This window comes from Monodelphis domestica, chromosome 8 (genome assembly GCF_027887165.1).
Source record: "Monodelphis domestica isolate mMonDom1 chromosome 8, mMonDom1.pri, whole genome shotgun sequence".
Taxonomy (NCBI): Eukaryota; Metazoa; Chordata; class Mammalia; order Didelphimorphia; family Didelphidae; genus Monodelphis; species Monodelphis domestica.
This window is the reverse complement of record NC_077234.1, coordinates 152,293,471-152,365,559: the sequence shown is the minus strand read 5'-3', so window position 1 is coordinate 152,365,559 and position 72,089 is coordinate 152,293,471. Positions and strand designations below refer to the sequence as shown.

Below are 72,089 nucleotides of genomic sequence, written 5' to 3'. Positions count from 1 at the left end.
AATTTATTAGTTATTTTTTTTTAATTCTTAAGGATTTTGCAATTATACAATCATATCAGCAAAGAGTGATAACTCTTTGCTTATTGACTATTCTAATTTCTTAATTTCTTTTTCTGCTCCTATTGCTACAACTAATATGTGTAATAAAATATCAAATAGTAACATTGAAAATGGACATCTTTGCCCATTTGTCTCAGACTTTTTTGGTCCAGAAAGTTTGAAATTCCTCCATTTCATTAAACTTTGTTTCCCTCCAGTTGATTATGCTTAGATTTTTGGGTGTGGAAATAAGACTATAGCCTTAGATATTTTGTCTTTTGAAATATTATATTTCATGCCTTCTATTCCTTTAATGTATGGTCCCGTGTATTCCTTATTGTGTCTCTATGATATTTGCTTTTTTCTTCTTCTTCTAACTGTTGTGTTTTTTTTTCTTTCTATAAGAGTTCAGGAAATCGGCTATTAAATTTCTGGTGTGTTTTATTTTGTATTCTTTTTCAGGAGATGATCAGCAAATTCTTTTAATTTCTATTTTCCTTCTTGTTCATGTATAGAAAAACTATTATCCCTGATAATATCTTGAGCTATGGTGGCTAGACTTTTTTGTTTCATGATGGCTTTCAGGTATTTTCATTATTCTTAGATTATCTCTTCTGACTCTATTTTTCTAAGACATTTGCTTTTCCAGTGAAGTATTTTAGATTTTCTTCTAATTTTTTTATTCTCTTAATTGTTTCTTATTGTTTCCCCATGCCTTATTTATTCTTTAGAATCCAGGTCCCCAATTCTAAATTTAAGGAGTTATTTTATTACTTTATTTTTTGTCTTTCATTTTTATTTGACTAATACTGTTCTTTAAAAAGTTGTTTTCTTCAGTAACTTTTTAGCCATCATTTCCATCTGGTCCCTTCAATTGCTTATGGAACTTTTTTTCAGTGTATTATTTTCTTCAGCATATTTCAGTCCCTCTACTTCCTTTTGGTCTATTCTGGGTTTTATGGAGTTGATTTCTTCAATGAATTTTCCAAGCTCTGGAGTTTTTTTTTTCTGTCAATTCTCTTATGATTTGATTATTTAATTCCTTTTCAAGTTCTTACATAGTTCCACACAATGGAATAATATTGTGCTAAATGGAATAATGAACTGGAGGAATTCCATGGAAAGTGGAACAACCTCCAGGAATTGATACAGAGTAAAAGGAGCAGATCCAGGAGAACCTTATACACAGAGATTGAATCAGTGTGGCACAATCAAATGTAGTGGACTTCTCTACTAGCAGCAATGCAATGATCCAGGACAGTTCTGAGGGATGTATGAGAAGGGATCCTATCCACATCCAGGTCAAGAACTGTGGGAGTATAAACATAGAAGAAAAACAATGCCTTGATCACATGAATCAATGGGGATATGATTGGGCATGTAGACTCTAAATGATCACCCTAGTGCAAATATCAGTAATTTGGAAATACGTCTTGATCAAAGACACATGTAAAACCCAGTGGAATTGTGTATTGGCTATGGGAGGGGGAGTGGGAGAAGTGGAGGAAAAGAACATGAGTCATGTAACCATGGAAAATTTTTCTTAATTAATCAATTAAATGACATTTCAAAAAATTAAAACTAAAAATAAACAAATAAATAAATAATTCCACAAAAAGTTTTTTAGCATAGGTCCACTACCAGATTATTAGCAATCCATTTTTTCTACATCCTCTCCAACATTCATAATTTTCCTTTTCGGTCATTTTTTCCAGTCTGAGAGATATAAAAGGGCACCATTGCCTATAGCAGCTTAGAGTAGTTTCAATATAAATTTTTTTCTAATTAATATTGACTTGGAGATATTTAAAAATATAACTAAAGATAGTTTTAATTTCTTTCTCTGAGAAATAGCTATTGAGATCTTTTGACCATTTATCAATTGGGGATTTTTATTTTTCAGAAAATTCATCTGATCATTATACATATGTATATGTGTATATATCTCTCTATATGTATTAATTGATCTTTGGTGTTTATCAAACATAAGGCAAATGACATGCTAATTATTTACTAGTATATCAGTATGTCTGAATATACATGTCATTTATGATTTTTATTCCACAGTTTTAACTTAAGCAATTTATTTTCCTTTTTTGTGTAAATATAGTTTTAATGAATAGAAATGTTTTTAAATGTAGATCATCATTAAGTAACACCTTTCTCATTTCATGTCTGTATATTGCCTTCTGTAGATAAAAATAATCATCTTTGTGTTTTGTTATATAAAATAGGATTTAAGTATTGACTTCTTAAAACCATGAAAATATGACTGTAGTAGTTTTTGCTAGTGGACCATGAAACTATTTCATTCTGCTTGATATCATAGTTTTGTTAGAGTTTTATCTTTTTCTAAATAGGCTAATTTTTATATGCCAAAATAAGTCAAAATGCTTTCTCCTGGTTGTCTTGGAGGAATGTTTTGTCAGAAAAATGTGGTGAAATACTATTACCACAGAATAACTCTGCAACTCTAACATTTGCAACAATATTTCAAACTAAATTATTAGAACTAAACAATGAGTGTCAAAAATATTGGCTAGACCCGATCTAATCTTCATAAAATAACAATGTGAACTGATAAAATCTTACATATGATATCATATACCAATATATTTTTCAAAGAAAAAATGAAAGACATGTCTCATAAAAATATGTAATCAGGCATGTGTATTTGAAAACATGAGTTTGAAAATAAATCTTATCTAATACTAAATATGATAGGCATACAATTTGTATTCAAAGGTTCAACACATGCCTATGGCTCCATGGTGCTATTAGTGCAGGTGAATGTCATTAAATAGTCACAATTATCCCTGCTATATGACTTTCCATTCCCTTATTAAGAATTACAGTTTATATGTAAAGATGGGTTCCTTATAAAACCATATAAATCACTGGCATCTTTCTATACTACCAATAAAACTCAACAGGAAGAGAAATCCAATTTAAAATAATTGTAAATGCTATAAAATTCCTGGGAATCTACCTTTCAAGACAAATAAAGGATCTATATAATCACAGCTACAAAACCCTTTTCAAACAAAGTCTGATTTAAACTTTTGGAAAAGCAATAATCATTCATATATATTGTCTGAGCCAATAGAATCAAATTACACTTTTTCTTAAATTAATTTACTGGGTACTATACTAATCAAACAAGTCAAAATTCTTTGATAAAGATAGAAAAAAATAACAATTTTTTTGAAGAACAAAAGACATAACATTAATGGAATTAATTAAAAAACTTGGAAGTACATAACTTAGTTGTTCTGGATCTCAAACTGTTTTTATAAAGTGACAACAATCAAAACAATCTTGTACTGGCTAAGAAATAGAGTGTAGAAACAATGGAATAGATTAGGGATTTAATACAATGGTATTATGTATACTATATTAATAATAATGGTAAATAATCATAGTAATAGAATTAGACATAGAATAACACCTCATTCCATATACCAAGGTAAAATCAAAATGTATGCATGGCTTAGAAATAAAGGATGATAACATAAACAAAGAAGAGAAACACACAATAGTTCATGTGTCAGACCTATAATAAGGGAAATCTATAAGTCAGGCAACACATAGAGAACATCATGAGATATCAAATAGTTAACTTTAACTACATTAACTTTAAAAAGTTTCTGAGCAAACAAAATCAATGAAACCAAGATTAAAATGGAAACAAACATGAAATCTGCTGTATTTATAACAAATATATCTACTTTAGTCTTATAGAGACCTGAATCAAAATTCCAAGAATACAAATAATTCCCCAACTGAAAAAGGTCAAAGGATATGAATGGTCAATTCTCAGATGAAGAAATTTAAACTATAGTTAGCCATAGAAAATGCTTTTAATCACTGTTAATTAGAGAAATGAAAGTTAAAACAACTCTGAAGTACTACCTCATAGCCACCAGACATGGTTAACATGGAAACACAAAGTAAAATTTATAAATTGTAAAAGGAATGTGGAAAATTCAGGACACTGATACAATGCTGATACATTTGTGATACAACTTTTTTGGATAAAAATTGGGAGCCTTGACAAAAGGGCCATAAAACTGTGGAATACTCTTTCACTCATCAAAATCATTAGCAGGTCTGCATTCCAAAGATATTAAAAATAGAGGGCAATGAACCACTTGTACAAAAACATTTAAAAGTGGTCTTTTATCAGTGTCAAAAAAGCTAGAAACTGAATGGCCATCAACTGGGTAATGGCTGAACAAATTGTGGTATATAATTATAATGGAATATTATAGTGGCAAAGAAAATGAAAAATGAAATGATGAGAAAATAACATGGAAACACATACTAAATGATGCAAATGAAGTGAGCAGAAGCAAGAGAATATTGTATACAGTAACAATTTATGATGATCAACTGTGAATGATTTTACTATTATTAACAAGGCAATGTTTATATGGGTATAAGCTGTAGTGTTTCTGTTTTTAAAAGATCAATCTATTACAAAAAGAATAATATCAAGATAATTTATAAATAATACATGTATAATTCAGTGGAATTTCTTGTTGGCTTTAGGAGGGGAGAGAGAAAAGGGGAAAGAGAAACATTAAATCATGTAACTATGGAAAAATACTTAAAAATGAAGAAACAAAAAAAATTTAATAAAAGATAAGGCAAGTATCCAGGAAAACTCCAAAGGACTCATGATGAAAAAAGATAACAACATAAAAGAAATATACCGAAAATGAATGCAGATTGAAACATATCATTCTTCATATTATTTCCTCTGTGAATTTTTCTCTAATGAAAGCAATGTGTTCTTGTTTCACAACATGCCAAACATTGAAATATATATATCCTATCTTGCCGACCTTCATTGAGAATGAGGAGTGATAGGAAGAAGGGAGAGAACATGGATTTAAAATATCAGAAAATAAATATTAGAAGTTGTATTAACATGTAAACGGGAAAAATTTAAATTCAATATATTCCTAGAAGCAGTAACAATAAATTTCATATATCTTTCCTTCACCTAATTTCTTTGTCCTGTTCATAATTACTTATGGCACCATAATATTCTGTCACCATCATATGATCACAATGTCCAGACATTCCTCAATTGATGAATATCATTTTAGTTTCCAATATTTTGCCACCACAAAAAGAACAACTATAAATATTTTTGTATAAGCAGGTACTTTTCCATTTTGTATCTTTTTGGGATATAGACCTAGTAGTAGTATTAATAAATCAAACATATCAATCAATTAATGGCCATATATTATTTTATAGCCCTTTGGGCATAATTACAAATTGTCCTCTAAAATGGGTGGATCAATTAGTTCACAACTCCACCAGCAATCCCTCCACCAAATTTGCCACATTTCCTTCAAAATTAATGATTTTCCCTTACTGATATATTGGCCAATATTGTACCTCAGTATTATTTCAATTTGTATTTCTCTAATCAAGAGAGATTTAGAATATTTTTTTCATATGGTGATAGCTTTGATTTCTTCATTTGAAAACTGCCTATTTGTATCTTTTGATCCTTTGTCAATTGGGTGATCATTTGTAATCTTATAAATCTGACTTAGTTCTTTATATATTTGAGAAATTAGACCTATATCAGAGAAAATTGTTATAAATCCCCTCATCCCAGTTTGTTTCTCATCCAATTTTGGTTGTGTTGGTTTTATTTGTACAAAATCTTTTTTTAAATTTAATATAATCAAAGTTATTCATTTGACAACTTTTAATGTTCTCTGTGACTAGTCATCAATTCTTCCCTACTCCAAATTCTGACAAGTAAACTATTCTATATTCCTGTAAATTACTTATAATATTACCTTTTATAACTAATTCAGATACCCATTTTGACCTTATCTAAATATAGGGTGTGAGATATTGATCTATACCTAATTTTTACCTTATTGCACACAATTTCTCTAGAAGTTTTTGTCAAATAGTAAGTTCTTATCCCTAAATCAGGGATCTTTGGGTATAAGAAACCCTATAATGCTGAGGTCATTTACCCCTAATCTATTCCATTGATCCACCCTGCTATTTCTTAGCAAGTACCAGACTGTAATGAACATTATTGCTTTAAAGTACAGTTTAAGATCAGGTACTGCTAGACCACCATCCTTCACATTTTCCCTTAGTTCCGATAATTCTTTTATTTATTAATTGATTATATAAAATAATTTAATGAATATTTACTTAAGTAGTTATCTCCGTGCATCTTACAATTTTTCCTCTTTTTCTTTCCATTTACTGGAAATAGGAAGAAATAGTCAAAACATCTTTTATTGGCCACGTAAGACTATGTAGGACAAGGGAAGGTAGTAGTAGTAGTAGTCTTTCGGTAACCGATGATGACTATTGTCTTTGTGTGTTTTTATGCACAAAGACACTTGTGCATGAGGACTTAAGTGGAAAAGCCGATGCACCGAGACAGTCCCACTCTCTTGGAGTTGGAAGCCTGTGTCCAGTGGCACAAAAAGTCGTTACATCTGGAGACTTCCTCAGCTGCATTGGATGGCTGTGTTGTCTTTTGTGCTCCAACATGCCCTAAGCACTCCACAGTGTCTTGCTGCATTGCCCTCTCAGCCGTTGAACTTTCTTATTGGTTTCTTCCGTCTGTTCAGCCGAAGCAGTCTTCACATGCTGGGTGAGAAAAGCCTTAGTTCACCAGGGGTCTATGACCCAATAGCTACCCTCACGTGGTTTAGCTGGCCTGTCGAAGCCATTGCCCAGGGTATGGCCGCTGCCGCATGCTAGCAGCTACTAGGAGCCACAAGTGAGAGCTGGGTGTCAGGTGAGGGTCAGAGGTTGGAGAGCTGCCCTAGGAGGGCACGACAAGCCCTCCATACCAAAGATATTACTCCTCCATGAGCACCCCATACACCCCAAAAAGAAGTCAGAAGAACAGAGATAGGAGAATGAAATTTTAAAAAGCAAGAGAGATGGAGCCAGTGGAGTCAGGAGGCAGACAGGGAGAGGTAGAGCAAAAAGTATAAGGAAAGTAAGACAATGGTGGACAAAAAAGTGAAATCAACCATTGAGTAATAACCAAAATGGTCATTCTAGAGGGGAAAAACAATTGATGTTGTATTAAGTGAATTCTAGGCATTTCACAATCATCTAAACTTAGATATTTGGCAAATTGGTTTTCAAACCCTTAAGTAATAAATAATAATTAACAAAGAATAAAACTACCATTTTGAGTTTCCTAGAGAATATGTTATTATAAAAATTATTAAATATTTTGAAAGATTGGAAAAAAAGTTTTATTTAATTCTGAAATTGTTAAGAAACCAAACCTCTTCCTGAGAAATTAGAAATAGTTAACAATATGACTATTTTTCTTCTGATTTAGGTTTTTAGGCTTTGGGCTTCATTGACAAGAATGTCATCCATCAGGGTGCCCTTTGTAACAACAATTTTTCTAAATATAATATCTGCATAGTAATAGCCGAGACTTTTCCTCATATCCTTCTAACCTCAAGAACTATCTATACATTATCATTGCTGTCCATAAATGCATTTGTCTAGAACTTTCTTGTTTGATATTTATGTAATCCAACACTGGTAGAGCAACTAAGAGAATACAAGTTTAATTATTATTTTTATTTATCTGCGTGGTTATTGTCAGTGCTGAATTTATTAATTTGAACCTTACAATAAAATGCAGTGATTAAAATTTAGTATCTATATCTGTTAAAAATACCTTCAGGGGACTTCCGGTCAAGATGGCGGCTTAGAGAAAGCTAAAGTTCAGATCTCTGGAAAACCCTTCCCGACCCTGGACCTGGATCAAAAGGTACGGCCCCCCTCAAAAGCCAGAACCCGAGATCACTCGGACCTAAGGGGTAGGAGCGCAGAGTCCAAGGCTCCGGGAAACTGCAGCCCTGCCCCGCTCAGAGAGCAGGGTCCTCTGAAACAACAGCAACCCTCAGGGCAGGCAAGACAGCCTCACCAGCTGGATCCTGCTATCCAAGTCTCAGTGAAAGTCACTGCCCTCAGAGCTCCGGGAAGCCGCGACTCATTCCCCCGCAGAGAGCAGGGTCGTCTGAAACAACAGCAACCCTCAGGGCCGACAAAACAGCCTCAAGGTCAGCTATTCTGAAAGCAACCCGACCCAGTCCAGTCAAGGGGGCACCTTAGCAGCAGGGAAGCAGATAGAGCCTGGGGAGAGTGTGGCCCCCTGGTCCGACCTTTCCATTCCAGTTCCAGTGAAAGTCATTGCCTGAAGGCATACTCAGTTTAACCCAGGGAAAGCTCATAAAACCTACAATCTGCCCAGGACTAAAGCCTCTGAACACCAGACAGAGATAAGAAAAGCTAATCCTCCCCATTCAGAGATGGCAAACTCCACAGAAGCACAGAAGCCCCCAAATCCCAAGAAAAATAAGAAGAAAGGGGCGACTTTGGACACATTCTATGGAACCAAAATACAAAATACAGAGGAGATAGAAGACGATGAGCAAGAAAATGCTCCGAAACCTTCCAAAGGAAATGGAAACTCTCCACAAACACATGAAGAATTTGAATCAGAAATGATCAAAAAGATGGAAGCCTTCTGGGAGGAAAAGTAGGAAATAATGCAAAAGGAATTCATGCATCTACAAAACCAGTTTGACCAAAGTGAAAAGGAAAACCAGGCTTTAAAGACCAGAATCAGGCAGCTGGAAGACAACGATCATGTAAAAGAGCAAGAGTTAATAAAGCAAAGCCAAAATACCAAGAAATTAGAAGAGAACATAAAATATCTCACCTACAAGGTGACAGATCTGGAAAATAGAGGGAGAAGAGATAATTTAAGAATAATTGGACTTCCAGAAAAGCCAGAAATAAACACCAAACTCAACATCGTGATACAAGATATAATCAAAGAAAATTGCCCAGAGATTCTAGAACAAGGGGGTAATACAGCCACTGACAGAGCTCACAGAACACCTTCTACACTAAACCCCCAAAAGACAACTCCCAGGAATGTAATTGCCAAATTCCAAAGCTCTCAAACAAAAGAAAAAATCCTACAGGAAGCCAGAAAAAGACAATTTAGATATAAAGGAATGCCAATCAGGGTCACACAAGACCTTGCAAGTTCCACTCTGAATGATCGTAAGGCATGGAACATGATCTTCAGAAAGGCAAGAGAGCTGGGTCTTCAACCAAGAATCAGCTACCCGGCAAAACTGACTATATACTTCCAAGGGAAAGTATGGGCATTCAACAAAATAGAAGACTTCCAACTTTTTGCAAAGAAAAGACCAGAGCTCTGTGGAAAGTTTGATACCGAAAATCAAAGAGCAAGGAATACCTGAAAAGGTAAATATTAAGGAAAGGGGAAAATGTTATCTTCTTTTACTCAAACTCTCTTCTATAAGGACTACATTTATATCAATCTATGTATACTAACATGTGGGGAAAATGTAATGTATAAATAGGGGGTAAAGAAAGACCAAATAGAATAATCTTTTTCACACAAAGATTCACATGGGAAGGGGAGGGGAAGAAAACTCCTATAAGAAGGAGAGGAAGAGAGGGTTTTTTACTTAAACCTTAATCTCAGGGAAATCAACTCTGAGAGGGAAAAACATCCAGATCCATTGGGATCTTGAATTCTATCTTACCCAACAAGGGTAGGGAGAAGGGAAAACCAAGCGGGGGGAGGGGGAGAGGGAAAACAAAAAGGGAGGGAAAGAGAGGGGGGAGGAGGGGAACAAAAAGGGAGGGACTAAAAAGGGAAACATCAAGGGAGGGGACAAGGGGGACTGATTCAAAGTAAATCACTCTACTAAAAGGTAGAGCCGAAGAAGAAAAGGTTAGAATTAGGGAAGGCTATCAAAATGCCAGGGAGTCCACAAATGACAATCATAACTTTGAACGTGAATGGGATGAACTCACCCATAAAACGTAGATGAATAGCAGAATGGATTAGAATCCAAAACCCTACCATATGTTGTCTTCAAGAAACACACATGAGGCGGGTTGACACCCACAAGGTCAGAATTAAAGGATGGAGTAAGACCTTCTGGGCCTCAACAAACAGAAAGAAGGCAGGAGTGGTAATCATGATATCTGATAAAGCCAATGCAAAAATAGACCTGATCAAAAGGGACAGGGAAGGTAATTATATTTTGTTAAAAGGGAATTTAGACAATGAGGAAATATCATTAATCAACATGTATGCACCAAATAATATAGCACCCAAATTTCTAATGGAGAAACCAGGAGAATTGAAGGAAGAAATAGACAGTAAAACCATATTAGTGGGAGACTTAAACCAACCATTATCAAATTTAGATAAATCAAATAAAAAAATAAATAAGAAAGAGGTAAAAGAAGTGAATGAAATCTTAGAAAAATTAGAATTAATAGACATATGGAGAAAAATAAATAGGGATAAAAAATACCTTCAAATATTTTATACCAAAAAACCTTAGCAATTGTGGCTAACCTTATAGAGCCTATATTTGAGGGACAGAAAATAGTCACAAAATCAGTCAGTTCATTGTATAAATTTCTCATAATATTTAAGTTCAATTTTGAATTGTTTAATCATTTTAAATTATCTTGTTTTATAACAAGAATTTATTGGAAAGCATGAATCATACTATAAAATTAAATTGATATCACTTTCCACTAGAATGTCCTTTTTTAAACAAGAAGACAGCATGCATGCAGCATGTAAATGCATGCACAATTGCATACACACACAATTTAGATCCCATCATTAAGTTTTGAATCCATCCACCTAACTCTATTATTAGAAAGTATTAATCTCTCTTTTCCATTTTTTTCTATGACATAATATGTGACTTCACATGTTTGGATAAAATTAAAGAATTCTGTTTCCTTTGGTCCTTTCTTGACTTATCAGTTTAGTAATCTTAGATTTTGTAGTAATCGCTAATTACTCTTCTGATACATTGGTAATATCAAGAATGTTTCTGCTGTATGCTAAGAATTTTATAAGATTTTTGTAGGGTACTTCTAATTCCAACTTCTCTCACACCTCTATCAGCCTAGCTCCATGAAAGATTATTGTACTGGATGAACATTGTGTTTAATTTTGGGATTTTTTCCATTCCCCTCTTGCTCATTTTTGTCAGAATTCCATCAGCATCTTTAATTTTGTACCTTTGTAAAATTTCTCAGTGCTTGACTTCATCAATTGCACACTGGGCAAAAATGGGAAAATAATGTCATTGAAATATAAATACCTGGATTTTAAATCAATTTCATTCAATAAAACTTTATAGTGCAATTATTTTTAAAATTTTACTTTAAAACAATGTTAAAACCATGATATGTACAGATTGACAAACTTCACTTGACTCTTCAAAGTAAAAAACTTGTCACTACAAGTTAGTTCATGTTTAACTTGATATTTTTTCTAAAACTTATGGAATATTTATATATATTTTTATTTTCTAGCAGAGGGTGCTTATGATGCCACTAGTAGTTCCAAGTTTATTTTCCATTAGATGTTTGATGTTAGTACTATATTTTTGTGTTGCCTCATAGAATTATAGTAAAAGTCATCTATGAAAAAGAAGAAAATAGATTCACAATAATTTCAGGATATAGGTTTCATAAATATACATGTATACATATGTGCTTTTATATGTAAATACTATACATTCATATAATATTATTTCATTTGTATGAACACTTACTTTCCTAATGCAGGTAAAAACCAAGACAAGACTAATGTAAATGGTCCTAAATCTTGAAGCTATATGGCATTGTTATCATGAAGGGGTCTGGAGTCAAAAAGATATGAATTCAAATATAGACTGAGACTTTCACTTTGTGTGATCATGTTTAAATCAATTAACCTCTGTTAGTCTCATTTTCTTCAATTATAAAATGTGTATATACTACACTTACATCACAAAAATATTGTGAGGATCTAATGAAATTTATATTTTTAAAAATGTTAACTTAGCAAACTGACTGGAACATTATAGGCACCACAAACATGCTTTAAAAACTAAAGTTTTTGGTCAAATATTTAAATATACATATAAGCAATCAGTAGATCATTATTTGAAGTCTTTCAGTTTGTGTAGATATACCAAAACATACATTCTTTTGACTAATCCTTATAGTCAACTCTCTTCCTTTAGAAAATGATACATCAAAGAAGGTTATTAAAATGGGTTCATGAAAAGGTGATCCTGTGTAGGAAAAACTGCTTATAAGTAATATATAGAAAATAGACTAAAAGGCTTTTAAAAATGTATTTAGTCAATTTAGAACATAATTGCTTGGTTACAAGATTCATATTCTTTCCCTCCCTCCCCTCCTCCCATCCTTCCTGTAGCCAGCACTCAATTCCACTGGGTATTACATGTGTCCTTGATCAAAACCTATTTATATGTTGTTAATGTTTTCACTAGAATGTTCATTTAGAGTCTATATTCCAAGTCATATCACCTTGACCAATGTAATCAAGCAGTTGTTTTTCTTCAGTATTTCTAATCCCATGGTTTTCCCTCTGAATGTGGATAGTGTTCTTTATCATAGATCCCTTCAGGGTGTTTAAGATCACTGCATTGCCACCAATGGAGAAGTCCATTACATTCGATTATACCACAGTGTATCAGTCTCTGTGTACAATGTTCTCCTGGTTGTGCTCCTTTCACTCTGCATCAATTCCTGGTGGTCATTCCAGTTCCCATGGAATTCCTCCACTTTATTATTCCTTTGAGCACAATAGTATTCCATCACTAACATATACCACAATTTGTTCAGCCATTCCCCAATTAAAGGGCTTTCCCACATTTTCCAAATTTTTGTCACCACAGAGTATAGCTACTAATATTTTTATACATTTCTTTTTCTTATTATCTTTTGGGGGGTACAAACTGTGAACTTTAGATTACTGCACCCTACTTATTCTAACAAAAAAACAGGAATATCTATACCCATACTTAAGGATTAAGTATTTAGGAGGATGGCCTATGAGAGACATATGCTGGCAAATGAAAACTCAGAAACAATTGACAGACCCCTGGGCTGTCCTAAGTCAAGCTTAAGCTACCATTGGTACATGTAAGATGCAGGAAAGTTATGTAAAAACTGTCTATAGATTTTGCGTCACCTCCTCTCTCTGGCTCTTTCTGCAGAGAGGTGGCTCTGGCTGACAGTGTTTCAGCATTTTGGCATGGCAGCAGCTATTGTCTGGTTTGGTGGTGAGTTTTCCTTGATAGTATACTGGGAGGAGCTGACTAGCCTAGTTCAGGTGAGGCATCTTAACTGAGCTCTCTTGGAGTTTAGACTGATTCTTTTCTCCTTTACCTTCCAAACACTATCCTCTCAGAAAGCCTCTAATCTTCATCAAAGAACTGATGGCAGAGGTCTTTGAACTTCCCCTGGCACAGGCCAGGCAGGAGACATTCTATACCCTCCTCTCTCTTCTCCTTAATTCCATCAATCTATATTAATTAAAATCACCATAAATTTCCAACAGACTTGACTATTTTACTTGGGATTTTCTCTGGCTACCAAAACTAATTTAGATTTAGGTCACAACCCTAAAATTATTTTTTCAAAACACAGTAGTGCTATGGCTGGATCAAAGGATAGACATTCTTTTAGCACACCTTGGGCATATTTCCAAAATGCCCTCCAAAATAGTTGGATCAGTTCAAAACTCCACCAGCAGTGATTTAATGTCTCAACTTTGCCACATCCCCTCCAACATTTATTACTTTCCTTTGCTGTCATGTTAGCCAATCTGCTAGGTGTGAGGTGATACCTCAAAATTGGTTTGATTTGCACCTCTCTAATTATAAGAGATTTAGAACACTTTTTCATGTGCTTATTAATAGTTTTGATTTCTTTATCTGAGAACTGCCTATCCATGTCCCTTGCCCATTTATCAATTGGAGAATGGCTTGATTTTTTGTACCATTAATTTAACTCTATAAAGTTGAGTAATTAGACAATTGTCTGAGGATTTTGTTATGAAGATTTTCCCCCCAATTTGTTGCTTCCCTTCTAATTTTGGTTGAATTGGTTTTGTTTGTACAAAAACATTTTAATTTGATGTAATCAAAACTATTAATTTTACATTTTGTGATTTTTTCTAACTTGCTTTGTTTTAAAGTCATTCCTTTCCCAAATATCTGACATGTATACTATTCTTTATTCACCTAATTTACTTATAGTTTCCTTCTTTATATTCAAGTCATTCACCCATTCTGAGTTTATCTTGGTGTAGGGTGTGAGGTGTTGATCCAAATCTAATCTCTCACATACTGTCTTCCAATTTTCCCAGCAGTTTTTTTTTTATCAAATAATGGATTTTGGTACCAAAATCTGGGATCTTTGGGCTTAACATAGACTGTCTTGCTGAGGTCACTTAGCTCAAGTCTATTCCATTCATCCTCCTTTATGTCTCTTAGCCAGTACCATCTTGTTTTGATGACCAATGCTTTATAGTACAGTTTGAGATATGGAACTGCAAGGCCACCTTCCTTCACATTTTTTTTTTCATTATTTGCCTGTATATCCTTGATCTTTTGTTCTTCCAAATGAACATTGTTATGTTTTTTTTCTAATTCAGTAAAAAAGGTTTTGGTAGTTCAATGGGTATGGCACTGAATAATAAATTAATTTGGGTGGGATTGTCATTTTTATTATATTAGCTCATTCTAACAATGAGTAATTGATATTTTAAAAATTCTTTTGCTCTTGTTTTAATTGTGTGGAGAGTATTTTGTAGTTTTGTTCATATAGTTCCTATGTTTATCTCATCAGATAGATTCCTAAGTATTTTATATTGTCTAGGGTGATTTGAAATGGGATTTCTATTTCTAATTCTTGCTGCTTAAATGTGTTGGAAATATGCAGAAATGCTGATGACTTGTGTTGGTTTATTTTGTATCCTGCAACTTTGCTAAAGTTGTTGATTATTTCCACTAGCTTTTTAGCTGATTCTCTAGGATTCTTTAAGTAGACCATCATATCATCTACAAAGAGTGATAGCTTTTTTTCCTCATTGTCTGTTTAATATGTTCAATTTCTTTTTCTCCTCTAATTGCTAATACTAGTGTTTCTATTACAATGTTAAATAATAGAGGTGATGATGGATATCCTTGTTTCACTCCTGATTTTATTGGGAAGACTTCTAGTTTATCCTCATTGCAAATAATGTTTGCTTATGGTTTTAGGTTTGTACTGTTTATTGTTTTTAGGAAAGGCCCTTCTTTTCCTTTGCTTTCTAGTACTTTCTATAGGAATGAGTTTTGTATTTTGTCAAAACTTTTTCTGCATCTACCGTGATAATCATGTGATTTTTGTCAGTTTGCTTGTTAATATGGTCACTTATGTGGATGGTTTGCATTCCTGGTATAAATCCTACCTGGTCGTAATGAATAGCACTTGTAATCACTTGTTGGAGTCTTTTTACTAGTATCCTATTTAAGATTTTTGCATCTATGTTCATTAAAGAGATTGGTCTATAGATTTTTTTTTCTGTTTTGACCTGCCTGGATTTGGAATCAGCACCATATTTGTGTCATAAAAGGAATTTGACAGAACTCTTTCTTTGATTATTCTGTCAAATAGTTTGTATAATATTGGGATTAGTTGTTCTTTGAATGTTTGATAGCATTCATTTGTGAATCCATCTGGACCTGGGAATTTTTTCTTAGGGAGTTCTTTGATTACTTATTCAATTTCTTTTTCTGATATGGGGTTGTTTAGGTATTCTATTTCTTCCTCTATGTAATAAAGATTATTTGAATGGAAAGGATTATTTATGATCAGATCTGCTAATCTCCTCCCTTCTTCCCTTCTTCCTCCCTTCACCTTCCCTTCTTCCCTTTCCATCCAATTGATTCTCCTCTTGATCTCTCTAAATCAACTTAGGGTGAGTTTTATAATGTCTCAAATAAATACTCTTTCTCTTCTTTAAGGTTAAGTAAGGGGTCTATTAGGGAAAAAGGAAAAGATAAGGAAATGGTAGGAAAGAGGGTTTGGGCTTTCCCTAAAACTAGAATAATTCCTATGTTGGAGTATAGTGGAATATAGTTCAGTTTGGGAAAATTGGTTAAGAGGTCTGGAATTTCATTCACTATAGCACAGCAGGGAAATCAGAGAGAGCTGGATTTGTATTCTTCTTTCTGTCCTCAAGCCAAGAGATCCTTCTTCCTTTCTGTCTCCAAGGCAAAAGTCATTTTATTATATCAATCCTTTTTTGATTTTCAATTTTATTAATTTCTCCTTGGATTTTTAAAATCTTTAATTTAGTCTTCATCTGATGATTTTTAATGTGTTCACTTCCTAATTTTTTTAAATTTACATGCCTAAATAATTGACCCCTGTTCTCCTTAATTTGTTAATAAATGAACTCAAGTATATAAATTTCCCCCTGAGTACTGCTTTGGATGCATCCCATAGATTTGAAAGGATGTCTAATCATTTTCATTTTCTTCAATGGAATTAATTGTTTCTATGATTTGTCCTTTTATTGTTTAATTTCCAATTAATTTTTGATTTGCCTCTCCATGTACCTTTACTAATTTATTATTTTCATTGCATTGTGATCTGAAAAGGTTGCATTCATTATTTCTGCTCTTTAGCAATTCTTTGAAATGTTTTTTATTCCCTAGTACATGGTCAATCTTTGTGAATATACCATGTGCTCCTGAAAAGTTTTATTCCTTTTTGTCCCTATTTATTATGCTCCATATATCTTTTAACTCTAATTTTTCTAATACTTCATTCACATCTCTTACCTCTTTTTTATTTATTTTATTTATTTGTTTTATCTACATTTGATAATGGTAAGTTCAGGTCTCCCAGTAGTATGGTTTTTACCATTTCATCCTTCAATTCCATTAGTTTCTCCTTTAGAAATTTGTATGCTGTACCATTTGGTGCATACATGTTGATTACTGATATTTCCTCATTTTCTGTACTCCCTTTTATCAGGATGTATTTACCTTCCCTATCCATCCAATCAGATCTATTTTTACTTTGTCTTTGTCAGATATGATGACTGCAACTCTTGCTTTTTTTCTATCAGTTGAGTTCCAACAGTTTTTGCTCCAACCTTTAATTCTAACCTTGTGATTGTCTACCTGCCTCAGGTGTGTTTCTTGTAGACAAAATATGGTAGGATTTTGGATTTTAATCCATTCTCTTGTTTTTTTTTTTTTGTTTTATGGGTGAGTTTATCCCATTCACGTTCAAAGTTATGATTGTCACTTGTGTATTCCCAGCATTTAGGTACCCTCTCTTAGTTCTGTCCTTTCCTCTTTTGCTGTATCCTTTTAAACAAATGGTTTGCTTTTAATCAATCCCCCTAATCTCCTCCCTTAATATGCTTCCCTTTCCGGTCCTCCATTTTTGTTCCCTTCTTATTTTTTTTAGGGTCTGTTAAGTTCTCTCCCTATCTTTTCCTCCCTTTTGGTACTCCCTCCCATCATATCCCCCTTAGTTTTCTCTTTTTACTTTCCCTGTAGGATACGATGGAGTTCAAGACCCCAATGGATATAGATGCTTTTCCTTCTCAGAACAGATTTCACTGAGAGTAAGTTTTAAGTATTATTTATTAGATCTCTCTTTCTATCCTTCTTATAATAGTATTCTTCCCCTTTCCTTTCCATGTACCTATTTGTGTGATTATCCATGGCAACAGTCTAGAGACAGGACTCTCTCTCTCCTCACAAAGAAAGGGTTGAAGGAGAATAATTTTTCCAGAGGAAAAATACAGTCTACAGAGTAAGTAGCAGAAGAGGAAATACAAATAAGTGCACAAAACCTTCCAAAAAATGGAAATTGGCCTCAAGCTCTTGAAGAATTTAAATTGGAGCTTATCAAAAAGATGGAAGTCTTCTAGCAAGAAAAGTGGTAAATAGTTCAAAAAGAAAAATAACAGTTTAAAGGATAAGAATTCCCAGTTGGAAACACCTGGAAGCCACAAAATGCAGGATAGACCAAATTGAAAGGGAAAACCAGTCATTCAAGATGAGGCAATTGGAAGCCAATGATCTTGTAAAACAGCAAGAATTAATAAAGTAAAGTCAAAAGACTGACAAAATTAAAGAAAACATAAAATATCTCACTGACAAGATGACAGATCAGGAAAATAGATAACAAGGAGACAATTTGAGAATCATTGGTCTATCTGAAAACCCAGGAATAAACAGAAATCTTGACATCATTCTTCAAGAAATTATCCAAAAATACTGCCCTGATATTCTTGAACAAGGGGGAAAAATAGACATTGAAAGAGTTCATAGAATACCCTCTACACTAAATTCTCAAAAGACAACTCCCAGGAACTTCATTGTCAAATTCAAGAGCATCCAAGCTAAGGAGAAAAATTTTACAAGAAGCCAAAAAGAGACGAGTCAGTTATCAATGATCACCAATCAGGATTACACAAGACCTGGAAACTTCCACAACAAAGGACATCAAGGCTTTGAATAAGATATTCAGTAAGACAACAGAATTGGTTCTTCAATCCATGCCTAACTTTCTTTCTGCTGTGTTACCTAACTGCACCTAAAGAAATTGCATATCATTGTGTTTATGTGTGTGTGTCACCCGCTTTCTAAATGTTATTCTTTTTAACAACTCTTCAAAGACTAAATTCTGTGACTCACATAATTAAATTAGGAAAACAATGTATTAAAATGTGATGGGTTTTATTGGATGCATATATTTGGGTCTATTAAAGTTTCTTTGTGATTTTCCAAAGAAAGTAAAATTTCTTCATGTTCTTCTGTTCAATTTTTCACCTAACCTCCATTGTCCAATAAATATGTTTGACTGAAAATGTTTATCTGTTTATTATGTATTATGTTACATAATTTAAAATTGTATTACATACTATATTATATCACTTGATTTTATGTTATGCTATACTATGTTCTTATGCTGCAACACATTACTTACCATTATGCCAATAGAAAATATGAATTTGTATTGCACTTTACATATAAAGTGATTTAATATTGTAAATTTTGATAGTTTATGTTGTAAAAATATATAACAATATAGTATAAATGATGCTTCATACTATACCATAATTTAAATATATCATTGTATCATTTCACATGTTGCATGTAATATTTTTGCATAGAATTACCAATCCAGTTTCTGATCATGTCATAAAAATGACACTCTTGATGAGAAATGCCATAGATTATAATTTATAGGAAATCTTAGTTAGATCTATCATTAAAAAAAAACAAAAACCTAAGAGGTTATATAGGTGGTTATGTTTATTGTTTTTTTTTTTGTATAGGAACACAGGAAAACACGAAAACACCTACTGAAGGAAAGATGTTTGTGATTTCCATCAGCAAAAATAAAAAGTTGATATGATTGAAAAATTGTTTAAAATGTAAAAGATGAAGGATTTCTGAATTATTTCATTATTACATATTTTATATTAGCTGGCAAAATTTGTAGCTATTATGGCTTAGGCAAGGGTATTTACCACATCTAATAATTGAAGAAAAATTCATCTCACATGATTATGAAACTCTTTAAACTGAGCTTGCCTAATCCTCAGATAATGGACACAAAGTCCATCACTAAGATTATACGTGAAACCTTTCCACCATTTTAGGAAATGTCAGACACTAGTGATCATCATCCTTTGAGCACTGAGATGATTAAGTTTTGGAGTAAAGACTTTGATGAATAAGAGTTATGATGTATCGCCATGTAATATATGAGATGAGATGAAATAAGATAAGATGAGATTATTTAGAGGGAAAAATATCAAAATAATATTTTATTTTCTAATTGTATCATCCCTGTTTATTGTGTTTTCACAAAAAAGAAATCCTTAAGTATTTAAGTAAAGTGGAAATATTTGATACTTTGGGGGGTTGTATTCTCTATTAAATTGAACACAATGTATTATCCTTAATTGATTAATTTTAAAATTATATATTATTTATGACATTATATTTTATAAATAATGCTAAGAGTTTTGCAAAATAGTCACAATGATTTTATAATTTATAGTCTATTAGGGAGAAAGAAATAAAAAAATAACATTTGGATACCAGTTTATTTTTCTATACAACTCCTATTTCATTATTTTTATTCAAAATGTCAAAATTCCTTTGTTAAATTGTAAATATATATATAATTGAGAAGAACAGAATAAATAACCAGATAATTTTTTTTAATATTGACTTGGGAAATAATAGGAAAATTTAAATTTCTGTATTATCAACTGTTTAGATAGATAGAGAGAAAGACAGGCAGATATTTTTATAGAGATAATATATGCCAATGACTCTACAAAGAATGGCTATACTGAAAAAAAAAATTATAGTTATCTTCCAAATTAAACCAACTTGTTTTCAACTATATATTAATGTATAATTGAAATGATTATATATATGTATATACATATATATATAAACATATATATATATATATATATATATATATATATATATATATATATATATATATAAAGTGAAAAATAGGTAGGAAATATAGATTAGGATGTCCACCTAATGAAACATAAAATATTGCAGACAAAACAAAACCTTCGCATGCATAAATCATCAATAATTTGAAATGTGACAATTAGTGGTAGTCTCTCGGTGACGGAGAATGACAATTTTCTTTGTGCGTTTTCATCTACAGTGTATCCTCATGTGGCTTTGAAGTCCAAACACTGAGGAACAAAGTTTGTAGCACATGGGGCATGGAACACCAGTTGTTACAGGAGGTGCGGTTGTGGCCTAGTGTCGGCATTCACGCGCAGCGGCAAGACTTTGACATCATTCATCTTCAAAGGTGGTGGCGGCTTGGTTAATGTGGGTTCACCAGCTGCTTCTGACAGAGGCAGCAAGTTCTAGTTGCTTTGGTGTAATGCCAGCCCACTTCAAGTTTGACTTTAGCTGATCCTTGAATCTTTTTTTTTGGTCGGCCTTGTTTCCTGAGTCCACCTGACAGTTCACCGTAGAATACCTGTCTTGGTATTCACTGTGGGTCCATGCGGATGAAGTGTCCAGACCATCGTAGCTGGGTTTTGAGGACCATTACTTCGATGCTGGTGGAGTTGGCTCTGTCGAGGACTTCCTGGTTGGTGATACGGTCCTGCCATCTGATTCTCATGATTGACCAGAGAGAGCATTGGTGGAATTGCTCCAGCTGTTTCATGTGCTTCCGGTACAGTGTCCATGTCTCACAACAGTACAGGAGCGAGCTAAGGACCACTGCGTTAAACACTTTGAGCTTTGTTGCAGTGCTTACACTGCTGTGTTGGAGGACTTTGGAGCACAGCCTCCCGAGTGCCTGGCTGGCCTTTTGGATCCTGGCATGGTCTAGGAACCCGCTGTTGGCGATGGTGCTGCCCAGGTACTTGAAAGTGTTGACATTAGAAAGCTCCGTGCCGTCGATTGTAATGCACGGCTGGTTAGTTGGCCTCCCTGGGGCAGGTTGGAGTAGCGCCTTTGTTTTGCTAAGGCTGATAGTCAGGCCAAACAGTTTTGTTGCTGTAGAGAACCTGTCCACAATGGTTAGAGATGATCTTCTTGGTGGGCCATGAGACCACAGTCATCTGCAAAGAGAGCTTCCAGGATGAGTCTCTCTGTTGTCTTTGTTTTTGCAGTCAGGCAGCGAAGGTCGAATAGTGAGTCATCCAGTCAGTATTTGATGTAGATGCCTAGGTCTAGATCCATCACAGCATGTCGTAATACTTGGGTGAAGTATGGGTTGAATAGTACCGGAGCGAGGACATAGCCTTGTTTCATACCATTGGAGATGTTGAAGTGATCAGAAGTCTCTCCACCAGATAGGACTTCCCCTGTCATGTCGACATGAAAGAGCTGGATCAGTTTGACAAATTTTGCTAAGCAACCTAGCTGCCTGAGGATCACCCACAATGCATCCCTATTCACTGTGTCTAATGCCTTTCTCAGGTCTATAAAGACAATGTAGAGACTCAGGTTCTGCTTAAGGCATTTTTCCTGCATTTGCCTCACCGTGAAGACCATGTTGATGATGCTGCAATCTGGTCTGAAGCCACATTGTGATTCAGGCAGGTTCTGCTCTGAAACAGATGACAGGATTCTATTTAGTATAACATGGACGAGGATCTTTCCAGCAGCAGAGAGTAGTGAGATGCCTCTGTAGTTGTCACAGGCTGTTCATGATCCTTTGTTCTTGTATAGGGCTACAATGGAGGCATCTCTGAGTTCTTGGGGCATGTCTTCCTCTTCCCATATGCTGGTCAGCACTATGTGGAATGCCTGGAGAGCCTTTCCATTTAAGGCCTTGTACACCTCGGTTGGGATCCCGTCTTTACCAGGTGCCTTGCCTGCACTCATTTGTTTAATCGCTTTTTGGACTTCTTCTATTGAAGGAGACACGTCAAATTGCTCAATGGTTCGGGTTTGGGGGATGGTCAAGGGCGTTTTGGTCGACTGAAGAGGGTCTGTTGAGAAGCTGACTGAAGTGTTCTTTCCACCTCTTGCTGATGCCTTTTTTTATCTTTTATGAGAGTGTCACCGTCAGAGGATAGCAAGGGAGTGGTGGTGGGTTTTAATGGCCCATAGACAGTCTTGAGGGCACTGTTTGTAGTTTTTCGTATCAGCACAGCACTGGATTTCTTCTGTCTTTTTTTCCCACCATTGGTCTTGCATCTTCCTGATCTCACACTGTGCCGTGGCTTGGAGAGATATGAATCTGTCCTTTTTAGGAACAGAGTTTGGGTTATTTTGCCACTCCATAAAGGTCTTTTTGCTCAATAGGTCCTCAATAGCATTGTTGTTCTCATTGAACCAGTCCTGGTGGTTGCATTGTTTGGGGCCTAGGACTGCCTTTGATGTTTCCTTCATTGTGTCTCTGAACTGGTTCCATTTCTCGGTTGAGTTTCCAGTGAGTGGTCTGGAGCTCTAAGACGACTCACATTGTGAAATGTACAAATTGTCTGGGCACATTTTGGATGGCAAGGTGCAATGGGCATTTGAAGAGTCGCTCTAACCAATTGGTGGTCTGTCCAGCATTCAGCTCCTCTCATGGCTCTGGTGATGTCTCGCCGGCGTACAATGATGTAGTCCATGAGATGCCACTGTTTTGATCCATGTTGTTTTATATTTGTTTGCCATTCTGAACACAATGTTTGTGATGGTGAGTTCGAACTCTGAGCATTTGCTAAGTAGCAGTAGGCTGTTGTTGTTCATTTTGCCCACACCGTGTTTGCCGAGCACTCCTTTCCATCTTTCATGGTCCTGGCCAACGCGGGCGTTGAAGTCTCCCAGTAGTATCAGCTTGTCATTTGTGGGCATTGAGTGCAGGACGGCACTCAGGTCAGAGTAGAACTGCTCGATGGTCACCTCTGTGCTTGTCAGTGTTGGGGCATATGTGCTGATGATTGTGGCATACCGGTCTTTGCTGAGAGGCAAACGGATCTTCATGAGCCTCTCGCTGATGCCCACAAGCAAGTCTGGCAGCTGTTTGAGCAAACTGGTCTTTATAGCCAGGCCAACACCGTGGATTCTGTCTTCATTTGTAGCTCTACCTTTCCAGAAGAAGGTGTATCCAGTGGTGGATTCGCTGAATGATCCCTCTTCTGGTAAGCATGTTTCGCTTAGGGCTGCGATGTCAATGTTATATTGTGCCAGTTCTTTACTGATTAGAGCTGTTCTTCTCTCAGGTCTTGGGGTATTCTCTCTATCAAGTAAATGTTCTGATGTTCCATGCTCCTAGTAAGAGTTTCTTTGTATTATGTTTTCTTTGGTTTCAACCACTTAAAGGGATGACCTGCCAGCCGCGGTGTGCTGACCGGGTATTTGTAGGGCACGCAATGTTTGGGACACCTTTTCTAGTCCCCTCCCTTGATTAGGGTGAGCAGTGCTGTCCTAGAGAGGGCTGCTCTGTCACCCAGGATGCTGCCAAACGTCCCTGCTGCCTTACAGGGCCAAGCAATCACTGGTCCGTGGGCCGCCTACATGCAGGATCATGACTACAACTGCCAGTGGTCATCTCCACCTGTTGCTTCACCACTCCCCCATCGCCGCAGGTCTCAAAGAGGGTGGACGGGGTTAGGATAGATGAGTGTGCACAAAGATACTTGTACAGAGACAGTCCCACTCTCTCGGTGTTAGAAGCCTGGGTCCAGTGGCATGAAAATTCATTATACCTGGAGACTTCCTCAGCTGCATTGGATGGCCGTGTTGTCTTTTGTGCTCCAACATGTACTAAGCACTCCACAGTGCTTTGCTGCGTCACCATCTCAGGCGTTGAACCTTCTTATTGGTTTCTTCTGCCTGTTCCACCGAAGCAGTCTTCACATGCTGGGTGAGGAAAGCCCTGGTTCACCAGGGGTCGACGACCCAATGGCTACCCTCACAAGGTTCGGCAGTGTGGCAATTAGTCAAGTTTCAATCCTCTTGAGGTCTACTGTAATTTGGTTCTCAGGATTCTAGGAGTACTACTGAAATGTTGAAAGTTTCTTTCTCTTATATTCCTATGGACAGGATGGTCATGATGATTGGAGTCTTTATTATATATATATATATATATATGTATATATATATATATATATATACACATATATATATATTTTATATCTCATGTTATATTAAATGACCAAATGGTCATTTATTTAAATTCAATTTGATTTTATTAAGGGCTATTTTCTTTAAAGTTAGAGCAAGGTCAAAAGTATTACAGCTCCCCCCCCACACACACACACACACAATTGGTGAGATTGTATCCTTTATCACATAGATTTTTAGAGAGTTCAGACTTAGTGTAGCTTCTACCTAACATTGAACAAAGCAAATTTAGATCTAAATTATTTTTTGCTTCTGACTGAATTTCTGTCTCACTCATAATTGGCTAAATGCTAGCATTTATGCTGAACTGACTGTAAAGTCCAGTATACATGCCATTCTTAGATCTACACAGAGGAAGTGACTCATTTATGATGTGAACATAAAGGAAAAATAAAATTATTACAAAGTGAAATGTATAAGCATGAGAAAAGAGATATGAAATTGAAATGACTCTAATATGAGCTATAAGTACTTCTAATTAGAAATTGAATGAATGAAAGTACATGAACACAAATTATTAAAATTTTATATAGAACCATAACTGATACAATCTAATTGCAATAGCAAGGAGACTAATGGACCGAAAAGAAATATTGTAGTCAGGTAAAATTTGAACTATTTCAAAGTGAAGAGATATGGAAACCAACCATATAGCCAATTTACAATGTAGACAAATCTGGAAAATCTTGTAGAGTGAAATGGTGAAACATCATAAACCAAGGCATTTCATAAAGGTCAAAAAATGAGTATTGTGGGGAATGAAATATTGTTGAACAAATTCAATTGAGTTTAGGGAACATAAATATATGGAACATAAAAATAAAATCATAATAAAATAAAACATGAAAGATAGAAAAATATATTTCCAATGAATTATTTTTACTGGGAAGGTCTAGGTACTATGTACTCATATAAGTTCTACACATGCTTATTGAGGAAATAGCATAGACAGTTAAAAAAACAAATATATGGAATCAGCACTACTAAACCAAATATACAGAAAATATGTCTGTTCCAGGGGTCACACTGATGTGAAGGCATAAGATACATATTCTTAATGTGTTTGAAAGGAGGAAATGATACCAAACATAAAAAAAAAATTAGACTGTTATTCCTCCACTGCCACCAACCAAAAGAGACAAGTAGGAGAAGAGCAATACTTGCTGAACCTCTGTAACCCCATTGTGAATTTAATAAAACATAATTGAGAATAATTCACAAATATTTCGGTACTATCCTTGATGACACTATTAGAATGAAACAAACAACATTTCCCCCTTTGTTTTTATTTAGAAAATATTTCCATGGTTACTTGATTCAATATTCTTTCCCTTAATCCCCACCCCCATCCCCCAAAGCTGACAAGCAGTTCCACTGGATTATCCTGGGTCATTGCATTGCCACTAATAGAAAAATCTATTATATTCAATTGTGCCCTGTGCATCAGTCTTTGTGGATAATGTTCTCCAGGTTATACTTCTTTTGCTCTGCATCAATTTCTGGAGGCCTTTCCAGTTCACATAGAAATCCTCCAGTTCATCATTTCTTTCAGCACAATTGTAACCCATCACCATCAGACCACAATTTATTCAGCCATTCCCCAACCCCTCTCATTTTTTCAATTTTGCCACCACAAAGAGTGTGACTATAAATATTTTTGTACAAGTATTCTTCCAATTATCTCTTTGGGGTACAAACCCAACAGTCTTATGGCTGGATCAAAAGGTGAGCATTATTTTAAAGTCCTTTGAGTATAATTACAAATTGCCCTCCAGAATGGTTGAACCAACTCACAACTCCACCAGCAGTGTATTAGTGTCCCAGTTTTGCTACATCCCCTCCAACATTTATCTTTCCTTTGCTGCCCTATTGGCCAGTCTGTTAGGTGGAAGGTGTTACCTCAAAGTTGTTTTAATTTGCATTTCTCTAATCAGGAGGGAGTTAAAACACTTTTTCATGTGCTTATTGATAGTTTTGTTTTCATCATGTGAAAACTGCCAATTCATGTCCCTTGACCATTTTTCGATTGGGGAATAGTTTGATTTTTTTGTAAATTTGACTTACTTCCTTATATATTTGGGAAAGTAAACCTTTTTTCAGAGAAGTTTTTTATAAAAATTTTCTCCCAGTTTGAAACAAACAACCTTTAACACCTGATATTTTAGAATAAACACCACCATTGCTATCACAAGATTACCTGACTGATATGGAGAATTCAAGATCTCATTCTGCTTTTTTTAAAACCATTTAAAAATAATTTAAAACCGTAAAATATTACTTCAAAGGCTTCCCTCTATCAAGTTGGTTCTTATTCATTAATTAAAATCATACAAAATTACTTGAAAATTTATCAAAAACTGGTAATTTCATTCAAAGCATTTTAATTATTAATATCAAATGAGTTGTATAATGGAAAAAATATATATGTTCCCACTCCAGGGTAGAATTAAAATGAAGAGGAATTCCCTATATAGGTAGGTGAGGTTGCTTCTGTTTTCAGATAGTATCGTACTTATTTCATGAAGCCCTGGAAAATCATAGAGTCACTTAAATGAGATCCAAAACCTCTCAAAAATGTACCCAACTATCTCCAGAAAGGTAAAACAAATGCAAAAAATTCCCATCCAGACATATAGGTTTAACTGATCAAGGGATCAGAATTTTAACTATAAAGAGAATATAAAGGTCATTTAGTCAAAATTATTCATATTACAGATGAGAAAACAGGTCTAGACATTTTAATTAGATGATTAAACCCTCAATAACATTTGTTGAAATAATTTGTTAGACTGTGTTCCTCCTCTCTTCTTTTAAATCCCCTAGCTTCTTTCAAAACTCCTTCCAAATGCCATATCTTAACTCATAGCCTACTGCTTTTATTCAAACACAAATTTTAGTGTATTTACTTTTTTTCTATATTTTGTATCATCTTATATATGCATATATATGTTATTATCCTACCACTAAAAGAATATTTATATTCTAAGGGAATATTAGCATACTTCATTTTTGCCCCCATAAGCATTAATGCCAAGCAGAGGGCATGGCATATAGCAGAAATTTAAAAATACCTTGTTGTTTGAAACCTTGATTTTTCTTAACCTGTTTCTTTATACTTTAAAGGAGAGTTTTGAACAATATGATCTCTTCATCTTTAAATGTTTGATCTGATGCCAAATGAAATCTAATATTACAAAAATTAATAGAGAGAAATAAAAAGAACTACACAACAGGTATTCAGAACTTTCATTAGATGTTTTATTCCCCTGTAGGGTTTCTTTCCAATCATTACTTCCTTATACTAATCCCTGTAATTAAATCTTAGCATCTTAAGAAATAATTATCCCTCAGAATAGAAATATAAAGTTAACTTTCATTCATGAATTATTGTTCAATATGCCAGACATCAACTCTTTTCTTCCCTTCAACAGCCACACACCCCACCCCACACACACACACAAACACACTTTGATATCATTCCAATTGAAGAATTACTTTGCTTGAAACTAAGTAGAAGATAATTTCTGATGATTCCAGGCTGGACTAATTAAAATTACTTATGAGAATATAGGTAGTCAAGAATTTCCTTCTAAGGATATACCTTAATTTATCTAAAATCAAACCCAAATTGGGCTGAATTATTTCACAAGCATATTATACTTAGATTTTCTGTAGTGGATGCAAAATGGTACAATTAGGGGTAAAATCAGAATATCTGAGCTCAAATCCTAGTTCTGTCATTTAATATGTGTGAAAGTAATTTTATCTTTCTATGCCTAAATTTTCTCATCTCTTAAGTGAATTGAACTTGACATCCTGTAAGGTTTCTTTTTAAATCCCAATGGTATTTTGAGTAAAGGAAGGTTATTACCTTTTATAAAAGAAGTACATTGAAGGAGAGGAAAAGAGACAAAGAGATAGAGACACAGTCAATGAATCAGAGATAGAGAGGAGAGAGTGACAGAGAAAATTGAGTCAGTCCATTAATATGCTAATCCTTTCAACTCTTTCTATACTTAGTTGAAGCAATCATTCTAAGCTTGCTAAAATTGTCTAAAATGGCAACCTCAAATGTTTTATATTAACTTATTTCTGTTTTAAATTATTTTTGGATATGCTTTGTAATATGAATAATTGTACTTTCTTTTTTCAAACAATATTCTTAAGCAGTAGCAAGCCTTTTTCTCACCATTGTTAAAATGGATGAAGAAGGTGCTTTATGACATCAAGAGACATTTTGTTCTCTCTCTCTCTATCTTCCATCTTCATAGTCCCCAAATTCATCACTTAGTGGACAGCATCCTAGAGAGTATATATTATGTTTAGAAAATGAGTTATCCTTGCAACAAAATGGCATGATCAAAATGTTTGGTTATGGATAGTAGCTTAAAAATAAATTATTTCACTGAAGGAAAAACATTTATGCATATAAATGAATAAAAATATGTCAATGGTGAATATATTTTTGAACATCTAAGCTGCAAATGCATCAGGAATGGGACTTATTGTTCAAAAAAGGAAAGAACTAATATAGAGAGATATAATACCTGCTTGAAACCACTTAATGATTAAGCTTTCCACCACAGTAATTTGTGAAGAGTATACATTAAGTTTGATTCAGGGAAGCTCATTCCTTCCTCTCCTGGAGGGTTGACCTATCCATCCATATTCTCTAAATGCAAGAGTTTGTGTCCCTTACATGCTATATGTCAATATAAGAGTGGAGGCAGGTCTTGTGGGAGGCTTTTGAATGAACTGGAGGAGAGAGTTGGCAGATAAGGTGGAAGAGAGTGGTTAATGGAGGCTAGGAAAAATGTGGTCTGAATTTAGAGTAAGAATGAGATTTAAAACTATGATTGTCTATTCTTTCTAATAAACTTCATAAAATGTAATAATTGAGTAGATATATTAAATTAATTTTAACAAATTTTAGAAGCTTTATTATCCATGTTTATAGAGTGAACGCCTAACTTGGGAAATATGTAAATCCTACTATCTAACCAGGAAAACCTTATGTCAAGAATATCAAATTACTAGTGAGATTACCCTGCAAAATAATTTAACATTTAACAGAATAAAAGTAAAACATATTATCATACAATGTTAAATTAACAGTTTGACACTAAGACAAAGTTAAATCAATAAGCACTTATTAAGTACTTACTACTTAATGCCAAATAATCTGCTAAGTATTAGTAATAAAAGTATAAGTAAAATAAAGACAGTCCCTGCCCTCAAGGGGTTTAAATGGACATGACAAGGGACAAAAAGGGTGGAAGGAAAATAAGGCCTGGTGAGGATGAGATGTGATTGGTTTGGTTGCCTTCCTTCAATGGAGGTCATAGAGGCCTACAGATAATTACAATGCATGAATTCCAGTTTTTGAGCGAATGCTGGGATGAAGAATTTTCTTGGGAATAAAGGAAATAGCCTGGTGAGTAATAAGAGCTCCTTAATATTTTAATATTCTTTGAGATAAAGCTTATATTTTATGATAAATATTGAAAACTTTACCATGTTGAAGAAGACATGTCACAGTTTTCTTCAGGAAGAATGGACACTAGAAGTTAATGGTTTACAATTTCCTTATAAAAATTAATAGGCAAGTATTGAAGTGTTACCAAGGAAGTCTGGCACAACAAATTTTGTATAAAATGAAAATTAGTATTTGTACACTGAGAAATATGACTTGCTTCAAACCTTATTACTTGTATTCATTTAAATCGCAAAATTGCAATTCATTCAAATTGTATTCCCTATCCTCCATCTTTTGCTTTTATTCTAAAGGGACATATCTCCAGCCTCTCCTCTACCCTATCAAACTACCACATCAAAACTGTATACAATGAAACATACACAAATATGCAAAGAGATATGCATTTAAAATTAATTTATATTTTCTGTCAGTGGAAATAAAATTATTCAATTAATCAACAAGCTGTAATTTAATGTCTATATATATATATTTTTTTTTTTTATAAAGAGATATTTACTTTGAATTCTACCAAGAATAGAAGTTATAAATATTTCTGTTCTCTGCCACCTAAAGGTACACTTTCCTATATGCCACTTTGGTTTCTAGAGAAAGAAGCATTGAACTTAAGACAGTTTCTACATTTAATTTGTCTCATCAAGTTTATTTCCAGATGTGTTCTAGCCATTATATGAGTCTTTTGCCATCACTGGGATGGGTCAAGAAGGTTACTCATGACTAAGAAACTCACTCTTTTCTGTCAGAGGTCTTGGGAATCTCCAAATTTTGGAGCTCTGGTGGCTCACTCTTTAAATCTTTTAAAAATCAAAAGATCATACCCACCTCTGGTCTCCTTCACCTAAAAACAAGCAAAATAAACATAACAGAAACAACAGCCCCAGTAGAATGATGCCTTCCTGGACCAAAATAACAGAGCTCTGGTAGTTAGTTAAAGGCTTGAGGCACCTTTTGCTTCTTCATTGGAACATGAGTGGTGAACAAGGATGAGTCAGAAGAGCCAAGAGTAAAACCAAGGGATTTACTTGTACTAGTTAAAGTCCTCTCAATGCATGAAGATTCTGGTTACACTGTTAACTGAGTGTCAGTCTCCTCACTGTGAGGTTAGCAGCTATGGACCAGGTCAGGAATGTCCATATATATTCCAAATTGTGAAGGAAGGCAGTTCTATTAGTTATCACCTTACCTTTCCAGAATCAGGCTCCCCAGTCTCTTTCACATATGGGAAATTGCATGAGTCTTTCCTATTACATATGTGAAGGGCAGTTGTTTAAAGATTAGAGGAAAGATGCTCTGGTTTTCCTCCTACCTTTCTTACTACTGCTTCTCTGTCTCTTTGTTTGTTGATCATTTTCTTTTTTTTTTTAAATTTTAAACATTATTTTATTTGGTCATTTCCAAACATTATTCACTGGAAACAAAGATCATTTTCTTTTCCTCCCCTCCCACCCTCCCCCAACCTTTCCCTCTCCCATAGCCGATGCAGGATTCCACTGGTTATCACATGTGTTCTTGACTCAAACCCATTTCCCTGTTGTTGGTATTTGCATTAGAGTGCTCATTTAGAGTCTCTCCTCAGTCATATCCCCTCAACCCCTGTAGTCAAGCAGTTGCTTTTCATCGGTGTTTTTACTCCCATAGTTTATCCTCTGCTTGTGTATAGTATTTTTTAGATCCCTACAGATTATTCAGAGACATTGCATTGTCCCTAGTGGAGGAGTCCATTACCTTCGATTGTACCACAGTGTATCAGTCTCTGAGTACAATGTTTTCCTGGTTCTGCTCCTTTCGCTCTGTGTCACTTCCTGGAGGTTGATCCAGTCTCCATGGAATTCCTCTACTTCATTATTCCTTTTAGCACAATAGTATTCCATTACCAACATATACCACAATTTGTTCAGCCATTCCCCAATTGATGGGCATCCCCTCGTTTTCCAATTTTTGGCCACCACAAAGAGTGCAGCTATGAATGTTCTTGTACAAGTCTTTTTCCTTATTATCTCTTTGGGGTACAAACCCAGCAGTGCTATGGCTGGATCAAAGGGCAGACAGTCTTTTATCACCCTTTGGGCATAGTTCCAAATTGCCCTCCAGAATGGCTGGATCAATTCACAACTCCACCAGCAATGAATTAGTGTCCCCACTTTGCCACCTCCCCTCCAGGATTCATTACTTTCCTTTGCTGTTATGTTAGCCAATCTGCTAGGTGTGAGGTGATACCTCAGAGTTATTTTGATTTGCATCTCTCTGATTATAAGAGATGTAGAGCACTTTTTCATGCGCTTATTAATAGTTTTGATTTCTTTGGCTGAGAACTGCCTGTTCATGTCCCTTGCCCATTTATCCATTGGAGAATGGCTTGATTTTTGTACAATTGATTTAATTCTTTGTAAATTTGAGTAATTAAAACTTTGTCAGAGGTTTTTATGAAGATTGTTTCCCAATTTGTTGCTACCCTTCTGATTTTGGTTACATTGGTTTTGTTTGTACAAAAACTTTTTTAATTTGATGTATTCCAGATAATTTATTTTGCATTTTGTAACTCTTTCTAAGTCTTGCTTGGTTTTGAAGTCTTTCCCTTTCCAAAGGTCTGACATGTATGCTATTCTGTGTTGGCCTAATTTTCTTATAGTTTCCTTCTTTATGTTCAAGTCATTCACACATTTTGAATTTATCTTGGTGTAGGGTGTGAGGTGTTGATCTAAACCTAATCTTTCCCACACTGTCCTCCAATTTTCCCAGCAGTTTTTATGAAATAGTGGATTTTTGTCCCAAAACCTGGGATCTTTGGGTTTGTCATATACTGTCTTGCTGAGGTTGCTTGCCCCCAGGCTATTCCACTGATCCTCCTTTCTGTCTCTTAGCCAGTACCTGATTGTTTTGGTGACCTCTACTTTATAATATAGTCTGAGATCTGGGACTGCAAGGCCCCCTTCCTTTGTATTTTTTTCATGATTTCCCAGGATATCCTATATATATATATATATATATATATATATATATATATATATATATATATATATATATATATATATATATATATACATATATATATATATATATATATATTTATATTTATTTATAAATAACCTCTTTTGAATTTGAGGCAAATGCTCCCTAATGACAACATGAAAATTTATGAAAAGGTTTTGAATATTCACTAAGGCTTCTCGAGCCTGCGAGAAGCCTTAAGGTAGGAAGATAGGAAAAGGATAGAAGTTCTGGATGTCATGAAGGGCATGAGGGAGCCAAGTTCAGGATGTCAAAAATGAGTCAGAGATCAGTTATTATTAATATCTTGGAGCCACAGCCATGCCCAGATCAATGGATATCAGTGGAAGGCTATCTTCCATACAGAGATCCCAATTTAACACTTCACTGGTCAGAGGATGATATAGCTCAGCTGTGAGAATGAATAGAGAATGATAGGAAGAATTAAAGAATGCTAGGTATTAGCATTCGAAAAGAAAGAGACACCTGGCCAAAAGCCAGGTCTCAGATAGAGATAGAGAGGAGAGAGAAAGGTGGAAAGACAGTGTTGAGCAAACCTGTGAGATTGTCCAAGGAGAAGAGGAAGAAGAAGGAAGAGATGGCCATGGCTCCCTATTTAATCTCTTTGATACGCAAATGTACTCAATACATATTGATAGGTTACATAGTGTCTCAATACATATTGATGAGTTACATAGTGTATTGCCATTGGATAATTGCACATTACGACAAGGTGAAGGTCGAGTTTTTATCCTCAGGTGAGTGAGACAAAGGGAAGAAAAGTTTCGTGCCCTAACTCCAGCCACTCTGAGAACATAGTTCATTGCCATGTGCAGAATGGCCATGTGCCCACACACAAGCCTTTCCTCTTAATTATACATATGGGCTGGACTGCTACATTCGCAAAAGCTAACTTTTTTTACTCAGTTTCATTAGATAAAATATTAAAATAAATTTGATTAAACAAGGTCCATTTTAGGTAAAAGAAGGGGAAATTAAGGTAAAGTAATATGATATAGTGGGTAACATTTTAATTTAATTTTCATTCAGAACATTAAAAGTAGTAGTGGGGAAGACTTTTAAATTGCAAAAACTGAATCACACAGGTTCTTATTTCAATAAAAAGACTCAGAAAAATGAATTGTTGACTAGCAAGATAAAGAACAGAGGAATTCTAGTGATGACTGGAAAAGCTACTACAATCAGGAGAATTCATGAATAGATATACATCTTATAATGCCCAGTTATTCTTTTTTATTTTTGTTAATGCTTATTCTCTCTTAGTTATGGACTATTATAAAGTAAAAATAAAACAATATCATAGCTAATTAAAATGTGGCATATTCCTTTGAATAGGAGGGTGCATATTGAGCAGAAAGACCACTGATCATGGATACAGCAAACTAGGTTTTTTAATTTGCCTCTTACTCAAATTACCTGGGCTTCAATTTCTTTATTTTTTTTAAATCAGAAGCTTGGACTTGGAATCGATGATTGTAGGAGTTTTAGAGGTGGGATATAAAACTTCTACAGAACTTTTCCCCTTTCTACAGAAAATTAGAGCAATAGGGAGAGGGCTGGATTTTAAAGAAATGAGTATCATTATCTACATAATATTCATATTGGGTCTATTTCTATCAATAAAACTGAAAAGAGACAAATTCTCTGCATAGTCTTGAAAATGTTTGGATAGACATCATGAGCAGCATGAAGATATTATAGAAAAGGAATTCCAAATCTGGTGGTATTCATGGTTGTTTGTGAAAAAATAAATCACAAAATCCAAAATCCACAAAAATAGTTTTAGGGAAAAAAAGTATTAGGTTACTTCCAACTGGAGAACCAGATGGAAAAGTGGCATACTTTCCTCTTTTGATCTAAATAAGGTTCATCAGATAGGATTTAGATAAGAGAGCTGATACATATGTTCACAGTTAAGCAATTTGGCCAAAATGTTAAACAACAAAAAAATTGAAAACAAGGTCGATTAAATGGATATTAGTAAATTTAATGATTTAAGAATTTGGGCAAAGCCAAAACTCAAGGGAATGCAAAGTCTAAGCTTAGGGGGATGCAAAATAAAACTTGGGTTACATGAGCTGATCAACCATCCCCCACTCCACCTAAGAAGCCAGAGTCAGAGCCAGCTCCAGCTAAAATCAGTGAGTGAGGGGCACTTCTAGAGTGAGCAAGAAACACCCCTAAGTCCTTGGCAGCTGACTGAGACCACCAATGACCTACCCCTGAGAGCAGCTAGACTTGAGACCCCAACAGGCTGAGGAGCACAGACCTTGGGTGGGGAGATAGCATAGGCAAGGGCAGCAAACCATAGAAGCTTTAGAGACTTGAGAGGTGGCCTCAGGGGAAAAAAAAACAAAACCTTTCTCCTTAACTCTATATACAGAGATCCTGCACTTCTCACTAAGACTTCTAACTGTAAATAGAAGGAAAAACCAGACTAGTGATGGCAAACAATGCCCAGAAAAAACAACCTCCCAACACTAAGAGAAACAAGAAGAAGGCATTGAGCATGGATAATTTTTATAGAGGAAAATCCCAGACTACAGACGAAATAGCAGAAGTGGATGAACAAATAAATAAATCCAAACCTTCCAAAAGAAATGGAAATTGGTCACAAGCTCTTGAAGAATTGAAATCAGAGCTCATGAGAAAGATAAATGAATTTTGGTAAGAAAAGTGGTAAATCATTCAAAAAAGAAATAATAGTTTAAAAGACAGGAACTACCAACTGGAGAATAAAAAAAATGATGGGAGCCATGAAAAGCAGGATAGATCAAATCAAAAAGGAAAATCAAAAGATTGTAGAGGAAAATAAAAAGATCAAAGCAGAAAATCAAAAGATTATGGCAGAAAAGCACACTATAAAGACAAGAATTGGGCAATTGGAAGTCAATGATCTTGTAAAACAGCAAGAACTAATTAGGTGAACTCAAAAGACTGACAAAATAGAAGTAAACATAAAATATATCACTGACAAGATGATAGATCAGGAGAATTTGTCCCAAAGAGACAATTTGAGAATCATTGGTAAACCTGAAAACCTAAAAATAAACAGAAATATTGACATCATACTACAAGAAATTATCCAAGAAAGCTGCCCTGATCTTCTTGAACAACAGGGCAAAATAGATATTGAAAGAGTTCATAGAACACCCTTTACTCTAAATCCTCAAAAGACAACCCTCAGTAATGTAATTGCCAAATTCAAGAGCTTCCAAGCTAAGGAGAAAATTTTACAAGAAGCCAAAAAGAGACAAGTCAGATATCAAGGAGCACCAATCAGGATTATACATCTAGAAGCTTCAACAATAAAGGACATCAAGGCTTGAAATATGATATTCAGAAAGGCAAGAGCATTGGTTCTTCAACCAAGGACCATCTACCCATCAAAACTGACCATAAACTTCTAGGAGAAAGTAAGGGCATTCAACAGAATAGAAGATTTCCAAATATTTGTAAAGAAAGGGCTAGAATTAAATGGAAAGTTTGATATCTAAGCACAAAAGTCAGGAGAAACATGAAAATGTAAATGAGAAAGAGAGGGGAAATGGTAAAATGATTTTATTTAAATTTTCTTCTTTAAAGGCTTCAATAAGAACAAGTTTTCTATACTAATATATGGAAAAATGTTATTTGTAAGCTCTCAAAAATTATACTCAATATTAGAGTAATTAGAAGAATCATTCATAGGTAGATCTTGGGGTGATAAGTGGTCTGAGGTAATATGCAAAAAAAAGTAAAAGGGAGGGGGGAATAGAAGATGGCACCAAGAGAAACTTGAATAAGATAAATAGGATAACCTATATCACTCAAAAAGATTCATGGCAAGGGGAGGGGAAGAATACTATTATAAATAGGAGAGGAGGAGAGTTCTAATACTTAATAATTAAACCTTATTCTTAGTGAAATCAATTCTGAGAGGGAAAAGCATTTAGATCCATTGTGGTATAGAATTTTATCTTACCCTACAGGGAAAGTGAGAAGGGAAAAGCCAAGGATGTGAGCAGGGTGTGGAGTACAAAAAAAAAAAAAAGAGGGAAAGATGGTGGGAGGGAACTAAATTGACAATAAATGAAATTAGAAGAAGGGAACAAAAATGGAGGGAAGGAAAGGGAAGTATAAGAGTATTGATTAGGGGAACTGATTAAAATTAAACCACTGGTTTAAAAAGATAAAGTAAAAGAAGAAAGAGCAGAACTATGAGAGGATATCAAAATGTTAGGGAATACACAAGTGGAAATCATAACTCTGAATGTGAATGGAATGAACTCATACATAAAACAAAAGCAAATAACAGAGTGGATTAGAAAACAAAATCACACCATATATTGTCTACAAAAAAAAAAACAAAAAAACATGGAGCAGGCATATCCACAGAGTAAAAATTAAAGGCTGGAGTAAAATCTATTGGACCTAACTTAGAAAAGAAGGCAGGAGTTGCAATCATGCTATCTTACAAAGCCAAAGTAAAAATAGATCTGATTAAAAAATATAAGGAAGGTAATTGAATCCTGATAAAATCCAGTACAGACAATGAGGAAATATTAGTAATCAGCATGTATGCACCAAATGGTATTGCATCCAAATTTCTAAAGGAGAAACTAGTGGAGTTGAAGGAGGAAGTAGAGAGTAAAACTATATTATTGGGTACCTGAACCTTCCTCTATTAAATATAGATAAATCAAACCAAAAATTAATTGAGAAAGAGGTAAGAGAAGTGAGTGAATTCTTAGAAAAAATTAGAGTTAATAGACATGTGAAGAAAAATAAATAGGGACAAAAAGGAATACAGCTTCTTTTCTGTATCATATGGTACATTCACAAAGATCGATCATGTAGTAGGGCATAAAAACATTTCAAACAGGTGCAAAATAGAAGAAATAACAAATGCAACCTATTCAGATCATAATGCAATAAAAATGACAATTAATAAGGGTATGTGGAAAGGCAAAACAAACATTAATTGGAAATTAAATAATAGGGTTCTCCCAAATCAGTTAGTTAAATAAAAAGTCATAGAAGCAATTAATAATTTCATTGGAGGGGTGGGGAGGAATGGGAAGTAAAGCTGATCTCCCCATGGGGTAGTGGGGAAATGGCTATAAAGGGGTAGACGTCGCCATTGTGCCCGGCAGCTGCTGTCTGCTCTTCCCTCAGCTCCCCTCTTTTCTCTCCACTTGAGTAGTAGAGGTGGAGGGCTAGCACTGGGGTGAAACTGAGGTAGAGAAAAGTGGTAAAGGGCCTGCTGCTACTCTATGCATCCCCTTGGTGCTCAGCATCTGTCAGGAGACCACACCTGAAGCCTGGAGTCCTGGCTGCCCACTCCTGGCCCAGGGCCCTGTGTGGGCAGGGTCTCTGGCCCAGCCAGGGGCCTCTGGGTCTGAAGGTTGATCTGCACTGGCGTGGGGCTTGGCAAACTCTGCTTCCTGCTGGCCATAGTCTTGGGGGCCTTTCTGCTGCTACTGTCCCTCCTCTGCCTCCAGGATTCCTGGGTGGTCTGAGCCAAGCCACCTCCCCAGGTGACCCAGATCTGTGCACAGCTGTCCAATGCCCAGAGGCCCCAGAAGGGGGGCGTGGCCTAGCCCCTGCTGGACATGCTCTAGAGATATCTGGCGGTGCCATCTGCACACTCCCTGGTGCAGGACAGGCTGGAGCCCAGGGACATCTTCATCACAGTGAAGACCACCAAGAAGTAGCATAAGTCTCCACTGGAGCTTCTTTTCCGAAACTAGATCTCCTGGACTCAAAAACAGACTTTCATCTTCATGGATGGTGAGTACCCAGAGTTACTCTTTCGAGCAGGAGATCATGTTATTAACACCAATTGTTCCTCTATGCATACATACCAAGCACTTTATTGCAAAAAGTCTGTGGAGTGTGACAAGTTCACTGAGTGAGGAAGGAAATGGTTCTGCCCTGTGGATGATGACAATTATGTGAAGTCCAAGGGCTTCTACAGCTGCTCTCTGGTTTCTCCCCAAGTCAGGATGTCTATGTGGGTGGACCAAGCCTGGACCACCTTATTGAGGCAACTGACAGAACCCAGGGAAGTAGAACTGCGTCTACAGTCAAGTTCTGGTTTGCCACAGAAGTAGCTGGGTTCTGCATCAGCAGAGGTGTTACCCTCAAAATGAGCGCTTGGACCAGACTGGGCAACATCATTAGCACTGCTGAAAAGGACAGACTCCCTGATGACTGCAACAGTGGATATATAGTTGAGGGACTGCTGTAGGTGAAACTGCTACATAGCACTCTCTTTCACTCCCACCTGAAGAAACTTCAGAGGCTGCCAGCTGACACCCTGCTCAGACAGATCATCTGAGCTACCAGGCCAAGAGAATCAGAGGAACCTGGTGAGTGTGGCTTGTGCCTTCAGCCTGCAGCAGTACCCCAAGAAATTTAATCCATCCATTGCTTCTTTTACCCTTATACTACAAAGCCAAAGTAAAATTATATCTAATTAAAAAAGAGATAGGGAAGGCAATTCCTCTATCAGAACTAGATAAACCAAACCAAAAAATAAATAAGAAAGAGTAAGAGAAGTGAATGCTATCTTAGAAAAAATTAGAGTTAGTAGATATGTGGAGGAAAATAAATAGCACATGGTACATTCACAAAGACTGACCATGTACTATGGCCTAAAACCATTGCAAACAAGTGCAAAAGAACAGAAATAATGAATTCAAACTTCTCATATCAAAATGGAATGAACATAATAATTAGTAAGGGTACATTGAGAAGCAAATAAAAAATAATTGGAAATTAAACAATATGATTCTCCAAAATCAGTTAAAGAACAAGTCATACAAATAATTAATAATTTCATTGAAGAAAATGAAAATGCTGAGACATCCTTTCAAAATCTATGAGATGCAGCCAAAGCAGTACTCAGGGGGAAAATTATATCCTTGAGTTCATATATTAACAAATTATAGAGGGCAGAGTTCAATGAATTGGGCATGCAAATTAAAAAACCAGAAAGTGAACAAATTAAAAAACCTCATATGAAGACTAAATTAGAGATCCTAAAAATCAAAGGAGAAATTAATAAATTAATAAAATTGAAAGTAAAAGAACTATTGATTTAATAACTAAGACTAGAAGCTGGTACTTTGGAAAAAAAAACAAATAAAATAGACAAACTACTGGTCAACCTAATTTAAAAAAGGAAAGGAGAAAACCAAATTGACAGTATCCAAGATGAAAAGGGAGATCTCACCTCTAATGAAGAGGAAATTAAGGCAATCATTAAAAATTATTATGCCCAATTATATGGCAATAAATATGGCAATCTACGTGATATGGAAGAATATTTACAAAAATATAAATAGTTTCATAGACTAACAAAGGGAGAAATAGTCTACCTAAACAATCCAATATAGGAAAAAGAAATTGAACAGACCATCACTGAACTCCCTAAGAAAAAAAAACCCAAGACCAGATGGATTCAGAAATAAATTCTATCAGATATTAAAAGAACAACTAATCACAATGTTATACAAATGAATTGTCAGAAAAAACAAAGAAAGAATTCTACCAAATCTCTTTTATGACACAATATGGTACTGATTCCAAAGCCAGGCAGCTCAAAAACAGAGAGAGAAAACTATAGACCAATCTCCTTAATGAATTTAGATATAAAAATCTTAACTAGGACAGTAGCAAAAAGACTTCAGCAAGTGATCAAAAGGGTTATTCACTATGTCCAGGTAGGATTCATATCAGGAATGCAAGGATTGTTCAATATTAGGAAAACTATCCACATAATTTACCATATTAAAAAGCAAAGCAACAAAAATCACATGATTATCTAATAGATGCAGAAAAAGCCTTTGAAAATACAACACTCATTCCTATTAAAAACACTAGAAAGCATAGGAATAGAAGGATCTTTCCTAAAAATAATAAACTGCATATATCTAAATCCATCAGCAAACATCATCTGCAATGGGGATAAACTAGAAGTCTCCCCAATAAGATTAGAAGTGAAATAAGGATATTGATTATCACCTCTGTTACTTAACATTTTATTAGAAACACTAGCTGTAGCAATTAGAGAAGAAAAATAAATTGAAAGTATTAAATAGGCAATGAGGAGACCAAGCTATCACTCTTTGGAGATTACACGATGGTCTACTTAAAGAATCCTAGAGAATCAACCAAAATGTTAGTTGAAGTAATCAACAACTTTAGCAAAGTTACAGGATACAAAATAAAACCACAGAGATTATTATAACTTCTATATATTTCCAACACATCTCAGCAGGAAGAGTTAGAAAGAGAAATTCCATTTAAAATAACCTTAGACAATATGAAATACTTGGGAATCTGTTTGCCAAGATAAACACAAGAATTATATGAACATAACTACAACACACTTTCCCCAGAATTAAAACTAGTTCTAAATAATTGCAAAAATATCAAGGATGAGCTAAACTAATAAAAATGATGGTCCTACCCAAAATTATTTGCTTATTTAGGGACATACACTCTGAAGTACTAAAACATTTTTACTGAATTAGAAAATACCATAACAAAGTTCATTGGAAGAACCAAAGATCAAGTATATCCAGGGAAATAATGAAAAAAAAGATGTAAAGGAAGGTGGCCTATCAGTACCAAGTCTAAAACTATTCTAAAGCTATAGTCATTAAAATTATAAGGTACCAGCTATGAGATGGAAAGGAGGATCTGTGTAACAGATTTGGGGTAAGTGACCTCAGCAAGACATTCTATGATAGACCCAAAGATCCCCACTTTTGGGACAAAAATCCACTATTTGATAAAAACTGATGGGAAAATTGGAAGACAGTATGAGAGAGATTGAGTTTGGATCAACATTTCACACCCTACACCAAGATAAACTCATAATAGGTGAATGCCTTGAATATAAAGAGAGAAACTATGTAAATTAGGTGAGCCCAGAATAGTATACTTAGATCTTTGGGAAAGGAATGATTTTAAAAACAAGCAAGAATTAGAAAAAAATTACAAAATATTAAGTAAATAATTTTGATATATTAAATTAAAAGTTTTATACAAACACACCAATGTAACCAAAATAAGAAGGGAAGCAACAAATTGGGGGAATATCTTCATAATAAAACCTCTGCCAAAGGTCTAATTACTCAAATTTATAAAGAGCTAAATCAATTGTTCCAAAAATCAAGCCATTTTCCAATTGATAAATGGGCAAGTGAAATGAAGAAGCAATTTTCACATAAAGATATCAAAGGTATTAAGCACATGAAAAAGTGTTCTAAATCTCTTATAATCAGAGAAATGCAAATCTGAGGTTTTACCTCACACTGAGCAGATTGGCATACATGACAGCAAAGCAAAGCAATAAATTTTGGAGATGATGAGGTAAAATTGTGACATAATGTATTGCTGGTGGAGTTGTGAATTGATCCAACATTCTGGAGGGCAATTTAGAACTATGACCAAAGGTTGCTAAAAGACTCTTTGCCCATTGATCCAGCCATAGCACTGCTAGGTTTATACCCGAAAGAGATAATAAGGAAAAGGACTTATACGAGATTATTCATAGTTGGACTTCCGGTCATGATGGTGGCTTAGAAGCAGCAAAAGTTCAGACCTCTGAAAACCCTTCCTTACCGATCACAAACTGAATGCTCCTAGGGTACAGAAATTCAAACTGAACAACAGGACAGAGACAGGTAACCCTCCTCCTGGACTTGGATCAAAAGGTACACCCCACAAAAGCCAGAAACCTAGATCACTCGAATCTAAGGGGTAGGCAGAAGGAAGATCCCAGGACCCAGCCCCCCCCCCACCCAGAGAGCTGAGCCCATGGAAGCAGTGAGAACCTCAGGGCTGGCAAAAGGGCCTCAAGGTCTGCTATTCTGAAGGACACACCTTGAAAGCAACCTGAGCCAGTCTCGGGGGCACCCAACACAGATGGCAGGGAAACAGAGAGAGATGGGGGTCAGCCTGTAGACCCCTGGCTGGTTGCTTTGATCTGAGTCTCACCAAAGGTTCCTGCTTCAGGACAAATCTAGTCCAACCCAGCTGAACTTAATCCTATCAGGAGCCCTCAGGGCTCAGGGAGTCCAGGACCCCTTCCCCTCAGAGTGCAGGGTCTTCTGAAAGCACAGAAACCTCAGGGCTGGCAAAGTTACTGATGTACCTTGTGGACAGTGTTGTACCAGGCTCAGAGTGTGGAAGTAAGGCAGTGGAGAAACAACTGGAGGGAACTGAGAGCAGTAACACCTGAAAAGCAGGCAGGCAGGGGAGGGCAGACCCTGGGTTTCCCCAGGAAGACAGAGCAGCTGCAGAGAATGGACAATTTGCCTGGGGCTAAAGCCTATGACCATAAGACAGATACATGAAGAACAAGTCCTCTTCACTCAGATAGAGATGGCAAACAGTACAGAAGAACAAAAGCCTCCAAACACCAAGAAAAACAAGAAGAAGGGGGTGACATTATATACATTTTATGGAGTAAAAATACAAAATACAGAGGCAATAGGAGAGGAAACACAAGCAAATGCTCCAAAACCTTTAAAAGGAAATGGAAATTCTCCAAAACCTCTTGAAGAATTTAAACCAGAAATTATCAAAAAGATGGAAGCCTTTGGGAGAAAAAATGGGAAACAATCCAAAAGGAACTTGGCAATCTGAAGCACAAAAAAACACAACTACAGAAATAGCTTAACCAAACTGAAAAGGAAAAACAGGCTTTAAAGGTCAGAATCAGGCAACTGGAAAACAATGATCTTGCAAAAGAGCAAGAATTAATAAAACAAAGCCAAAAGACTAAGAAATTAGAAGAGAATATAAAATATCTCACTGACAAGGTGACAGACTTGGAAAATAGAGTAAGGAGAGACAATATGAGAATAATTGGCCTACCAGAAAAGCCAGAAATAAATAATCATCTCAACATCATAATACAAGATATCATCAAAGAATATTGCCCAGAGATTCTAGAAGAAGGGGGAATTACAGGCATTGAAAGAGTTCACAGAACACCCTCTGCACTAAACCCCCAAAAGACAACTCCCAGGAATATAATTGCCAAATTCCAAAGCTTTCAAGCAAAATAAAAAATCTCACAAGAAGCCAGAAAAAGACAATTTAGATACAAAGGAATGCCAATCAGGGTCACACAAGACCTTGCAGTTTCTACTATGAATGACCATAAGGCATGGAACTTGATTTTCAGAAAGGCAAATCTTGGGTCTTCAACCAAGAATCACCCATACATCAAAACTGACTATATACTTCCAGGGGAAAGTATGGGCATTCAACAAAATAAAATATTTCCAAGTTTTTGCAAAGAAAAGATCAGAGCTCTGTGGAAAATTCTACATCCAGACACAAAGAACAAGGAATACCTGATAAGGTAAATATGAAGGAAAGGGAAAAGGAGAAAACGTTATCTTTTTTTGTTTATTCAAACTCTCTTCTATAAGGATGACATTGATATCAATTTATATATATATATATATATGTAGGGGGAAATGTGATGTGTAACTCTCAAAAATTGTGTGTATCATTAGAGTAGTAAGAAGAATCATGCATAGGAAATGTTGGGGGCATCAAGATGATATGGAGAAAGGGGGGATAGAAAAGAAAAAGGAAGGGAGTTATCACTGATGGTACTAAGATATACTCTAATAAATAGGGGGGGAACTAAATATAATAATCTTTTTCACACATAGATACACATGGGAAGGGGAGGGGAAGAATTCTCCTATAAAAAGGAGAGGAAGAGAGTTTTTACTTAAACCTTACTATCAGTGAAATCAACTCTGAGAGGGAAGAACATCCAGATCCATTGGGATCTTGAATTTTATCTTACCCAACAGAGTAAGGAAGAAGGTAAAACCAAGGGGGTAGGGGGAGTGGGAACACAAAAAGAGAGGGAAAGAGAGGGGAAAGGGGGAGGGAACAAAAAGGGAGGGGCTAGAAATGGAAACATATCAAGGGAGGGGACTGGGAAAGGTTATAGCTAAAGAAGAAAGGTCAGATTTAGGGGAGGATATAAAAATTCCAGGGAGTCCACAAGTGACAATCATAATTTTGAACATGAATGGTATGAACTCACCAATAAAACATAGACGAATAGCAGAATGGATTAGAATCCAAAACCCTACAATATATTGTCTTCAAGAAACACACATGAGGTGGGTAGACACTCACAAGGTCAGAATTAAAGGATGGAATAAGACCTTCTTGGCTTCAACTGATAGAAAAAAGGCAGGAATTGCAATCACAATATCTGACAAAGCCAAAGCAAAAATAGACCTGATTAAAAGGAATAGGGAAGGTAACTATATTTTGTTAAAAGGGACTTTAGATAATGAGGAAATATCACTAATCAACATGTATGCACCAAATAGTATAGCGCCCAAATTTCTAATGGAGAGACTAGTAGAATTGAAGGAGGAAATAGACAGTAAAGCTATATTAGTGGGACATTTGAACCAACCACTATCAAATTTAGACAAATCAAAAGAAAAAATAAATAAGAAAGAGGTAAAAGAAGTGAATGAAATCTTAGAAAAATTAGAGTTAATAGACATATGGAGAAAAATAAATAGGGACAAAAAGAATACACCTTCTTCTTAGCACCACATGGCACATTCACAAAGATTGACCATACACTAGGTCACAGAAACATGGCATACAAATGCAGTAAAGCAGAAATAATAAATGCAGCCTTTTCAGATTATAAGGCAATAAAAATATTGATCAGTAAGTGTACATGGAGAACCAAATCAAAACTTAATTGGAAATTAAATACTATGATACTCCAAAATCTGTTAGAGAACAAATCATACAAAAAATTAATAATTTCATCAAGGAAAATGACAATTGTGAGACATCCTTTCAAACCTTATGGGATACAGCCAAAGCAGCAATCAGGGGAAAATTCATATCCCTGAGTGCATATATTAACAAACTAGGGAGGGCAGAGATCAATGAATTGGAAATGCAAATAAAAAAAATTTGAAAGCAAAAAAATAACCCCCCCAAAGAAAATCAAATTAGAGATCCTAAAAATTAAGGGAGAAATTAATAAAATTGGAATTGATAGAACTATTGAACTAATAAATAAGACTAGAAGCTGGTAATTTGAAAAAACAAATAAAATAGACAAACTACTGGTCAATCTAATTAAAAAATGGAAAGAAGAAAAGCAAATTAACAGCACAAAGATGAAAAGGGGGACATCACCTTCAAAGAAGAGGAAATTAAGGCAATCATTAAAATTACTTTGTCCAATTATATGGCAATAAATATACCAATATAGGCAATATGGATATATATATATATATATATATATATATATATATATATATATATATATATATATATATATACAAAAATATAAACTGCCTAGACTAACAAAAGAAGAAATAGAATTCTTAAATAATCCCATATCAGAAAATGACTTCCAACAGGCCATCAAAGAATTCCCTAAGAAAAAAATCCCCAGGGCCTGATGGATTCACAAGTGAATTCTATCAAACATTCAAAGAACAGCTATTCCCAATACTATACAAATTATTTGACATAATAAGCAAAGAGGGAGTTCAACCAAACTCCTTTTATGACAAAAACACGGTACTGATTCCAAAACCAGGCAGGTCAAAAACAGAGAAAGCAAATTATAGACCAATCTCCCTAATGAATATAGATGCAAAAATCCTAAATAGGATACTAACAAAAAGACTCCAGCAAGTGATCAGAAGGGTCATCCACCATGATCAAGTAGGATTTATACCAGGGATGCAGGGCTGGTTCAATATTAGGAAAACCATCCACATAATTGACCATATCAACAAGCAAACTAAAAAAATCACAAGATCATTTCAATAGATTCAGAAAAATCCTTTTATAAAATACAACATCCATTCCTATTAAAAACACTAGAAAGCATAGGAATAGAAGGGTTGTTCCTAAAAATAATAAATAGTATATATCTAAAACCATCAAATAAATATCATCTGTATTGGGGAAAGGCATTAAAAAAGGCAAGGAGGGGACCAAGGTACCGCTCTTTGAGGATGGCATGATGGTCTACTTAAAAATCCTAGAGATTCAACGAAAAAGCTAATCAAAATAGTCAACAACTTTAGCAAAGTTGCAGGATAAAAAATAAACCCGCATAAGTCATCAGCATTTCTATATATTCCCAACACAGCTCAGCAGCAAAAACTAGAAAGAGAAATCCCATTCTAAATCACCTTAGATAAAATAAAATACTTAGGAATCTATCTCCCAAAACAAACACAGGAACTATATGAACACAACTACAAAACACTCTCCACACAACTAAAACTAGACTTGAGCAATTGGAAAAATATTATCTGCTCATGGATAGGATGAGCCAATATAATAAAAATGAACATCCTACCCAAACTTATTTATCTATTTAGTGCCATACCCATTGAACTTCCAAAAACTTTCTTTACTGATTTAGAAAAAAACATAACAAAGTTCATTTGGAAAAACAAAAATCAAGGATATCCAGGGAAATAATGAAAAAAAAATACAAAGGAAGGGGACCTTGCAGTCCCAGATCTTAAACATTATTACAAACCAGCAGTCATCAAAACAATTTGGAACTGACTAAGAGACAGAAAGGAGGATCAGTAGAATAGACTTGGGGCAAGTGACCTCAGCAAGACAGTATATGATAAACCCAAAGATCCCAGCTTTTGGGACAAAAATCCACTATTCGATAAAAACTGCTGGGGAAATTGGAAGACAGTGTGGGAGAGATTAGGAATTGATCAACATTTCACACCCTACACCAAGATAAATTCAAAATGGGTGAATGACTTAAACATAAAGAAGGAAACCATAAGTAAACTGGGTAAACACAGAATAGTATACATGTCGGACCTTTTGCAGGGGAAAGACTTTAAAACCAAACAAGACTTAGAAAGAGCCATAAAATGTAAAATAATTTTGATTACATCAAATTAAAAAGCTTTTGTACAAACAAAACCAATGTAACTAAAATCAGAAGGGAAGCAACAAATTGGGAAACAATCTTCATAAAAACCTCTGACAAAGGTTTAATTACTCAAATATACAAAGAGCTAAATCAATTGTACAAAAAATCAAGCTATTCTCCAATTGATAAATGGGCAAGGGACATGAACAGGCAGTTCTCAGCCAAAGAAATCAAAACTATTAAAAAGCACATGAAAAAGTGCTCTTCATCTCTTATAATCAGAGAAATGCAAATCAAAACAACTCTGAGGTATCACCTCACACCTAGCAGATTGGCTAACATGACAGCACAGGAAAGTAGTGAATGCTGGAGGGGATGTGGCAAAGTAGGTACATTAATTCATTGTGCTGGGGTTGTGAATTGATCAAACCATTCTGGAGGGCAATTTGGAACTATGCCCAAAGGGCGATAAAAGACTGTCTGCCCTTTGATCCAGCCATAACACTGCTGGGTCTGTACCCCAGAGATAATAAGGAAAAAGATTTGTACCAGAATATTCATAGCTGCGCTCTTTGTGGTGGCCAAAAATTGGAAAATGGGGGATGCCCTTCAATTGATGAATGGCTGAACAAATTGTGGTATATGTTGGTAATGGAACACTGTTGTGCCTAAAGGATTAATGAACTGGAGGAATTCCATGTGAACTGGAATGACCTCCAGGAATTGATGCAGAGGGAAAGGAGCAGAAACAGGAGAACATTGTACACAGAGACTGATATACTCTGGTACAATCAATTTTAGTGGACTTATTTATTAATATTCATTTAATGATTCAGAACAATTTGGAGGGATTTATGTAAAAGGACACTATCCACATTCTGAAGAAAAAATGTTGGAATAGAAACACAGAAGAAAAAAAACTGCTTGACCACATGGGTGCATAGGGATTTGTTTGTGGATATAGACTCTAAATGATCACCCTAGTGCAAACATCTATAATATGGAAATTTGTTCTGATCATGGAAACATGTAAAATCCAAAGGAATTGTGCACTGGCTATGGAAGGGGTTGCAGGAAGGGGAGTGAAAGGACATGATTCTAGTAACCAGGGAAAATATTCTAAATTGACTAATTAAATAAAATGTTCAAATACAAATGAATAAAAGATTTATTTTAAACATTTTATGTGTTCATTTATAACTCGTTTTAATAGAAATATATTTGAGGTGCTACACCAACCCTGTTTCTCAATGGATTGCTTTCCATTTTCTCAGCAGTTATTGTCAAATAGAAAACATCTTCCCAGTAAATTATGGACATATATTTATTGAACAAAAACCTTCAGTGATCATTTGTTTCTAGATCTTTCTCATCTAATCCAGTCCATTGGTTTTTATCTAATATTAAATGTTTCTATAATTTTACTTAATAATATAATTTGAGATGTAGTAGTTAAAATGCAAAATGTTATCTTTTTTCTTAGCATATGACTGCATTCTTAATCACTTTTCAAAAATGAATCTTGTATAATATTATAATGAATTCAATTGGGCAGGACAGCTAGGTTGCTCAGTGGATTGAGTCAGACCTTGAGATGGAAAGTACTAGCTTCCAATCTAGCCTCATACACTTCCTAGATATGTGACCCTGGGCAAGTCACTTAACCCCCATTGCCTAGCACTTTCTGCTGTTCTGCCTTAGAAACAATATACAGTATATTCTGAGATGGATGGAAAGGGTTTTAAATGTAAAAATAAATTAATTCATTTGATTATTTGATTTGTATCCCATGAAATCTGTAAAGTAACTTGGATAGCATCAATATTTCTTTTCATTAGTATGGTCAGCTATGAACATTAAGTATAATTATAGTTGCTTAGAAATTTTACTTATCTAAAAATTATTTTGTATTCATATTTAGATAAATTGCCTATTCAATTCTATAGTCTAATTTCTGCATATATACTATATTGTATTGTTATCCTACTTCTGCCATATTTTCCCATCTCTGTAAATATAAATATATTTCTATTTTTATATATTATATATGTTTTGAATGTATAGAGATCATATATATGTATATATATGTTTATGTATATATAATGATGTGTTATATGAAAGTCAACATATAAATCCTATCCTCATGGCAAACAAATACAATTTTAAGATATATAATGTATAATATAATGTATAAATGACATATAAGTCATCTGTCATAATATATACATCACATACAATTATATTTCTATAACAAAATTATATATGTGTATATATATATATATATATATATATATATATATATATATATATATAACTTTTTCCTCCACTTTTTCTCAGTCTTAAACTTTTATTTTCTTGTCCTAGATCATTTAGTCCAAGGGCTGCTTTAGAGGTCATATTGACTCACCCCTTCATTTTAGAGAAATTGAGGACTAGGGAAGTATAGTGATTTGCTTAAAGTCACAGACCTAGCAAGTCACATGACTGAATTTTGAACCAGAACTGGATTTAGATTTCAGTTCTCATGACTCCAAATTCATTGTTTTTTTTTCTGTTTGTATCCATAGATTTCGTGATACTCCAAAGGCATTTGTGACACAATTAATTAGATAGATAGAGTATACACAAATATGTAGTATGTTACACATATAATCTATGCACATATATAATATGTACACAAATATAATGTGTGCACATGTATAAATGCACACACATATAATTTGCATGCACATTTGAATGCAAGTTATAAAAGTATATATGGATTACATTTATATACATATATATGCCATCATTTTTATCATGATTACTAGAATGATAGAATAGAAGCATACCATGGTTAGATTTTGCTTTTTTTTGGTGAGTTTTGATAACATTACTTACCATCCTCTTTTGTTCTATTTGCATAAAAATTCTAGCATAGATATTTTTATCATGAGTTCCATGAAGTACCAATTAAAAGAGTTTATGAACTTGAATAAATAAATACATCTTTATTATTTAATTAAAAAAAACATTATCTTCCATCTTGGAATCAATTGATTCCAAGGCAGAAGAGTGGTAAGTGCTAGGCAGTGGGGGTCAAAAGACTTGCCCAGGATTACACACCTGGAAAGTGTCTGAGGCCAGATTTGGACCTAGGACTTCCCATCTCTAGGACTGACTCTCAATCCAGTGAGTCACCTAGCTGCCCCCACATCTTTATTTTTTGAACCATTTTGAACCATTTGAACCATGGAAAAAATCTATGGTCAACTAGGTAGCATTAAAGACAGAATGCTAGGCCTAGAGGTAGGAAGACTTGGGTTCAAATCTGGCCTGAAACATTCCTAGATGTGGACTTTGGCCAATCATTTAACCCTGCTAGCGTAGCTCTTTCTACTCTTCTCAATTCAAATTGATACTAAGTCAGAAAGTAAGGGTTTAAAAATAATAATTAAAAAAATCTAAGACATAATCCATATGTTTTATTAGACCACCAAAGACATCTCTGACACAATTAAATATAAAGTATTTAAGTTCTATTGAAATGACTCCCTTCTTCACCTGTAATGCATTTTATATAGAAATGTAGCCCTGCTTTATTTAAAAATGGTTTTTATTATATCTAAAAATATTTGCACACCATCTTTTCTTGCCTGAGAGATAGGTTAGAAATTGTGTTTGAACTCAAGTCTCCATCATATAAATGTATCTTCTCTTCAAATTTAATTAAAATAAAATGCAATAGCAGGATGACTGATACTAAGGACTTACTATTAAAAGTTATTATGAAAAATTTTAAATAATTTGTCATCACTTATTTCCAGACAGGTAGATTCAAATAGTAATTCTAAATATGCTAATTCCAAAAAAAAGCACAAAAATAGTCTAATGAAATTTCTGAGGAAGGAGAAATTGGTATATTTTGCTAACATATTTCAATTATTTCCTACCCCTAAACTTCAAAAAAGTAATTAAGGAGTGTTTCTCTCTTGTTGGCTCAATTATATTTTTGAATCTTGAGGGCAGGATTTATATGTTGGCTCTTGTACAACTCATATCACCTATCAGAGCTATAGTTATATAATATGTTCAATGTATGTACACATATATATTTGCATTAAAATGAAAATATCTGCATTAAAAATAAAAAGAAGGAGAAAAAGCAGTAAAAGGAAAGAAGGTAAAAAGAGAAAAAAGAGGAAAATGGGAAGGGAGGGAGGAGGATGAAAAGAGAATGAGGGAGGAAAGAATAAAGGAAGAAAGGGGATAAAAAGGGAAGGGAAGACAAAGAAGAGAAGTATAGAAGGAATGAAAGAAGAAGGGAAGGGAGGAAAGGAGGTAAGAAGAAACTGAAAGGAGGGAGGGAGAGTAGAAGAGCAGAGCAATAATGAAAATAAGAGAAAGGAGAAACAAAGGAACAAAAGAACAGAAAAGACAAACAGGAAGGAGGAAGAAAAATGAAGGATTCAAACTAAGATACTAAAGGTTTGAGAATAAAAAATGACATTTTATTGATGGAACTATGAGTACTATTCTGAAGAATTAAGAACTTTTGAAATAAATTAGTACTTTTTAAAACCCATTTAATTCTATGGAAGTTGCTAGCTCTGATTTGAACTATTATCCCCTAGGAAGTAAGTATGCCATTTCCAGGGATTAGGAAAGCATCAGGAAGTGCTCTTTATGATTCAAATTATGGGTTATACACTTTTGAACATTTCTGCAAGTAAAATTATACTTCTTTAATGAATAGTAAATAGCTATGTTTTGTATAAAAGTACATTTAAAATGCACTGACACATTGTATTACTCATCATTTTCCCTTCATCTTCACATGCTATTGTGACAGATTCAGAAATATGCAAAAACTTGAGGGAGGGTGTTAGTCATATTGAAGTACAATTCTTTTTAGTAATCATATCACATGAAATTACAGAACAACCATAATTTCTGCCTGAAAGCTGGTGTGTAGGAAACTAATTCTCTAGATCTGGGAAAACAACAATAACATGAAAATCAAAAAGAGAGGGGTGGATAGAGGAGGGAGAGAGGGAGAGATAGAGAAGAGGGAGAAAGAGAGAGAGACAAAGAGAGAGAGAGAAAGAGAGAGAGAGAGAGAGAGAGAGAGAGAGAGAGAGAGAGAGAGAGAGAGAGAGAGAGAGAAGGAGGGAGACAGAAAAGGATTGGGAGTCGATGTGGGAGAGAGGGGAAGAGGGAAAGAGAGGGTGTGAGAGAGTGTAAAGGTTGAAGAATCATTTGTTACTTATTTAAAATAATAATAACATGATATAACTATAGAATGTTATGCTTTTCTTTACAAAATATCAGACGGAAAATCAGAAACTATCTATCCTTTCAAAAAATAAGAATTTATAAGCAATTTCTCATTTGGAATATGATATATATTAGTAAAAAACATTTATGTTTTCAAATGGCTAAAATGAATTGCATATTTAGTTCTGAGAGAGTTAGGGAGTGGTAAATTATTGGATTTCCATCTCCCAAAGTCAAAATATTAATGAGTTCAGGGGGGTATTTATTTTATTTTATTTATATTATATTTATTTAATATTTATTTTTCTTTTAAAAATAATTTAACTATATACCATTTCCTATGGTAAAAACGTATTCCATTGATTTACATGGAACAATGTTTCTCAATACATTGAAAAAATAAAGGAACATCTCATAGTGAGGGTATGGTAGCACATATTTCCTAAAAGCTAACATTTGCAAGTTTTAAAAATCTCAGAGCCACCATAGCTACTAAGTCATAGAAAAGCTTTAGAAAAGATTAATAGTGAAAGCATGAGTTTCATTATTTGATACATTACTCTTTAAATAAGTTTACTAAGCATACCACAAGAACTAAATAGACAAAACAACACATGATATGTACTGCTATTTTCATGAGATAATTTGAAATTTATCACTGGAAAAATGACTAACCTTGAAAACAGATAAAGGACAGATCATCTAAAAATCATTGAATTGCCTAATATCATGAATAAAAAATAACTTGGATATCACATTGCACGAAATAATCTGGGGAAAATACCCTGATATGCTTGAAAAAAAGGAATATGGAAATTGAAAGAATCTAATGTTGGTTTCCTAAAAGAAACATCAGATTTAAAAATCCTAGGACTATTACAGTCAAATCTCAGAACTTGCAGGATAAGGAGAAAATTCTACAAGCATCCAGCAGGGTGAAAATATACACAAAATTGAAATATCATGGAGTCACAGTTAGGATTACACAGAACCTAGAAATTTCTTCATTAATAGAATGTAAAAAATGATATATGATATGATATTCCACAAGACAAAGGATATAACCCTAAAAACAAAAAAATAGTTTACTCAGCAAAATTAAGGATAATTTTCAAGGAGAAGAAATAGGCATTTAATGAAATAGAGGAATATTTAATGAAATAGCGGAATTCCAGACAGACCTGATAAAATTATCAGAACTGGAAAGAAAATTAATGATTATATTCAACACTTAACACAAACATAGGAAGATAAAAAGGAAAACAAAATGAAGGGATTCAGTGGTGTAAAAGTAATATCTCTCCTGAATGGGAAAGTAGTAATTAAAATACTTAAGATTTCTATGATACATGAGGAATCTAAAGTACTTAATAACCTTAATGTAATCAAAGGAGACAAGGTTAAACTGATTTCTTTCATGAGAAAGTGATAACTAGAATAGTTAAGGTATTTGTGGAAAGAAATATTTTAGATACTTAAGATACCTTAAAATAATTAAGGGAGAGAATGGAGTTAAACTGATTACATTACTACTAAGAAGGTGAACACTATGATTCTTAAGATATCTATGATAGGGAACTTCAAGGCTAAGATGGCTACAGTTTAGAAGGGACTTCACCACTATTCCTACTACTAATCTTAACAAAGTGTCTCAAAAGTGTCTCAAAAATCAAAATCAGATGAGGAAAGGGGCTCAATTATAGGATGAAACCTTAATGGCAGGCAGTGTTTGGACATTTTCATGATATAAGTGGGTAAAATTACACTTACAAAAGTGTGAACTTAATACCCCACTACACATTATCTACCTTGCCAGGGTCAGATCTAAGGCCCAGGCAATCTCTAAATTCTTGGGACCTAGGTGAGGGCACCACAGTCATAAAACTGAGGATATTGCAAAGACTTGGCAGTGAGACTTGGGACTTGCAGAGTGTGGAAACAGAGATATCACAGAGACAGGCTGCCCACAGCAGATGTTGCAGAAACTCAAAAAATAGCCTCAGGGTAAAAAACCTCTCTGCAAGTGCTACCTGCCCTCCTCACTCAGACTTCTGACTGAGAAGGGAAGATAAAACTAACACAACAATGGCCACAAATACCCAAGAAATACAATCTAAAACAACCCCCCCCAAAAAAGTAAAAGCTTTTGATCCTGGATAACTTAAATAGAGAAAAACAGCAGACTACAGAGTCAACAGCAGTGAGCAAAAACACAACTAAAAACATTCAAACATTCCCTCCAAAATGGAAATTTGTTTCAAGCTCTCAAGGAATTTAAATTTGAATTTAAGAACCAACTAAGAAAGATGTAGAAACAATGGGAAGAAAAATGGGAGAAATAAATGCAAGTAATTCAAAAGGAAAATACAGTTTAAAAGAAAGAATGTCCCACTTGGAAAAAGAGGCACAAAAATTAGACGAAATAATAAGCAAATTAAGAAACCAGAATTGACCTATTGAAGCCATGAAAAGCAAGTTAGACAAAGAGAAAAGAAAATCAAAATACCATATTTGAAAACCAGTCTTTAAAGACTATAATTGGGCAAGCAGAAACAAATGATGTCACAAGACAACAAGAAATAATAAAGCAAAGTCAAAAGAATGAGAAAATGAAAGAAAACATAAAATATCACATTGAGAAGTTGACAGACTTGGATAAAAGGTCCAGGAGAGACAATTTTGGAATATAGGTTTATTTCCTAGAAAATTACCCTGATATTCTTGAACAAGAGGGCAAAATGAACATTAAAAGATTCCATAGATTACCCTCTACATTAAATCTTCAAAAGACAACCCTCCAGAAATGTAATTGCCAAGTACAAGAGCTTCCAAACCAAGGAGAAAATATTGCAAGAAATCAGATAGAGATAATTCATATATCAAGGAGCCACAGTCAGGATTGCACAGAATCTGGCAGCTTCCATGTTAAAGGACCAAAGGCTTGGAATATGATATTCTGAAAGGCAAGAGAATTGAGCCTACAACCAAGGATCACATACCCATCAAAACTGAATATACGCTATATATGTATATATGTGTATATATATATGTATATATATATATATATACATATATATATATATATATATAAACAAGTATTTGTAAAGAAAAGACCAGAACTCAACAGAAAATTTGATGTCCAAATACAAAATTCAAGAGAAAGATGAAAATGTAAACAAGAAACAGGGGAAAAACAAAGTTTAAGGACTCCAGTAAGCTCAAACTATTTATATTGCTATATGGAAAAATGATATTTGTAACACTCAAAAACTAAATTCACTATCATAGTAGTTAGAAGCATTATTTATAGGTAGAGGTTGGGGCACTAAATGGTTTTAGATGAAATGTAAAAAAATGGGTAAGGGAATAGAAGATGGTATCAAAAGAAAGTTGAAGGAATAAGAAAAATAGGATAAATTATTCCAGATAAAGAGAGACATGGGAGGGGGAGGGGAAGAATACAATGATAAGAAGGAGAGGAAAAGAGTGCTAATAGATAATATTTAACCCTTACTCTCAGTGGAATCAATTTTGAAAAGGAATACCATGTAAATCCATTAGGATATAGAACTCTATCTTACCTTACATAGAAGTTAAGGGAGAAAAACCAAAGGAAGGAATTGGGTAGGGAGTACTAAAAGGGAAAAATAGAGAGGGTGGAGGGAATTTTATAGACTCTAAAGAAAAATAAGAGGGGAATAAGAAGGGAGGGGTAGGAAGACAATTCAAATAAGGGTGGGGATCAGGGGGACTGATTAAAGAAAAACACTGGTGTAGAAGGATATAGTGAAAGAAAATAGTGCAGATCTAGAAGAGGAAATCTTAATGATGGGGAATACACAGGTGGTAATCATAACTCTGAATGTGAATGGGATGATGGCACTCATAAAATGGAAACAAATACCAGTGTGGATTAGAAACCAAACTCCTGCCATATGTTGTCTACAATAAACATTCACAAGCCAGGCAGACACACACAGGGTAAAGGTTAGAGGCTGGAGCAAAATGTATTGGTCATCCACTGTGTAAAAGAAGGCAGGAGTTTCAATCATGATAGAGAAAAAAACAAAGTAAAGATAGATCTGATCAAAAGAGATAGGGAAGGTAATTGCATCCTGATGAATGGCTGTATAGCCAATGAAGAAATAGCAGTACTCAACATGTATGTAGCAAGTGGCATAGTGTAAAGGGTAAATTTGCTGGGTTGTAAGGGTTATTGACTGAATATATTTTACTACTGGTTGCCAGGGATTAATTCAATCCCAATAAAATACTCAAGTCAGTTTGGGATTTTTAAGGTGGTTTAATTGTAATAGAGGGAAGAAATTAAGAATAAGAGAGAGAGAAATGCGTATAAGATTTCTCCAGCCTTGCCTAAGCCAAGGGAAGTTCATAGAATTTAGCCACGAGGCTTTCTCAGAAGATTAAAACTAGCTAAGCTTCCAGCCATGAGGTCTATTTTGAGATGAGGGACCTCCTAAGAGGATAGTGCTTTAGGAGGTAAAAGAAAGGAAGAATCAGCCTAACCACTCACCCAGGTCACTAAGGGAAAATGCCTCACCTAATCCACACTATAGAGCTTCTCCAGTCACCTGGTTGGCAAGCCCCAACCCCCAAACCTCCAAAATGTCCAGCATGCTGCCATGAGCCACACAAGCCAGAGAGAGAGAGCCAGGTCTCCATGAGAGAGGCTGGAGAGAGGAAATGACACAAAATATATAGACCATTCATTACATCACTTCCTGTGTCTCACATGCACCAATGATAGCTTAAACTTGACTTAGGACAAGCCCAGGGGGTCTGTCAGGTGTTTCTTGTCACTTGCTAGCACACGTCTGTCATAGGCCATCCTCCTCAACTCTTAATCCTTAAGTAGGGGTATATACATTCCTGTTTGCTAGGATTTTAAAGACTCATCAGGGTGGAGAAAATCTAAAATTCACAACAGTATCCAGATTTTATAAGGAGCAATTATTGGGACTTAAGGAGGAAATAGTAAAACTATACTAGTGGGCGATCTGAAACTTACTCTATCAGATCTAGATAAATCAAACCAAAAAAAAAATAAGAATGAGGTAAGAGATGTGAATGAAATCTTAGAAAAATTAGAATTAATAGGTTAATGGAGAAAAATAAATAGGGGCATGAAGGAATACACCTTCTTTTCAGGAGTACATGGTACATTCACAAAAATATGACCATGTACTAGGACATGAAAACAATGCAAAAAATATTGTAATAAAAATGGTAATTTGTGTAAACTATTTCTTCTTGTTGTAACTGGATACTCTGGCTTGCTAGAGAGCTGCTGGTAGGGAGACACCTGAGGGCTACCTAGTTAAAATGGGGATGGATGAGAGATATTGCTGGAGAGATAGATACTGCTATAGGGAATTCCTCTGGAGCTGACTGTAGATCACTATTTGATGGCTAATGGATCAATATTTTTCCTAATCTCCTCCTCCCTTCACTCCCTCACTTCTTCCACCCTCTCCATCCAAATTACTTCTAAACTTGTTGCTTCACTCCTCCCCCCTGAGTGGACTATGATAATTATGAGGAAAACTTTTTCCTTTCTTTTCTCAGGTAAGGTTTTTTTTGGGATAACAGGACAAGGAAAATGAGGTGAGAGGGATGAGGGTATCCCTAATCTAAAATGAAGATTATGAGGGTTTGGGAAGTCAAAGCTGTGACAGGGGAATAGTCAGAGAGATGGAGGATAACTGTTAAGTATTCTTTTCTTCTTTCAATTCACAAAACCACCGAGTTCTCTCAGCCTAACTTCAGAACTCCCCCAACCCCCCAGGGCCCTTCAGCCTATGACAGAAGCTAATAGGATCAGTTGAGCTTCTTCCCTTTTCAGCCAGGCTTGCCTCCCTTGGTCAGAAAAAACCCAGAGCCAAAGTCCCAGTTTTTTTTCTCCTTTTTTGGACAGTCACTCCCAGAGAGAGTGAATCCATTCCTCCCGCTGGCCAGATTCAACTGCCTCCTCCCCGGAACACTCCATTTGGAATCTTCACCTTGATTTTGCAGATCAGGTCCCCAGCTTTGTTTCTTGCATGCTTGGCTTGAAAGTCCTCTCTCTCTTCATGCCTCTTCCATAAAATGCAAAAAAAAAAAGCAGAAATAATAAATGCAATCTTTTCAGAACATCAGGATATAAAGGAAATAATTATAAGGACACATGGAAAGGCAAATAAAAATTAATTGGAAATTAAATAATATGATTTCCAAAATTGGTTTGTTAAAAGCAAATAATAGAAACAATTAATAATTTTATTGCAGAGAATGACAATGAGGAGATATATCAAAATCTGTGGGATGGAGCCAAAGCAGTACTAAGGAGACTAGTACATATATCAACAAATCAGAGAGGGAAGAGGTCAATGAGTTGGACATGGAAATTAAAAAATATAAAGGAAGAGCAAATTAAAAATTCCTACATACAAGCTAAAGTGGAAATGCTAACAATTAAAGGAGAAATTAATAAAATTGAAAGTACAAAATATTGAATTAATAAATAAGACTAGGACCTGGTACTTTTGAAAAATAAATAAAATGAATAAAGTACTGGTTAATCTAATAACAAAAAAGGAATGAAGAAAACCAAATTAACAGTAATGAAGATGAAAAGAGTGACCTCAAAGGAAATTAAGGTAATTGTGAATTATTTTGTCCAATTATATGACAACAAATATGGCAATGTAGGTGATATGGACACATATTTACAAAAACATAAACTACCTAGATTAACAGAAGAGGAAATAGAATACTTAAATAATCCACTATCAGAAATAGAAATCAAACAAGACATCAAAGAACTCCCTAAGAAAAGAATTTCAGGGTCAGATGGATTCACAAGTGATTTATATCAAACATTTAAAGAAAAACTAATCCCAATATTATACAAACTATTTGGCAAAATGAGCAAAGGAAGAGTTCTACCAAATTCCTTTAATGACACAAATATGATAGTGATTCCAAAGTCAGGCAGACAAAAAGCAAAGAAAGAAAACCATAGACCAATCTCCTTAATGAAAATATATACAAAAATCTTAAATAGAATATTAGCAAGAAGACTCTAGCAAATGGTCATAAGGATTATTCACTACAATCAGAAGGGATTTATACCAGTAATGCAAGGATGGTTTAATATTGGAAGAACCATCTGCATAATTGACCATATCAAGAAACAAAACAACAGAAATCATATGATTATCTCAATAGATACAGAAAAAGCCTTTGACAAAATATAATACTCATATGTACTGAAAATACTAGAAAGTATAGGAATAGATGGTCATTCCCTAAAAAGAATAAACAGTATATATTTAAAATCATCAGTGAGCATCATCTGCAATGGGGATAAATAATGCTTTCCCAATAAGAACAGGAGTGAAACATGGATGCCCATTACCACCTCTATTATTTAACATGGAACTAGAAATGCTAGCTGTAGCAATTAGAGAAGAAAAATGAATTGAAGGGATTAAAATAGGCAGGAGGAGACTAAACTGTTACTTTTTGCAGATGATATGATGGTCTACTTAGAGAATCCTAAAGAATCAACTAAAAAGCTAGTGGAAATAATCAACAACTTTAAAAAGTTGCAGTACAAAAACAAACCCACATAAATCATTAGCATTTCTATATATTTCCAACACAACTCTGTAGTAAGAGTTAAGAAGAGCATTTTAAAATCATCCTAGATAATACAAAATATTTAGTTATCTATTTGCTAAGACAAATACAGGAACTATTTGAACACAACTCTAAAACACTTTCTCCAGAATTAAAACTAGATCTAAATAATTGAAAAAATATTAATTGCTCATAGATAGGATGAATTATCATAATAAAAATGATAATCCTCCCCAAATTAATTTACTCATTTAGTGTCATACCTATCAAACAACCAAGAAAGGTTTTTTATTTTTTACTGAATTAGAAATATATATATATATATAGCAAAGTTAATTTGGAAAGAAAAAAGATCAAGAATATCAAGGGAAATAGTGAAAAAAATGTGAAGGATGGGGGCCTAGAGGTACTAGATCTTAAAGCAATGGTCATCAAAAATATGGTACTGGCTAAGAGACAGAAAGGAGGATCAATGGAATAGACTTGGGGTAAGTGACCTCAACAAGATAATGTAAGATGAACACATAGATAGCTTTGGGGTCTAAAGCCCACTATTTGACAAAAACTACTAGCAAATTGGAAGACAGTGTGGGAGAGATTAGGTTTAGATCAACATCTCATACCCTAGGCCATGATAAATTTAGAATGGGTGAATGACTTACATATAAAGAAGGAAACTGTAAGCAATTTAGGTGAAATAGAATAGTATATCTGTCAGATCTATGGGAAAGGAAAGATTTAAGGCCAATCAAGTGATAGAGAATATTACAAAATGTAACCTGAATAATTTTTATTACATTAAATTAAAAAGTTTTGTACAAATAAAACCAATGAAATCAAAATTAGAAGGGAACCAACAAATTGGGGAAAATTTTTAATAATAAAAACTGACAAAGTTCTCATTTCTCAAAGATAAAAGGAGCTCAATCAGTTTTTCAAAAAAGCAAACAATTCCCCAGTTCATAAATGGTCAAAAGCCATGAATAGGCAATTTTCCAATAAAGAAATCAAAAAATCAAATAAAAAACTCTGAGGCACTACTTCACACTCAGCAGATTAGCTAATATGAAAGCAAAGGGAAGATATAAATTTGAAGGGGATGTGGCAAAATTAGGACACTAATACATTACTGGTGTAGTTGTGAATTGATACAATCATTTTGGAAGGCAATTTGGAACTATGCCCAAAAGGCACTAAAAGAATGCCTGTCCTTTTATACAGCCATACAACTTCTGGGTTTATACCCTAAAGAGATAATAAGGAAAACAATTTGTACAAAAATATTTATAGTCCTGCTCTTTGTGGTGGCAAAAATTGGAAAATAAGTGGATGCCCTTCAATTGGGAAATGGCTGAACAAATTGTTGTATCTGTTGCTGATGGAATGGTATTGTGCTAAAGGAATAATGAACTAGAGAAATTCCATGTGAACTGGAATGACTTGCATTTTTGCATTAATAAAAGTCATTATCATACCTGATGAAGAGAAAATTAAATCAATTGTTAGTTCTTGTCTAAGTATATACAAATCAATCTAATAATCCAAGTTAAATAGATTAATATTTAAAGAAATATAAATATCCCACTGTAAGGGAAGAAATAGCATACTTAAAGAATTCCATCTCAGAAAAGGAAATTGGAGACAACATCAGTGAATCCTCAAGGATAAAAAGACATAGAATCAGATGGATTCAAAACTGAATTCTAATAAAATTTAATGAAAATAAAAGACTATGTTATTTAAACTATTCAGAAAAGTAGCTGAGGAATGTGATCTACCAGTTTTCTTTTATTACAAATTTTGCATTGGTACCTAATCAGGAAGAATAATATGGTATAATAAAACATCACTAATTAATAATGCAAACATTTCAAAGAAAATACTTTCAAGGAGATTTCAGCTATGTATCACAAGGATCCCTGGCCCTGACCAGGTAGGTTTCATTGAAGGAATGTAGGAATTTTTCAATATTAGGAAAATAAATGGAAGTTGGACTGGAGTTGTGAGAGTTGTGAGTCAGAAAGATCTATATGCAATTGTAATAGCTAGGACTATTTGAGGTAATGAGGTCTTGGACCATGATGTAACACTGTCAGAATTAAAAAATGGGGCTTATACAAGAGATGTAATAAAGGTAAAATTGTTAGTACATGAAGAGCAAAATTATAAGAAAATCTATGGCCACCTTAACCTCTGAGTGGAGTACCTAGTTGAAGGTCCATAGGAAATTTTGAGATAAACTGAAAGATGAAAGTGTTTAAGACATAGTCTTCCTTTTCCCATAAGTAATAGGTAAAGCCAGTTCTTCAAAGAGAAAGTGGTAATGGGAAGTGGCACATTGAGTACATGTGTGTTTAGAATGTTTAAGGGGAAGTCAGTGTATTTGCTAATGTCTCCATAAATTAAGGAAGGTATGGGGAGAAGAGAAAAAATTCTGATCAAATATTGAACTCTTAGAGGAAAGAAGTGTACAAGTTACCTGGAGCTTTATAGACAACATCTATGAGAATATTTCCCCTCAAAGAAACAAAATCACTATATCCAATTAACGACTACATGAAATTTTGCACTTAAAAAAAAACATACTTCCTCTAAACTTTTGGATATATATTAGGAGTTAATATTTATTCATATTTTATATGACATTATAATATGTATCATAACATGAATACAATACATATTATTTGTTATAAAGGCACAATAAATTGTATTAAACATGGCTGCCCAAGAGAAACCAATTTTTACCTTTGCTATGTCCATAAATTAACATCTCAATTTTTCCATTCCTTCTACCCTTTCTTCCTCCTGTAAAGATTAAAATTTAGGGGAGAGGGGGAGACTGAGGCAGGTAGAAATTAGTTTCTCTCTGCAAGGAATATATATATTTTTAGAGGTTTATTAAAGGTTAAAGATTAAGAATATACAAGTAAGAAACATGTGCCTAGGCCAGAGGCCTAGACAAAATAACCTCACATCATGGAAGAGACGCCTCTGCTCCAAAAACGGAAGTCCAAAGGGCCGAGCCCTTCAAAAGCCTTTGCTTAAATATCTTCTCGATCTCGGCCCAGGTGAGATTACAAGGCATTCTGGGGAAGTGGAGCAAAGGCTCATGGGGATTGTAGTCCTGTATTCGAGTCTATTTTTTACACTCCCCAAGAAAGCAGAAAATATGATATAGATTGTACACATATTATCATATAACACATATTTCCCTATTTGATATATTACTTACTCTAAAGAAATTCCATGGAGGAAATAGGAAATAACGTAAAGAATAGTATACTTCAATCTGCATTTTCACTCTGTTCCTTCTTTGGTGGTGTATAACCTTTTTCTTCAGGAATCCCTTGGAGTTCTCTTTTGTCTTAACTTTGTTGATAATTGTTCAACCATTCAGAGTTAATAATCATGTATTATTGGTGTTATTTTGTACAATATTCTGCTTCTGCTCATTTTAGGGTTTTGTTTTGTGATCATTTTGATTATCATTTCTTATGGCACAATAGTATTATATTATAATCATATACCACAATTTGTTCAGCCATTGCCTAGTGGATAGACATGCTTTAATTTTCAGTTACTTGACACCACAGAAGGAGCTGCTATAAATATTTTAGAATATATAAGTTTTATTTTAGAATATATAGTTTTTTTTTTCCTTTTCATTGATCACCTTCGGAAATAAACCTAACAGTTTTATCATTGGGTCAAAATATATACAGTTTTATAACTATTTGAATATAATTCACATTTGCCCTCCAAAACATTTGGATCAATTCACAGTTCCACCATCAACATATTAGTACCCAGCTATGAAAATTTTGATTGGGAGCTACATACAATTTGAATGAACCTTAAAGCAGCAAAAACTACTGAGTAATAGAGTTAGAGAGAGAAGCTGAAAATATCTTTAGGGAAGGAGTACTACATCTCCCCTGGCTTAACTTATACATGGAGAGAATTTAGTGAAAGTATAGCCCCATGTTGCTGAACCTGTGGCACTCTCAGAGGTTAAGGTGGCCATAGATTTTCTTATAATTTTTCTCATCATTTACTAACAATTTTACCTTTATTACATTCCCCTCCCCATCCCCAGCATACCTGAGGATATTTTTCACATCACCCACCCTTTTGCCCAGAAGTCCAATGGGAGCTCTTCCTCCATTTTCTGTTTGGGGTAAGAGGGCAGCTCACATACAGTTTGGTCACTTGGTCTCTACAAGGTTCACTATCACTGGTATAGCCAGTACTAGAAAAAGTCAATAGGGTTGCTGTGTCATCTAGCACAAGTCAGGTTTCAATAACAGAAAGTAGAAGGAGTGGGAAACGTAAACTCTCAGGTTGGAAGGATATCTGTTGCTATGGAATAGGGACTTTTGGGGGCTGGGTCCCATCAAAAAGGGGAGTGGTATTGAGTTAGGAGGTTGAGAGTGAGGGGAATAAAGAAGAAGTTAGGCCAAGAGGAATAGGATTTGGCAGATATATTACATCAGTTCCGAATCAATAGAATATCTGTCAATGTCCATGTGTGGAAAATAGCTTGGCACATAATTACTAATATCTGGTTCACCTCTAGGAAATGCTAACTTTTAAAATTAGTGGAATATCTTTTCACTTTTTCTAATTTAAACTTTTTAAAGGAGTTGTTTATCCTTTATTTTAAAAGTATATAGTATCACTAGGTCAAGTTTTTATATGCCCACGAATTGGAAATAATTGAGGCAGAGTTGAAGAATATTGTCAGTATCACTTTATCTTCCAGTCATTGGATTCCAATGGCAAGACAAAAGTCAGGATGACTGCTGATGGTCAAGCATGCAACGGATGGATTACCTTGGTGTCTTGGACGTAGACTAAACTTTAACCACATCACAGTGTCTGCTTCAGTTCTCTTCTTTGTAATTAGAATATTCTCCTAGGGAAGTTTTCCTATGCTTGGAATAGACATTCCTCTTTCTTGCCAATATGTTTGAGACCAGTTGGTTATGCTAAATTAACACATTAAAGAGATAATTAAATCCTAGAGATTAGAAAGGACTTGCCCAGTGTCACATTGATGATCTCTAAAAGAGAATTTAAATTCAGATTTTCTGACCCCCAAGTCAATTCTTTGAAGTACTACACATTGCATATCTTTATTTTATCTATTTATCTATTTATTTATTTGTTCACTCACTTATTTATTTATTTTAAAATCCTTACCTTCTGTCTTAGAATCAATACTGTATATTGTTTCTAAGGTATAAGAGTGGTAAGGACTAGGTAGTGGGGGTCAAATGACTTGCCACATAGGTAGGAAGTGTCTGAGGCCAGATTTGAACCCAGGACCTCTCATCTCTGGGCTTCAATCCACTGAGCTGCCCCCCACACTGTTTATCTTTAAAGAAGCTCTTTCAGTAATTACTTATGACTCATAAATAAACTATTATAAATCTCTGAACCAAAAAATAAATATGAAACAAAACCTCAACTTTATACTACAGTTTTTCTAAATTATTCTTTTTTTCTGTGAGTTGAACACACTCTATAATCCCTGAAGAACTGAAATACCTAGCTAAGGACCAATGGAGAGGCCCCTTTTCATATTTCAAAAGCTCCGCTGAGAGGCACTCCTTTCCATAGTGAGCATGTATATAGTAAGTGTACTGATTAGCTACTCTGGCCACTGCTTGTAGAGCCTGTCATCTATGTGACTGCCTTCTTTCCTCATACACAGCATGATGCCTTTACTCACACTGAGTCATTCCTTCTTTCACTGTTGAATGCCAGCACAGTCTGCCAGATAGTCTCACTTCTCAGCAATCAACAGTTAAGTTATATTGCTTCATACTGTGCTGCAGTGTGTCCTTTATGCTTTTCTTCAAGCTTTTTTGCTTAGATCACCCTGCTTTAATCATTCAGTGGTGGTTGTTTCTGTGCCCTGCTGTCATCCATTCTCCTCCCATGGCTAGGCTGGCTCAGCAGTGATGAGAAACAGGTCTTTGATGACAGTGGACCAAATGTACTCCAATAGCAACTTATTGGTGACCTTTCCTTCTTATTCTCTCTTAAGGAAAATAGATGTCATTAATACCAATATGAGGCCTAGAGTTATTCACTTCTTACTCTTGGGTCTTTCACTCAGACTCTGATTTTGATGTATATAGAGAGTGAAAATTATAGGGAAAGGACACATTAGGCCAGTCAGTCATTTTTTTTTACAAGCACTACTTTTCTGCTTTCCTGTTTCTTTAGCTGTGACCCTGATTCCAGAGATGACTGTGAGATTCTCTCTAAAACTGGCATAGAAAGAAATGGAAGAGAGCAAAAATATATTTAAAGCTCCAGATATCCAAACTTATTCAACCAGTACTCAATCAGTTCTAGGTTCCGAGCACAGTCAACTACTAACCTAGAATAAATTCAGAGCACTCAAGTATTATTTGTGATTTGAAATATCCCTTATTTTCCCCTAAGGATCAAGTATAATAACATTATATGAGGCTTCTCTAGATTATCTCTTTCTTGCTTCTACCTAGCTAACATTAATTCTCATTTATTTGTATACTTAGGGTAGGGATAGATAATGAATTCTGATTTCTTGACATAAATAGTTCCAGGATGAAGAAACTCTTTCTACTCATGCAAGCTAATATTGTAAAAAATGGAGACTTGAACCCAGGACTCCAGTCCCCAGAAGTCCTTGCTCACTTCCCAGAATGATTTGTAATCACACTGAATTCTCACCTGGGCAAGATCACAAATTATTATTTAAAGGAGTTCTCTGCCTACTGAGGCTCTCTTTCCTGTTTCTGCTTGCAAGCAGAGGCCTCTTTCAAGATGTAGGTGAGGTTAAAATGGGCCTTTTGGCCCACCTAGCACGTGCTTCTATTACTTGTATACTCTCAAGTTCTCAAACTTTAATAAAACTCTAAAATATAATATTCCTTGCAGAAAGAAACGAATTTCTACCTGCCTCAGTTTCCCCTAGATTTTAATCATAACAGTTGAATTTTAACTGTTACAGTTGGTGACCTAATGGGACAAATGACTCTCAATTTTTTTTTAAGAAGGATAGCCGAGATAATGATTCCTAAGCCATGTTTCTCCAAGCCTTTTTAGTAAGCCTTTTTACTCATCTCGGCCCTGCTCTGGCTCCGGGTCCTGCTTTCCTGAGTTCCTGTCCCTGTCCTGACCATCCCAGTGATCTCTCTCTCATCTGGCCCAGCCAATCCTGGTCCAGCAAAAACTGGCCTCCAACTCAGATGGCTCATCGCCCCAGCCCCAGCCCCAGGACTGAGGCTGCTGGTAGCAGACCCAGTTTCTTCAGGATCAAAAAACTGGCTGGTAAAAAAACGGGGGTATTGGCCTCCAGGTGGGTGGATCGTAGGAGGGGAGAAAGAAGAGGGAAAGAAGAAAGTGATTTTTCCAAACAGGAACTTAAAAGCATGGCTATTTTACAAGGATATCTTTTAATTGCATTGATCCTTTTATTGACTTCACCTGCATGTCAGGGAGAAAATTCAGCTCCCTACAACCTTTTAGCTAATTATGAGGAGGAAATTCTGCCACTCAGTGAACTGAGAGCCAGGCCTAGAGATGGGAGGTCTTTGGTTGAAAGCTGGCCTGAGACACTTCTCGGTGGTGTGGCCTTGGACATATCGCTTAACCCCCATTGGTTAACCATTATCAATTTGCCTTCTGATAATAGGCATCTAAATGGATAAAAACCCAAGGAACTTTAAAGAAACTGGAGGTTATATTTTTAAAGCATTTCAGATTCCAATGGTTTATATAAATCTCTGTATTTCTATTGCATTTTACTGTTTGCTTTGTTTACAGTTTAACTTTGTGATTTTAAGTTCATATATTACTGTATTCAATATTATTCTGTTACACTGAATCATTTTAATGTACTGAGTTTTAATTATTGTTAAATTCTGTTGCTTTCCCCCTATAACCATATGGAACTGGTTACAATTGTATAACCACCATTGGAAAATTTAATGTGCAAAATATCTCAACTGATTTTAAAGGTTTACTAGATATGATTTTTAGAATTTTTTCTTCACAATCTCTGGTCATTTTGCCTGCCCCTACCATGAGGTAAGGCCCATTCTAGTAGCTAAAGTGAAATACAAACCCCCAACCTTCCCACATTTCTAAATATGTGAATAGAAGTTGGGGCAGTTAATCTCAGGGCCTTTGTAACCCTAAAAAGTCTCCAAAAAGGAGTACCCCTCATTTATAACTCTTCAGCTCACCACTTTACTTCCACCAAAATGATCTCTAGATTTTTTGATGATGTTACTAAGCGAAAATAAGTTTTACTTTGTTTAAAAATATGTTTAAATACCAAGGTTGAAAGATTTGGTAAGTTTGTAAAAAACTTGTGACAAATATCCATCAGTTCATAGGCTTTTAAAATGCCATACAGGAATTTATGTGACATATGATAGTGTGTTTGCTATTGTACTTAACTGGGCTATTGAGAATTTTGGGAATATTGATATATATATATATATATATATATATATATATACATATATATATATATATATATATATTTGTACTACTGTTCTTTATTAAAAAAACACTTTGTAACATTCATTTCCTCATACTCACAGTGGATCATGGCCAGATATGAAAAGGAAATGGATCTCATTTTTGGTGAGAAAGCCTTGTATTCTATATTTCCTTAGCTGACACAGTGTGTCAATGATTATAAGCTATATTTTTGACTTTTAAAACTATTTTATTATTATATTTTTCTTGCATGTGCAATATACTATTTCAGGTTTTTTTTAATTCTTTTTTTATATTTGAAGCCCGTGTCTCCAGCATTAAGATTTCTTTACCTTTTTGATTTTGCAGTAATATAAAGTTTAAAATACATTTGCTAATGCATGCCCCGAAATCTTGAGACTATAAAAATGATGCCACTAATTATTTTTAAAAAATTATGAGACTTTACTTAACAATTCTGTCTGATTCCATGACAGGATATACACAAAAGAGCCATTGCATAGGGCCAAAGAAAAGGCAATCCAGGATGGGTTCTTCTAAGCCAATACAAAGGTCTTGAACCTAGTGTGAAGACTCGAGGTTACTGTGTTTAACATTGTTACAACATAGGCTTTCATTGTGTCCACACTCACTCTGAAAATACAGATGAGTATCCCAAAACCTTGGCTATTACCTGGCTCCTATAATCAATCTGGTCCCTTTTTTCTGTCTTTCATAGTGTGGTACCTTTCTGTAGTCTTGGCTACTGACTGGGTAAATGCATCATTGCTTAGATCATTTTAATTGAGCCCTGATTCAAGGACCTATTTTTCCTTTACATGGAATTTTTACACATAAGACTAATAGTCTATATTTTCATCCAGAAATTTTTCTTTTTTATTTGGGTTTTTCTGATGTCTTTTTAATTTCTCTTACCAACTGATTCAAATAAATCATAATTCAGCCATGCAACCCTAAGTGATCCTGTGTTTTTCAATTACCCAAAACATGGGGAAATGTAAAAAATATCATTATTTAAATTGCAAAGTTTAAATTCCTTTTAAGAAGAATTTTAGGTAAAGAAAGATGATCGCTCTCTGAATCCAGAAACTGAACTATTGGAGAAGATACCATGAAGAATCATCCAGACCACAAACTGCACAACAAGATCAAGAATGAACTTTGGGTGTAGTTGATTGAACATTTACTTTGAATGTACACTCTTATGCCAAAGGGGACTGCCCCCTAACTGGCTTTTTTTCAATGCATCCAGCAATTATTGATTTTTTTTTCTCTCTTATCCTCAAATTATTATAATCTTTAAGGTGATTATGTTTTCATGATCCTTTTCGGGAAAATCTTTCCCAAAACGATAACATGGAGAAATGTAAAAACTGGAGACTTGAACCCAGGACTCCAGTCCCCAGAAGTCATTGCTCACTTCCCAGAATGATTTGTAATCACACTGAATTCTCACCTGGGCAATATAACATATTATTTAAAGGAGTTCTCTGCCTACTGAGGCTTGCTTTCCTGTTTCCGCTTGCAAGCAGAAGGCTCTTTCAAGATGTAGGTGAGGTTAAAATGGGCCTTTTGGCCCACCTAGCACGTGCTTCTCTTACTGGTATATTCTCAAGTTCTCGACCTTTAATAAAACTCTAAAAATATAATATTCCTTGCAGAGAGAAACTAATTTCTACCTGCCTCAGTTTCCCCTAAATTTTAATCATAACAGTTGAATTTTAAATTTTACAATACTTTTCCTATTAGGTAACAGTTGTCTAGAGCTTTTAAAATTTTAGGAACTTGTCCACACTCACAAGTAAGTTTATGAGGGAGAATTTCACGTGATTTTCTAAATTGGAGGTAAATCTAAGAATGATTCATTCTTTTTTTTTGTTTGTTTTCAATATCATTGTTTATTGGAAAACAGATTCCATTATTGACCTTTATGTATGGGAATCCACATATTTTTGAAAACAGAATTCCTGTGTTTTTTTTATTTTTTTTAAATTTTAAACATTATTATATTTGGTCATTCCCATACATTATTCACTGGAAACAAAGATCATTTTCTTTTCCTCCCAGCCCACCCTCCCCCAAACTTTCCCTCTCCCATAGCCGATGCAGGATTCCACTGGCTATCACATGTGTTCTTGACTCGAACCCATTTCACTGTTGTTGGAATTTGCATTATAGTGTTCATCCAGAGTCTCTCCTCAGTCATATCCCCTCCAACCCTGTAGTCAAGCAGTTGCTTTTCATAGATGTCTTTACTCCCACAGTCCATCCTCTGCTTGGGGACAGCATTTCCCAGATCCCTGCAGATTGTTCAGGGAGATTGCATTGACACTAATGGAGAAGTCCATCACCTTCAATTGTACCACATTGTATCAGTCTCTGTATACAATGTTTTTTTGGTTCTGTTCCTTTCACTCTGCATCACTTCCTGGAGGTTGTTCCAGTCTCCATGGAATTCCTCTACTTTATTATTCCTTTTAGCACAATAGTATTCCATCACCAACATATACCAAGATTTGTTCAGCCATTCCCCAATTGATGGGCATCCCCTCGTTTTCCAATTTTTGGCCACCACAAAGAGTGCAGCTATGAATATTCTTGTACAAGTCTTTTTCCTTATTATGTCTTTGGGGTACAAACCCAGCAGTGCTATAGCTGTATCAAA

General features: G+C 34.8%; 1 pseudogene; it reads left to right on the top strand.

Annotated features, from left to right (window-relative positions):
- Positions 1-24,362: 24,362 nt before the first annotated feature.
- On the top strand, positions 24,363-39,535 carry LOC100618461 (beta-1,3-N-acetylglucosaminyltransferase radical fringe-like; annotated as a pseudogene).
- Positions 39,536-72,089: the final 32,554 nt, after the last annotated feature.